The sequence below is a fragment of the Haliotis rubra genome, unplaced genomic scaffold (assembly GCF_003918875.1).
Source record: "Haliotis rubra isolate DU_JTF1 unplaced genomic scaffold, ASM391887v1 Scf570, whole genome shotgun sequence".
NCBI classification, from domain to species: domain Eukaryota; kingdom Metazoa; phylum Mollusca; class Gastropoda; order Lepetellida; family Haliotidae; genus Haliotis; species Haliotis rubra.
Genome location: NW_025767269.1, coordinates 128,896 through 200,984, shown reverse-complemented (window position 1 = coordinate 200,984; position 72,089 = coordinate 128,896). Strand labels below are relative to the sequence as shown.

The following is a 72,089-nucleotide window of genomic DNA, read 5'->3' as shown; positions in this document are numbered from 1 at the left end:
AGTGTTATTATAATACCCTGGCATTTGGTCTGAATATCTGTACACTTCAGCTGAAACTGATCTGGCTTACATAGTGGTGGGAATCGGATGAAATTTCATAATCGATAATCAGTTGCAATTGGATTGTCCCATCCGATCAATCATCGATTGTACAATCGGTTGATTAAGAATTAAATATTGTTTACAACTTGTGCAATTCCCAGGTAAACATTTGAACTTGAATAATTTGTTTAATTATGTGATAATAGTGAGCATTAAATAAAATATGTCAGCTTTTGTGGTTGGTTTCTGTGAAAAATGTGACTTGGGGGTGCATCTACAAGAACTTAAAAACTACTGAATAATGTAATTTTTATGATAAAATGATTATTTTTATACTTATCCTGACTCCTGATTATTGCTTATCTCCCTTCTCCTTCGACGGTCAAGTGGAAACCTTGAATCCTATTCAAATTCACTGAAGCGTCCGTACAATCACTCACCTCCCTTATTCCCACCAAAACCGGTCCTACGTGACCTGAGACTAGCTCTTATCACTCTCTCCATAATATGCCCGCATTGCGACTTACAGTGAAGAACCGTAATGCTGAGAGTGGGGACGGTCGGGAGGGCTTACCTCATGTGTCAGGATAAGTATAAAAATAATAATTTTATCATAAAAATGACATATTTTTCCTTATCCTGACTCATGATTATTACTTATGAAATCTGACGGAATAAGTGGTGGTCAGCCGCTGTCTATATATAGTCCAAACACTTACCCGCTGTAAAATCCCGTTGTTACCTTCCCTTGTGAATTCGTCATATAGGGGGACCACCTACTTTTAATTAATTAAGAGAAGTAAATCTCATAGATTTCCGTGGTTTTAGATAATCTAGTATGTTAGATATTCCAAACGATCCATAAGGTAAGGACTATTACCGAAACTGGAATCGCAACCCGTACGTTAAGTAAGGACTATTACTTAACAAGGTTTATATCACTCATGTTCTGACTTCTCAAGTAAGTCAGGTGGACATGGACTCTCACCTGGCGGCAATGGGACAGTTGCCTAGCGTCTACAAGTCAGCGTGATTTGGGTGAGTTCTCAATGTCTGGTTGGATTTGTGAGTTGTTGAGCCACTATATGTGGTCCGAACTGGTGAATGCCTGATAGATCCTCTCAATATATGTGGTCCGAACTGGTGAATGCCTGATAGATCCTCGCAATATCTGGTAGATAGTGATTAGCAAACACTGTGAGACCTCAAAAAACAGCCTTCTATCATTGATAATAACGAGCAATTCCCATGTAGTGCGAGTGTTGATGCTAATGCTCTTATTTTGTGTGGATTGCATGCTGTAGGCAGCGGTAATCCTGCTGTTTTGTAGGCTCTCAAAATAACTGCTCTAATCCAAAAGGATATTGTGGTTCGTGAGACCTCAATCGATGTAGCAGTTGATAATGGGATGAAGAGGCGCTTAAACTCTAAATTTTCTGTTGTTGATCCTCTAGTTTAAAAGCGATCTCAATAATGCTACTAGTTCAGGAACTTTGGTGAGTTTAACTCGAGTTCATGGTAATCACCGAACTGATTGCTGCTAAGTATGTTAAAGTGTTGATCCTTTCAAATGTTGGGTTGATCTGAGATGGCAGAGATATTCTGCTACTTGCGGATGTGTTGCTTCTGCTGCCATGAATCGTTTGCTTGTAGCAAATTGATCAAAATTCCTCCATTTATCATCATACAGATTACGGGTTGTATGTCTTAAAGCCAGTGTAACTGCCTTAGCAGCTGTCGTGGAATAACCTCTTTTCTTCGAACAGTGAGTGATACGCTCCATACGTGTAGTCTGAGAGTTGTTGCATTGCCGTGCAGTTGTTTTGTGTGAGGATGAATCAGTAGGTTTGGCCAATCTGGAAATTTTAGTATTGGCTCCCCTAATAAGCTTATTAAGTCTGGAAACCATGTTCTCGCTGGCCAGTAAGGCAGCGACCAAAATCAGTTGTAGGATTTTGGTTGTAGGATTTTGGTCTGAGCAATCTTGTGTAGAACTTGTGGTAGTAGTATCGGTGGAGGAATCGCGTACGCATTTAGACCTTCCCATGATATTGTGAGGGCGTCTGTCGCCCATGCTTGTGGATCTGGTACCAGCGAGACAAACTTTACAATCTGATTATTGAATTGTGTTGCAAAGAGGTCTATGAGAGGGCAACCGTGTTCTCTTGTTATCAGTAGAAATGCTTCCGGGTGTAATTTCCATTCCGTAGGTGATGGTCTCATTGGTCTGGATAAGGCGTCTGCTAGGAGGTTTTTTGATCCCGGAATGTGACAAGCTCTTATCCACAGTTTGAGGTTGTCTACTACATTGAATAGTTGATATGTTAGTCTTAGTAGAGGCGCTGACTTTGTTGATCCTTGTAGGTTTATATAAAACGCTACTGTTAAGTTGTCTGTGTGTATCATGAGAACTTGATTCCTGAGTACATGCACCCAATGTTGAATTGCCTCTATAACTGCCTTGAGTTCTAGTTGATTTATGTGTAATTTCTTTTCGATTGGTGACCAAACTCCTGAGGCGACTTTGTCGTTGAAGTACACTCCCCATCCTTGTAGGGATGCGTCTACATACAGATGTAGTCTGTATACCGGCTCTTTCAAATAAGTTTCGTTGGATACGTTCAACTTGTTTGTCCACCACATTAAGTATTCCTTCAAGTGTTGAGGAATGCTTATGGGTTGTAGATTTTCCAGATGTGGTGTTAAGAACCACTGAATTGGACGTAGTTGTAACCTTCCTCTGCGAGTTAGGGATCGAGCTGACGTTAGGAGGCCCAATAATCTCTCTTATCAGAAGAGGTTCGTTCAAGGCGGTGTGTAGACATTTCTGTATATTCTCCCATCGTTCCTGTGGGAGTACAATTCGATTTTCTCTGGTGAGAAACTTGATTCCCAGGAATTGTAATTCCTGTGACGGACATAGTTCTGATTTTCTCCTGTTGACTAACCATCCTAGTTGAGTTAGTAGTTGAATTGTCAATTCTAACTGATGTTTGAGTTGATTTGCTGACTGATGTGCCTGAATGCCGTCGTCCAGATAGAAGGCATTGCGAACCTCTCTCTGATGTAGAAACGCCACAATTGGTTTGGTGACACATGTAAATAGCCATGGGGCTGACGAAATTCCAAAGGGGAGTACTTTCCATTGATAGTGCTTCCCTTGATATAGGAATCGTAGGTATTTCCTTGATTCTGGATGTATGGGGATGTGTAGGTACGCATCCTGTAAATCTATGCTGGCTAGATAGTCGTTGGGTCTTATTAAGTGTCTCAGTTGAGGTAGATGAAGCATCTTGAACTTCAGTAGAAAGTCTCAGTTGAATTGTTTCATATTGTACATGAGACGCAATTTCTCTGTGGAGTTCTTTTTGGGTACTAGAAATATCGGGGAATAAAATCCTGGTGTGAGACTGTTTTCTTCTGTAATCTCTACTGCATTCTTTGTCAGTAGTGAATTGATGGCGTCTGATAGCTTGATGCATTGTTGGTTTGAATAATGATGTATTTGTGGTATAATGGTGAGAGGTGGTCAAACCATGAGTTGAATTCTGTAGCCTTCGCGTAACACTTGTACCACAAAGTTGTCTTGTAGTACTTCCGAATTATTCCAGTACAGACCTAGACATCCCCCACTGATGTGGGCTTCACTGGAACCGCTGGAGGAGGGACGATCCAGTCGGTTCTGAAGCTGATTTTCATTGACGTGTTAAACGGGAGGATCCTGATGAGCGACCTCTCCCGGATCGTCCTCTGGAGTTGTCATATGGACGACGAAAATTAGTTGTTTTGCCTCCTCGAGCTCCGGTAGCTCTCTTTTCTCTGGGGGCGGTGGGGTAGCCTAGTGGTTAAAGCATTGGCTCGTCATGCCAAAGACCCGGGTTCGAATCCCCACATGGGTACATTGTGTGAAGCCCATTTCTGGTGTTCCCCGCCGTGATGTTGCTGGAATATTGCTAAAAGCGGCGTTAAACCAAACTCAGTCAGTCAGTCAGTCTTTTCTCTGGCCTTTTGTATGCCTGGAAACTTTGAACGAAATTGTCCTCTTCGTGGCGATTGTCGATACATGTTATTCATCGTCTGCATAGATCTGATGAGCATCTGATCTCTATTGTCCTGACATACTTCCCGTGATGTCGATCTTATACTTCCATCAAATAAAGTGGACGCAGCCCATGGTTGTCGTAGAAGCGCCTTAATATGAAAATCTGGCCAATTGCAAGATGCGAGTAATCCTTGACGATGAAGTAGTGTTAGTCCGGCGGATGTTGATGCCAAATGATCAGACATAAATTCGAACTAACCTGTAGAGGTTTCAGATTCTTTGAATATATTCCTCCTTGGGGTACTTATAAGCATTTAAATGTCCTGACACACTCATGATTTTGCGCTAGGAAAAGAAACCTTCTTGAATGGACCGCTTATAAGTACCCCAAGGAGGAATATATAAAAAAGAATCCTGATCCTTTCTGTTTCTGTTGTCGGATTCTGGAAGTTGTTGATTAGAGCCTCATTTATGGCTCTAGATCTGGCTAGTCCAAAGAATGTACGCCTTGTCTAAGTTGGCCAGCTTCCTGTCTTCTACTTTGTAGTTGTGTGATTTAGATTTATTGATGAGATAATAATCATAGTCAATCTCTGGTGCCCTGAAGAATTGTTCCATGTTATGTAGTGGAAATTTCCTTGCATTAAATGATGGTGTATGTTGACCTTGATGTCTGGTAGCATTTGCGAATGCTAACTTGAGGTTTGATGAAACCTGTGATATAGGTTTAATAGGTGGTATAGTTAATGTCTCAAGATCCTCATCTATAATACGATAAGTCTCCGATGAATTCTCTCAATAAGGGAGGTAACTCAGGGTGAGTGATTGTACGGACGCTTCAGTGAATTTGAATAGGATTCAAGGTTTCCACTTGACCGTCAAAGGAGAAGGGAGATAAGCAATAATCATGAGTCAGGATAACGAAAAATTTATATTTTTCATAAGTTTTAATTGTCATTTGAGGCAAGATTGTACAAAATCACAAGCAACCCAAGTCTACATTGATCAACAAAAATATGTGTACAAAAATAAATACTGACAGACTACCAAGATATAGAAAAGATGACTGTTCAGTTCACTCTTTTGCAGATTTTACACAATCACAACAAATCCTCACAATTTTTTCAAAATTTTGATCCACTTTTTACACTAATGTACCGTATATTATCGTAGATAAGTCGAATTTTGAGGACCAAAATAGCAGTCTGTAGAAGGGGGTCAGCTTATCTATGGGTTACATTTCAGTCAAACTTTTTTTCAGAGGGTAAGAAAACAACATGTTATCGCTTCGCATGAACAAGCTGACAAGAGAAGACGACTTTGTCAGTAAAGACGTCAAATTTGCAATTAAACATCACTAGACAAAATTATTTACCTTTTCAGTTCGAATTTGTTTTGCTAGGCATTGTATTATATGCAGGGATTAAGATTACCGTGTGTATTTGTCTCGTGTGTAAAGCTGGAAATAGAAATTTTACCAAGAGAAATATATCCTAGCATTGTGTAAATTTACTTATAAATTTTGCTCTATAAATGTAAAAAATGTATAACCAATACTAAGGTTATACGGACCCTCAAGCGAAAGTTGAGCTCATGGAATGAGGTGAAATAAGCATGCCATTTCACACACGTTTTCACCGATGTTACCGTCAACTAGGGCCTACATGGATGACGAGGCAGTGATCAGTTCGTGATTGATGAGAATAATCTGAAATTGGTGCTATCGCAGTTGGAGCGGAAATGAAAACCTTACCCTAATGAACATGGTAAGCGGAAGTTGTTCACACATGGAATGAGGTGAAATACACATGCAATATGATTGTGAATTCTGTGAATAATGCGGATAAAAGTTATAATTATCGGTGACTGCCAGTTGGAAAAGGGTAACCAATCAATTTTCGATTATAATCGATCATCGGAACACCACTACTTACGGAGATTCATTTTGCAGAGACTGACCTTTTACTCAAATATGCAGCTTATCTGAAGCTCAGCTTCATATACTGATCGTTAAATATTGCATCCTCACCCTCAACAATGTCGCCCACGTCTGCGTCCTCCGCAACCTCTACCATGGTCCCATCTTCGTCTTCTCTCTCAGCGACATCTTTCATGGCTTCAAGACGTTTAATCTCCTCTCTCATGTTCTCAAGGTCTTTTTCAAGTTTTCCTTGTTGCTGAAAATATGATAAAGAAAAAATTGGTTTCAGGAAAGTATTTACTTTAATCTCTTTGAAACAAATTCAAATCACTCTGTGTGACTGTATGTTGTTCAATGCCAGATATATCTGGGGCCAGTAGATGACAGTGGCAGATGACATCCAGTAGGCAAATAGCTCCTTTCCTATACCATGCATATTTGTGTTGTCTCATAGCGATAACCCCTGACACTGCTGGGAGTCCGGAGGAGGAGGAGGATGAGGAGGATTAACAGCAACCACTAAGTCCAACTGTCACATGTTTGAACATAGTGGGGGTCGGTGGGATAGCCTAGTGGTTAAAGCGCTATTTCGTCTGCGCCGAAGACCCGGGTTCGAATCCCCACATGGGTACATTGTGTGAAGCCCATTTCCGGTGTCCCCCGCCGTGATGTTGTTGGAATATTGCTAAAGCCGGCGTAAAACCTAACTCAGTCAGTCAGTTGAACATGGTGGATGAGTGACATAGGTTGTTGTTGAGTGGTTTAGGAAGCGGTTTAGTGAGTGAGTGAGTGAATGGTTTAGTGACTGATAGAGTGAAAGTAATTTAGTGACTGATTGAAAGAGTGGTTTAATGAGTGAGTGAATGGTTACGTGAATGATCCAGGGATGATTGAGTGATTGGTTTAATGAATGATTGAGAGAACCGTTGAGTGAGTTGTTGGGTGAGAGACATCCAAAAGTGCCCACCTGTGTTGTGAGGACTTCACTCTGACTGGAGAAGGCACTGGACGATGTAAAGTTCATCTGTTGGTCACTGTGACAAGTATCATAGTCGTCATCATCGTTGCTGTCACTGTCTGTGATGACAGCATGCCGAGACGATTTCCTCACTCCAATAGGAGCTTCATCACTCTGATGCACACAAATGACAAAGATGTACTCCACAAAATAATATTTGGTTAAGAACTTGAAATGGCAACCCTAGTGACAATCTTGATTTACACAATCACCTGAAACATAAGTTACCGCTACAGCAATAACACAGCATCGCTACTACAACAACAACACAGCATCACTTCAGCAATAACACACTATCGAAACAGCAATAACACAGCATCACTACAGCAATAACACATTATCGAAACAGCAACAACACATTACCACTACAGCAATATCACAGCATTACTACAGCAATAACACAGCAACGCTACTACAACAACAACACAGCATCACTTCAGCAACAACACATTACCACTACAGCAATAACACAGCATCACTACAGCAATAACACATTATCGAAACAGCAACAACACATTACCACTACAGCAATATCACAGCATTACTACAGCAATAACACAGCATCGCTACAGCACAACAACAACGACACAGCATCACTACAGCAATAACACATTACCACTACAGCAATAACACAGCATCACTACAGCAATAACACAGCATCACTACAGCAATAACACAGCATCACTACAGCAATAACACATTATCGAAACAGCAACAACACATTACCACTACAGCAATATCACAGCATTACTACAGCAATAACACAGCATCACTACAGCAATAACACACTATCGAAAAACCAACAACACATTATCACTACAGCAATAACACAGCATCACTACAGCAATAACACAGCATCACTACAGCAATAACACAGCATCACTACAGCAATAACACAGCATCACTACAGCAATAACACAGCATCACTACAGCAATAACACAGCATCACTACAGCAATAACACAGCATCACTACAGCAATAACACAGCATCACTACAGCAATAACACAGCATCTCTACAGCAATAACACAGCATCACTACAGCAATAACACAGCATCACTCACAGCAATAACACAGCAGCATCACTACAGCAATAACACAGCATCACTACAGCAATAACACAGCATCACTACAGCAATAACACAGCATCACTACAGCAATAACACAGCATCACTACAGCAATAACACAGCATCACTACAGCAATAACACAGCATCACTACAGCAATAACACAGCATCACTACAGCAATAACACAGCATCACTACAGCAATAACACAGCATCACTACAGCAATAACACAGCATCACTACAGCAATAACACAGCATCACTACAGCAATAACACAGCATCACTACAGCAATAACACAGCATCACTACAGCAATAACACAGCATCACTACAGCAATAACACAGCATCACTACAGCAATAACACAGCATCACTACAGCAATAACACAGCATCACTACAATAACACAGCATCACTACAGCATCACTGCAGCAATAACACAGCATCACTACAGCAATAACACAGCATCACTACAGCAATAACACAGCATCACTACAATAACACAGCATCACTACAGCAATAACACAGCATCACTACAGCAATAACACAGCATCACTGCAGCACACAGCATCACTACAGCAATAACACAGCATCACTACAGCAATAACACAGCATCACTACAGCAATAACACAGCATCACTACAGCAATAACACAGCATCACTCACTACAGCAATCACAGCTCACAGCAATAACACAGCATCACTACAGCAATAACACAGCATCACTACAGCAATAACACAGCATCACTACAGCAATAACACAGCATCACTACAGCAATAACACAGCATCACTACAGCAATAACACAGCATCACAGCAATAACACAGCATCACAGCAATAACAACACAGCATCACTACAGCAATAACACAGCATCACTACAGCAATAACACAGCATCACTACAGCAATAACACAGCATCACTACAATAACAAGCATACTACAATAGCATCACTACAGCAATAACACAGCATCACTACAGCAATAACACAGCATCACTACAGCAATAACACAGCATCACTACAGCAATAACACAGCATCACTACAGCAATAACACAGCATCACTACAGCAATAACACAGCATCAGCAATAACACAGCATCACTACAGCAATAACACAGCATCACTACAGCAATAACACAGCATCACTACAGCAATAACACAGCATCACTACAGCAATAACACAGCATCACTACAGCAATAACACAGCATCACTACAGCAATAACACAGCATCACTACAGCAATAACACAGCATCACTACAGCAATAACACAGCATCACTACAGCAATAACACAGCATCACTACAGCAATAACACAGCATCACTACAGCAATAACACAGCATCACTACAGCAATACAGCATCACTAACACAGCATCACTACAGCAATAACACAGCATCACTACAGCAATAACACAGCATCACTACAGCAATAACACAGCATCACTACAGCAATAACACAGCATCACTACAGCAATAACACAGCATCACTACAGCAATAACACAGCATCACTACAGCAATAACACAGCATCACTACAGCAATAACACAGCATCACTACAGCAATAATAACACAGCAATAACACTACAGCAATAACACAGCATCACTACAGCAATAACACAGCATCACTACAGCAATAACACAGCATCACTACAGCAATAACACAGCATCACTACAGCAATAACACAGCATCACTACAGCAATAACACAGCATCACTACAGCAATAACACAGCATCACTACAGCAATAACACAGCATCACTACAGCAATAACACAGCATCACTACAGCAATAACACAGCATCACTACAGCAATAACACAGCATCACTACAGCAATAACACAGCATCACTACAGCAATAACACAGCATCACTACAGCAATAACACAGCATCACTACAGCAATAACACAGCATCACTACAGCAATAACACATTATCGAAACAGCAATAACACAGCATCACTACAGCAATAACACAGCATCACTACAGCAATAACACAGCATCACTACAGCAATAACACAGCATCACTACAGCAATAACACAGCATCACTACAGCAATAACACAGCATCACTACAGCAATAACACAGCATCACTACAGCAATAACACAGCATCACTACAGCAATAACACAGCATCACTACAGCAATAACACAGCATCACTACAGCAATAACACAGCATCACTACAGCAATAACACAGCATCACTACAGCAATAACACAGCATCACTACAGCAATAACACAGCATCACTACAGCAATAACACAGCATCACTACAGCAATAACACAGCATCACTACAACAATCACTACAGCAATAACAGCATCACTACAGCAATAACACAGCATCACTACAGCAATAACACAGCATCTCTACAGCAATAACACAGCATCACTACAGCAATAACACAGCATCTCTACAGCAATAACACAGCATCACTACAGCAACAACACAGCATCACTACAGCAATAACACAGCATCACTACAGCAATAACACAGCATCACTACAGCAATAACACAGCATCACTACAGCAATAACACAGCATCACTACAGCAATAACACAGCATCACTAACATCACTACAATAACACAGCATCACTACAGCAATAACACAGCATCACTACAGCAATAACACAGCATCACTACAGCAATAACACAGCATCACTACAGCAATAACACAGCATCACTACAGCAATAACAGCAATAACACAGCATCACTACAGCAATAACACAGCATCACTACAGCAATAACACAGCATCACTACAGCAATAACACAGCATCACTACAGCAATAACACAGCATCACTACAGCAATAACACAGCATCACTACAGCAATAACACAGCATCACTACAGCAATAACACAGCATCACTACAGCAATAACACAGCATCACTACAGCAATAACACAGCATCACTACAGCAATAACACAGCATCACTACAGCAATAACACAGCATCACTACAGCAATAACACAGCATCACTACAGCAATAACACAGCATCACTACAGCAATAACACAGCATCACTACAGCAATAACACAGCATCACTACAGCAATAACACAGCATCACTACAGCAATAACACAGCATCACTACAGCAATAACACAGCATCACTACAGCAATAACACAGCATCACTACAGCAATAACACAGCATCACTACAGCAATAACACAGCATCACTACAGCAATAACACAGCATCACTACAGCAATAACACAGCATCACTACAGCAATAACACAGCATCACTACAGCAATAACACAGCATCACTACAGCAATAACACAGCATCACTACAGCAATAACACAGCATCACTACAGCAATACAGCAATAACACAGCATCACTACAGCAATAACACAGCATCCCTACAGCAATAACACAGCATCACTACAGCAATAACACAGCATCACTACAGCAATAACACAGCATCACTACAGCAATAACACAGCATCACTACAGCAATAACACAGCATCACTACAGCAATAACACAGCATCACTCCACAACAGCAATAACACAATAACACATCACTACAGCAATAACACAGCATCACTACAGCAATAACACAGCATCACTACAGCAATAACACAGCATCACTACAGCAATAACACAGCATCACTACAGCAATAACACAGCATCACTACAGCAATAACACAGCATCACTACAGCAATAACACAGCATCACTACAGCAATAACACAGCATCACTACAGCAATAACACAGCATCACTACAGCAATAACACAGCATCACTACAGCAATAACACAGCATCACTACAGCAATAACACAGCATCACTACAGCAATAACACAGCATCACTACAGCATCACTATAACACAGCATCACTACAGCAATAACACAGCATCACTACACAGCATCACTGCAGCAATAACACAGCATCACTACAGCAATAACACAGCATCACTACAGCAATAACACAGCATCAGCTACAGCAATAACACAGCATCACTACAGCAATAACACAGCATCACTACAGCAATAACACAGCATCACTACAGCAATAACACAGCATCACTACAGCAATAACACAGCATCACTGCAGCAATAACACAGCATCACTACAGCAATAACACAGCATCACTACAGCAATAACACAGCATCACTACAGCAATAACACAGCATCACTACAGCAATAACACAGCATCACTACAGCAATAACACAGCATCACTACAGCAATAACACAGCATCACTACAGCAATAACACAGCATCACAATAACACAGCATCACTACAGCAATAACACAGCATCACTACAGCAATAACACAGCATCACTACAGCAATAACACAGCATCACTACAGCAATAACACAGCATCACTACAGCAATAACACAGCATCACTACAGCAATAACAACAGCATTGCTACAGCAATAACACATTATCACTACAGCAATAACACAGCATCACTACAGCAATAACACAGCATCACTACAGCAATAACACAGCATCACTACAGCAATAACACAGCACACTACACAACAGCAGCATCCCTACACAGCATCACTACAGCAATAACACAGCATCACTACACCAGCACACACATCAGCATAACACGCTACAGCAATAACACAGCATCACTACAGCAATAACACAGCATCCCTGGCAATAACACATTGCATCACTACAGCAACAACAGCAATAATCATTGCTACAGCAATAACACACCATCCCTACAGCAATAACACATTACCCAACAGCAACAACACAGCATTGCTACTGCAATAATCACAGCTACAGCAATAACACACCATCCCTACGCAATAACACAGCATTACCACAGCAATAACACAGCATTGCTGCTGCAATAGAACAATGCCATTATTGAAGCAAAGATACAGCAATAACACATGAACAATGCCATATTGAAGAAGCAATGACATCGTAATGCATCAGTAAAGCCAGAATACAACATTTACAATGTAATGGGGTTCTCTTTTAATGATGCAGTTTAAATATGAAACAAATATGGCAGGCTGAACATCACAGATCACTGTCATATTGGGATTACACATTCTCTTTTCAGACTGGTACTTTATTAGGGTTAGTCCCATCCAGGAAGCCAGTGCCAATTTATACTTGTCAGAGCGGCACACAAAGTCTGTGATATAGGCTACCAGTTGTCCAACTTCCATTTTTCTGGGAGCTGCGGTGGTTAAGGGGGTTAGATTGCTGACTTTGTGTGCTGGTGATTAAGTGCCCGTCCCTGAGAGAGTGGGTTAGAATCCCGGATGGGACCTAATATAAGAAATAAAATCTGTACTGAGAAAGCGTAATCCCAAATATAAGATATGTTACATTTGATGCCTGTCTAAATGCCATTGTGTATTCACCACCAACCTCATCTTCCAGGGCTTGTATGGGGCTACTGGCACGGACAGGAGAGCTTGTCTGGGGCAGTTCTGCAAACATCGCATCACCTTCTGGCATTTCTGCTTTCCTTATCACTTCATCATCATCCCGGAGCACAAACTCTTCATCAGAACTGGAATCCTCCGTCCTGGCTGCGGGCTGACCTGAGTCGATCCAGTACTACAATGTCATCATCAACCTTACCCTCAACAGAGGACTGAACTGTGGGGAGGTTTATTTTACCTCTGCGACTTTGTTTCCGTCCATTCCTTTCTGCCCTGGACCTTCCTGAGTGTTCACAACTAGAAGACTCAACTGTTGTAGCTTCATCTTCATCATCACTTGACAATACGTGTTTGGTCCTTCTTTTGGATTTAGCCTTACCATCAGTGGTTGGCTGAATCAGAGCCACACTAACCTGTGAACCACAATCTCCTTTCTGTCTCTGTTTAGGTTCATTCCTTTCCCTAGCAGATTCTGAGAGTTTACAATCTGAAGAATCAACCGATGCATCATCTTCAGTGTCACTTGACAGCACATGCTTCTTCATCACTGCAGAATCTTTCTTCTTCTGAGTTTTGGTCCGGGATTCTTGTTCAGCACGAGGTACGTCAGAGGGAGTGGGACCGACACATTCAGAATCTGTCAGAGACAGTTGCTGCTTTGTAGTTGGACATCTCTGTGATGTGGTCGACTGAGACGTCACTCCGTCTTCATCCCTGAACTCTGCCACCTTCCCTGATAAAGACTTTGATGAGGAAATTACAATAGGACTGTCGGCAGTTTCTTTGCTTGGCTGTTTTTTCTTCAATGATGCTAACCCTCTTGCAGCCTTAACACCCTTCTTAACAGACCTTGGTGTCTTGCAAGTGTCAGAGTCACTTGAATCCGAGTCCGATAAGAGTGACCTCTTCTCCTTCACAGCGGTTTGCTTGGGGGAAAGTGTGGGTGTGTCCACTTCATCATCCTCGCAGGTCGGCACCAGTGTGTTCTGTGATGCATCATCTACAGTCAATGACTGCTCTGTGTTTCTGTTAAAAATGTCTGTCATCGATTCTTGGACCTGGCTGCTGTCCGACAAAGTATTCAAAAGCTGAGGACTATCATTAACGCACTGTGGATCTTGCTGCTCTGCTACAATATCAAATGCTTTCGAAATTGTACCACGGACAGAATTTGTATTCAAATTGTGTCTTTCGCAATCTCTGCTGCCCTCAGTTGTGCTACACATGCCAGTGTCCATTGGTTCGTGATCCATGTTTTCACAAGATCCTTTAACATCCAGAGACTTTTTAGCGGATGGCTTTGCTCTCCTGCTTAATTTTGTCCTTGATTCTTTGGCTCGAGCTCGCAGAGGACTTGCCTCAAGAGAGAAACACTTCCTCTTTGGTCTATGAATGATAAGCGGCTCATCATCTGAATCATCCAGTGTGATTGTAATAGGGGCACTGCTGACTTCAGGAGTACTTGGTATCTTAGCTGTGTCCTGCAGTTCTGGAAGCGTGGAAGCCTCCCCCCCACTCTCAGTTACGCTTTCTCTTCTGAGACTTATTTCTTTTACCAACAGCTTGCATATTTTGTTGTATCCCCTGTCCAGCTGAACCCTTATGTTGATTTTTCTTGTTCCCTGTCCTAGAAGTTTTGACATCAGTGTCAGTCATAAGAATGGAGACACTTTCTATAGTGGAGGCTTCTTGCGACTTGCCAGAGGCAGCATCCTGTTCATCATGCTGTTCCAGTATACTCAAGGATTCAGCCACAGTTTCAGGAACATCCACAGATGCTTTTGCAGCTCCACCATCTGTCTCCACAACATCAGCAGCCTCTTCGTCATCACTGAAACCCACATCTGGAGGCAATGTCTGTTCATCACTTACCAAGGGCACAGAGGCTGGGTCTGTCGAAGCCTGACTGTGTACAAGAGAGAATCCCTGTATTTCATCTCTTGATTTCTGTTTCTCCTGCTGAGAGTTTGTTTCATCACAAGCTACAGGCTCCTCCACATCTGAACATGATACTTCAATAACAGGGTCATTATTTCTGCTCGAACTCCTTCGAGAAGGCCTTGATTTGCTTGTGGTCAAACCATCTGCCCGATTTCTCCCTGCTCTAGTTCTCAGTGACCTTGTGGATCTCTCACTGCCGGTCTCCACGGTATCTTCTATCAAGTTCACTGACTCTTCTTCAATACTTTCAGGAACAACATCTCCACTCTGGCTTTTACCATTCTGAAGAGCCCTCTCAATATCACCAGCCATAATGCTATCCTTACAACTATCTTCATCTTTAGTTATCACAGACCCTGCGTTTGCACTTCCCAATTTCTCCGGACCAGTCACAGATTTTGAGGTCTGTGGAACATCACAGGTGGTGCTAGCAGAATCTACAGCTATAGTCACTACCTCGTCCTCTGAACCCTGGTCAGTTGGAGAACAAGCTGGCTTGCCATTTGCCAAAGACTGTCCTTCCTCTACATAGTCATTTACTCTACCAGCGGAGGACTGTCCACATTGTGAAGGGTCTTGAGTCTGGCTCACCACAGACTGTCCACACTGTGTAGGGTCTTGAGTCTGGCACACCACAGACTGTCCACATTGTGAAGGTTCTTGATTCTGGCTCACCACAGACTGTCCACATTGTGAAGATTCTTGATTCTGGATCACAACAGACTGTCTGTCCTCTGTATCAGTCTGCTTGCTGGCAGTTGAGGATGGTCCGTCTTGGTGAGGTGCCTTGTCAACACTAGCATCTTTCACAGAGCATCCATCATCTAGACAACGTGCAGTACTTCCTTCAGCCGAGGACAAGTTACTGTTTGACATCTGAGAGAGATGCCGCTTGATTTCATCCGGCTGAATGTCTGAAACATACAACGTATAGTGTAAGGGGTACATGAAAAAACAATGCAGATCTAACATATGTTATATTTGGGATTACACTTTCTTAGTAAAGTACAGATTCTAGTACTTTTTAGGCTGAGTCCCATCCGGGATTCGAACCCACACCCTCAGAGTCAGGCACCTATTCGCCAACACACAAAGTCAGACGCCTAGACCGCTCAGCCACCGCGGCTTCCACTAAAAATGGAAGTTGGACAACTGGTAGTCTAGACTGCGGACTTTGTGTACCCCTCTGATAAGTGTTAATTGGCATGGCCCCCACGGCCAAGCTATGAAATACACAATGCCATTTTAGAAAGTGTAATCCCAAATATAACATATGTTACATTTGACCACTTTCTAAAATGGCATTGTGTATTTCATAATACAGATCTAATTTTGTAAATACTGGGATCTGATTTTCATAAAATGTAGACCTTAAGGGTGTTTTAGTTGTCTGTTACTTAACACAACACTCTACAGTTTTACAGTCATATGTCAACCTGGAAACACTGTATGTCAAAACATACAACAAGCCCTCTACAAACCTTCAAAATCAACCACCTGTGACGATCTTCAGTAACCCATGCAGGCGACTAACGGGATCGGGTGGTCAGGCTCGCTGACTGGGTTGACACATGTCATCGTATCCCAGTTGCGTAGATCGATGCTCATGCTGTTGATCCCTGGATTGTCTGGTCCAGACTCAATTATTTACAGACCGCCACCATATAGCTGGAATATTGCTGAGTGCAGCATAAGACTAAACTCACTGATTCACTCAAAATCAACGCTAATTTATATACCCTGTCTGGACCTGACAATCCAATGATTCATTATTCTAACACTATTGTGGTACATGTATATCATATAATATGACACATGCTACCAACCAAGTCAGTGAGTATCACCACCAGATTTGGTCAAACTAGCACAGAAACTCCATGAGAAACAGGGCGTCAAGCTCATGTCTATGGACCAGATGAAGAAAGTGGACTGTTTATAAGACATACCTAGATCAGCTTCTTCAACTGGGTGTTCTCAAGAGAAATGTTGAGGTCTTCTGTGGATGAGCTGTTCCCTGAAGATGGCGGATCGTCCTGAGTAACGTCATCATCTACAGAAATCATACACTCAGTTTTATTCACATCTTGTTGTGACTGAGTATGCTGAAGCTTGTGATCGGAGACAAGCACATGGCTAGTATATTTGGGATGAACTGAAAGTCTGATGTCACTCAACACTGGTTAAAGTGAGTGAGTGAGTGAGTGAGTGAGTGTGAGTGAGTGAGTGAGTGAGTGGGAATCTTTATGCTTTATGCCGCTTTTAGTAATATCACAGTGGAGGAAACCAGAAATGGGCTTCACATATTGTACCCATGTGGGGAATCAAACCCAGATCTTCCACATGACAAGCAAACACTTCAACCGCTAGGCTAACCCACCGCCTGCTCTAGTTCTGTAACTGTGGAAACCACACCATGTAGTACAAGGATTCACCCACACCATCTGCTTGGTGGTCACATGGTGAGGGCAATAAGGTGAAGCCTGTCCCCAGGACCACACCATGTAGTACAAGGATTCACCCACACCATCTGCTTGGTGGTCACATGGTGAGGGCAATAAGGTGAAGCCTGTCCCCAGGACCACACCATGTAGTACAAGGATTCACCCACACCATCTGCTTGGTGGTCACATGGTGAGGAATTGCAAAAAGCCTGTAAATCGAATGTAGTGAAATTAAGATTGCTTGAATCTTCATAATTCTACCTTGCCAATTGAACATTTAAATCTTAGATTTTTATTCAACTTATGAAAAAGGTTGTTAACACACCATGAGTACATAGTTTCAAATGCCATCTGCTTATATCACATGGGTTTTGTATAACATGGTGGGGTAAGCCTGTCCCAGGACCACACCATGTAATGGGATTCACCCACACCATCTGCTTGGTGTCACATGGTGAGGGTTAATTTAGACCAACCCTACTTGATCACACCATGTTTCACAAGGATTCATCCACCCATCTGCTTGGTGGTCACAAACCAAGGACACACCGTCAAGCCTGAAACTATGATCATTTGTTAAACAACTTTCATCCCAAGTTGAATAAAATTCTGAGGTTTAAATTTTCAAATGGCAAGGTAAAGCCTATCCCAGGACCACACCATGTAGTACAAGGATTCACCCACACCATCAGCTTGGTGGTCACATGGTGAGGGCAATAAGGTGAAGCCTGTCCCTAGGACCACACCATGTAGTCTACCATTATGCATCACAGGGAGGCATGCTGAGTTGCTTCCCTTTGTCAAGGTAGGATTTGATGATCCTCTTTGGCACTCACTCATCCCAATTTCAAAATGCATCAAATAAGATATCATAATGTGACCAAGGATAAATTTTCTATCACATCCTTCAATTCTCTGGTGTCAACAGCATTTTATGTGTGCTTCAGTGAATCATACACCTTGCTATCACACATCATTGCTCTCCCTATGTTCTCCTAACTTGTCTGACAAAGACATAACTCCCCCATAACACTCTACACTGCATTAAGAAATTGGAATGGAATGTGAACCTTAACTGAAGAGAACGGCACCATGGTCACTGGGGCCATAGATATCTTGATCAAACCGTACATTATCGTTTTTCTTTCTCCCTTTTATTTAACACCACATGCAATATTCACACTGTATGACTGTTGTGTGTAAATAATCCGGCCAGGCAATCCAGTGATTAATATAATGAGAGTCAGTATACAAACCTGAGGTATGAGGACCTGTAGCAACCACAGATGCCATTTGTTGACTTTATCCGCTTACAACAATCATGAAATTACCATGAAGATAAAATATTTTAAATCAGATACAAATTTTTAAAATGGTTATTTGGCATAGATGACAGTGCATAGAGTCATGAGTGGTTCAGGGCTCCAAGGTTCTAAATAAGCCCATTGCCCGAAATTTTGCCAAAAGCCCCAAGTCCAGTGTTTTTTTCTGTCGGTGCAAGCAAATTTGTATATCACACTTATTTACGGTGTCCAGTTGACTTCATCAATGTTAATTATGTTCTTTATGTAAAAATCAACAACAGAAAACAGCTGGTATAGTGGAAAATTATCAGGGCAACAGTGATTTTACATGTGCCACTATGGTTCAATGAGTTTTGAGATGGTACACTAGCAATTTTAAAGGTTATTTCCGTCATGCCCCGGTTCGATTCCCCATGGGCACAATGTGTTAGTTTTGGAAACATGGTGAACTTTGCAAAAACAGCGTTAAACTAAACTCACTCACTCACTCACTGTACATAAGGTTTCACGAACATAACAAACAAGATAGTTGTATCAACTAGATCTTAGAAATGACTTACAAAATCACAATGCACTTCTTTCAGCTATTACCATAGTCTCATCTTATAATATTTAACAGATGTGTTTATAGCCTTCTTTGTGATAAATTATAATTTCAGTTAACTTCATCAACTTCACTGAACAGTTTGAAAAAGGGAACACATAGAAAGCAGAAAGTGATGATATGACAGTTTTCTCACCTTGCCTGGCTATATTCTCATCCTGCTGGTTGACAAGCTCCACACTGGGTGTGGGTGAAATGTGAGACTGTGCGGAGTTCTCTGCCAGTGATGGTACATCTGCTACATCCAGGTTAAGAGCTTGGATCTTTGTCTTCACACCAGATGTTGATTTCTTGCGAGGGATAGGAAGAGGCATTTGTCTACATGAATCTGAATCTGTCAGGTGCACCTCATCATTACCGTGGTCAGTGGTCACCTGGCTGACCTGTACATGATTGGCCATAGGTGATGGCGGAACTTTTGTACTTGGTTCACCTATAACAGTGGACAACATCGGCGTCGGCGGTATTATTGACATTGTCTGAGACTTCTCAGTGTCGGAGTTGGAGAAATTGGTCGTCTGTGACATGATACCATCTGTTTGTCTGTTTCCACAGCTGTCCCCTGCCGCATCAGTGCCTTCAATCATTTCAATATCTTCATGTATCACATCATCAAACCCTTCCACCAGCTGAGCACCATCTCCTTCCTGTCCGGCCATATTGGACACAGCATCCTGGGTACAAAATGCAAAATCATGTTCTTCAGCGTCACCGATCTTCTCCATGAGGCTGCTCATTTCTTGTTCAGGACTCTTCACATCAAAATGAACGTGTTTCGTTTTCCTGCCCTTCTTTGTAGTCCTGTCAACTTGAGTCTGTTCCAGTTCTACATCTCCTCGCACTTCAGCCACACTAGCCTCCGAGGTCAGGACATCAGCCAAACTTCCTTTGTTCCCTTTCTTATTACCTTTCCCTGCTTTTCTTCCTCTCTTCTTCTGAACTTTCTGTTTGGGTTGCAAAGTCTGACTGCTTTTAAACTCGTACGGATCTGACGATGACAGATGTGACTCTGTCATTTTCGCTCCTGCTGGCACGACCTCTGCCTCCTTTGTTGCTCTTGCCTTAAACATCCTCTTCCTGTTGGCTGCAGGTGCTTGTGTTGAATGCCTGGCTTCTTGAGTCCCCCCAACATGTTTAGAAACACTTAGTCTTGATCCACTAGCTGAGTCTCTCTCAGTAAGTTCGAAGCCAAAGTTTTCAAATTCACTGTCTACATTTGTCACCATTGGTTCAGAATCCCCTGTATTTTTTAACACAGTGTTACCATGGTTACTAGCCAGACAATCATTCTGGGAGAAGCCTCCTTTGTCTGTGGTATGCTGTGCCTCCTCTATCCACTGTTTTACCATACTGGACTTCTGATGCTGCCTGACGCTAGCCTTGCTGTACGTCTTCACGGGACCGACACCGAGGAAGTCCTTTGTCAAGTTGGGAATGTCCACACTGCTGACAGGGCTTTCATCGTGGAAGTCTGTCTCGTACTGAGGCCTCGGTGTTGAGTCCTCCATCTTTTTCCCTCTTCTGGTTCCACCTGCTGCCCGTCTGGTATAGATGCTGAGTTTAGACTTGGTTGGTTTTGTCCTTTTCTTAACTTCTTGAGACTGAAATAACAGTCCTCCATCACCGCTAATCTCCGACTCCACATCCTTCACCCTCATACTCACTTTCTGGTGTCAGTTGAAGAACACGTTCCATCCGGGAAATATATTTATCGGATGTTTGAGTTGAACCATCATTATCATTGAAACTTGTCAGTTTCTCTACTACACAAACAGGATTTAAATCATTATTTCCAACTCTGATGTTATTTCCTATAGATTTTGATTCAGTTTTGAAAGATTCATTTACATCAACATCCATCATTTCCATACAGGAGTTGTCTCCCTTTCTTTCAACTATGTTCCTATTTACTAGTGTCTGAGCACTGTCCACTGATTTTGTTTGACGATTAAAAGATTCATCGACATGAACACCTACTGCCCCATCACAAGAGTTATCCCCCTTTCTGTCATCGGCCCCCACTTCTCGCTGACCAATTGAAGTCTCATCCAAAGTGTCCCCAGCACCAGAGAAAACCTGGATGGACATGTCTGTACCAACGCTGTAACCACCTACAGCCATGTTCGTGTTGAGCCCACACGATCCTTCAACAAGGTACTTCAACAACGCTGCCTCTTGCTCTAAAACCGAGACTCGTCTCTCGTCTGATTCCTGTCTGTTTCCATCGGTCACACCCTCCTCTTCTCCATGCAGTGGCATGTTGTCTTGTCGAGATCGTCGCGTCTTCCTAACAGCAGTACAGCCTGTGTTTCGTGGCTGGGACACTGGTGGGTGTGGTCGAGTGTCAAGGCTTGCCGCAGTTTCTTCATGTGGTTCATGGCTGTAATTTAGAGAGCAAATTAACAAGACTGACACTGACAAAGGTCTCCAAGGAGAATGGAGACTAAGTGTCTGGTTTGAGTTCTGGTTTTGTTCCACTATCAATTTGACTCAAAAAACTATATGCACAAAAATATTGTCTAAACAAAAATTACCCCCCACCCACTTTGCAAGTTACGACCAATTTTTATGTCACAAAAGAGTGATAACCTAACATCAGCAAGAAGAGTGTTGTTTGTCTATGCAGCCATGGTTGCCATTCTGTTTAACAATATCTGGCCAATATGTGATGTTCTTTCATCAGAGATGCCAATCCTGAATCTAATGAAAGTTGAGCACGGATGTTGCGAGTTAGGGGTAACAGTAGCGCAAAAAATTTAGATTAGCATGTTTGGGTTTTTCTTTGGCGGTATGGTCTGCTCCACCATTTTATTTCACTTACATACAGGCTATGACATGTATTCAGAAAAACTTTGTGTAACTTTGTCTTCACTAACATGCTAAACATAATTGAGACCCCAAAGATCACACAGTGAGCTTCCGAATGCTTTTGCTGGTGTTGACTCAAATAAATCACCGATGACTTACGAAATTGTATACTGTAAAAAACTGAATTCAGAATTGTTTCACAAAAGTTTTTTCAAGCCAAATCGGAGGGCGCATTTTGTATTTGAAAATCGGAGTAACTCTGCTAAAATCGGAGTGGTTGGCATCTCTGTTTCTTATATGTACATAGTATTCATCCTTGTCTCACCTCCCTACAGGTGCCCCTTCTCCTGGACTGTCAACACGTTTCGTGGCCTGCTTCACATTTCTCCTGGTCTGACAACAAATGGAGTGACATAAAGAGAAGTACTGCTATTTATTGAAATGAATAGAGAGAGCTTATTAGGTGAGTGTTTCTGTAGTGTACATAGTTAAAACTTAGCGCTGAGCTTCTGGTTCAAAACATAAAACCTTGCATGCCTCAGGGCTTTTCCAAAGACCGAGATTTTAACATTCAGCTTAAACTGAGGAGTAGGTTAGCTAACTTTTGAGTGAGTGAGTGAGGTTGGTTTTATGCTGCTTTAGCAATATCATGGTGGGGACACCAGAAATGGGCTTCATACATTGTACCCATGTGGGGAATTAAAGCCAGGTCTTTGGCGTGACGAACAAATGCTTTAACCAAAGAGGCTAATAAACTTTCGAACCATCTGGGGAATTAAAGATGGAAGTGTACCAGAAAGAGAAATAAAACATCAGGATACCTAATCATGAAAACAGAGTAGTTGTGTTAAACCATGCATTGAGTCAGTGGGCAAGAGAAAGAGCTGAGGTGAGGTGAAATTGGGTTTAACGTCGTGCTTGAGAATATTTCGCTCATATGACGACGTGCATGCGTGTGTATGTGTATGTGCGGCTGTTTGTACTAGCCCAGACTGAAGCTGGTTTTATAGTGCTAGCTCACTGAGATACCATGCCACAGTGAAGCATGAATACCCCACTCAGACACATTATACTGACTCCAAGCCGACCAGTCCTTGTTGTACCCATTAATGCCGAGCGCCAGGCAGGGACCAACAAGTACCATATTTGAACGTCTTTTGGTATGACGCGATCGGGGATCGAACCAGCAACCTTCCGCTCTCCGGGCGGACGCTCTAACCACTACACCACGGAGACGGCCTGGCAAGAGAAAGACAACATGGTGCATGTAGACAACTGAAGTCATGATATGTACGTTCATCAAATGTCAGTTGGTGACAACAGTTGAGGTTGGTTCGATTTCTACCTAAGAGTGAGTGAGTGAGTTATTATTTAACGTCACATCGGCAATATTGCAGCCATATCGTGACGATTCTACCTAAGAGGATATAGGGAGATCAGTAGAGATATTTTAAAAATAAATTGTAGCATTTCATTTATTGTAATAATGAACTAAGTATTAAAACCTCTTCACCCATGTTAGTCCTGTCCCCAGGCAAATACCTGGGCGGTGGGGTAGCCTGATGTTAAAACCTTCCATTCGTCACGCTGAAGACCCTAATGGGCACAATGTGTGAAGCCCATTTTTGGTGTCCCCCACCGTGACATTGCTGGAATATTGCTAAACGTGGCGTAAGATCATACTCACTCACTCTCCAGTCAAATACCAGTCACCTCCTCAAAGCTATAACGTTGATTATTACCTCAACAAGGAGGACTTGGACATGTTGAACACTAAATTGGGGACAATTTACCCACATTTGTTGCAAGGCTGCAACGATTCTGTTCGAATCTGACACCATAGTTTCCATTTTCGATAACCATTATCACTATTTCGATTTGATGTTTGAATATCTATTTAGAATTATTTCCATACAATGAGAACGTAAGTTTGACTCCACATCGAGCAGATTCACAGAAATAAAGTGAAAGGTGATTGGTTGAAGCCGGGCTAATTATCCAATGAGAATTGTTAGTAGACATCGCCAAGTTGACGATGGATTTCACAGTAAAAAAGCCGACGTGGAGAGTTAAATGAAATCTGATGTTTTTACTTGTATGGTGAGTGAGTGAGTTGGGTTTTACACCGCTTTTAGCAATATTCCAGCAATATCACGGCGGGGGACACCAGAAATGAGCTTCACACATTGTGCCCATGTGGGGAATCGAACCCGGGTCTTTGGCGTGACAAGCGAATGCTTTAACCACTAGGCTACCCCACCGCCCCACTTGTATGAAGAATCAAATTGAAAATTATTGAATCAGGTGTCCCATATCGAATATCGAATAGAATCGAGGCCTGGGTGAATAATTGCAGCCCTAATTTGTTGCAGATTTGGGGTCGGATATCTGCAAATGATCACTGAAACTGACCATAGTTTCATGTTTTGTCCCCACCTGTCTTTTCCTTTCAGTTGTCTCCCTTGGGAAGATGGGCTCCGGTGTGCAGGGGAAGAACTCTGTACCCTGGAGACGTCGAGATGGACTGACTGGAGGGAGGGAAACAGATCATCTGACAACTGACCTGAACAAGGTGGGTCTGGATTTGGGGTGGGGATTGTAGGGGAACAAGACATCAACACACAGACTCAGTACAGGGGAAAACATGACTCACTGCAGATAGACGGACAAAATGAAAACATGATTCACTGCAGATAGACAGACAAATAAAAACATGACTCACTGCAGATAGACAGACAAAATGAAAACATGACTCACTGCAGATAGACGGACAAAATGAAAACATGATTCACTGCAGATAGACAGACAAAATGAAAACATGATTCACTGCAGATAGACGGACAAAATGAAAACATGATTCACTGCAGATAGACAGACAAAATGAAAACATGATTCACTGCAGATAGACAGACAAATAAAAACATGACTGCAGATAGACAGACAAAATGAAAACATGATCCACTGCAGATAAGAGACAAAATGAAAACATGATTCACTGTAGATAGACGGACAAAATGAAAACATGATTCACTGCAGATAGACAGACAAAATGAAAACATGATTCACTGCAGATAGACAGACAAATAAAAACATGACTGCAGATAGACAGACAAAATGAAAACATGATCCACTGCAGATAGACAGACAAAATGAAAACATGATTCACTGTAGATAGACGGACAAAATGAAAACATGATTCACTGCAGATAGACAGACAAAATGAAAACATGATTCACTGCAGATAGACAGACAAAATGAAAACATGACTCACTGCAGATAGACAGACAAAATGAAAACATGATTCACTGCAGATAGACAGACAAAATGAAAACATGATTCACTGTAGATAGACGGACAAAATGAAAACATGATTCACTGCAGATAGACAGACAAAATGAAAACATGATTCACTGTAGATAGATGGACAAAATGAAAACAACTCGCCGGTGATCACTCATCCAGGCACCTTGATGTCTGGTTTTGGAATTCAGGTTTGGAGAAGGATAGAAATCTCTGTAAATGTTTTCAATGGTTTCATTTTTGGTAATGATTAAATATACAGATTACCCATTTGCTAAAGAGGTATTTTACCATGACTTCAGTAAATACTGCATTGTGATTGGTTAAAGTCACTCAGAGGTATATAACCACGTTTTGTATGTATGTATCTTTTAAAAATCTTAATAACGTGGTTATGGTAAAATAGAGATAAACGTACTGTGTTGGAAACTCAGAGGTATATATAACGAAAGTATATATTGCTCTAAATTTTTACTTAAAACCTCATGAAAACCTCATGCTACGTGTTCGGTTACAATATAAATTAAAGCTATTATCATTTTGTTATATACCTCTGATTTTCCAACACAGCACGTTTATCTCCTAATTACATAAGAAATGCCATCTGTCCTTTCTGAAGTTTACGTGATTTGCGGATGTATGCATTGTTTGGAGACAACGAGCGTAGTATGCCTGGTATGTGCAGCTATGAACACCAACTGGGTGTGCAGTCACTAGCTCTCAGTAGGGACAAATAGTCAACACAACACCATCCCTTACTGCGCAGCCTTTTTGACTAGCTTGAACTGTGTCAGACAAATTCTTCAGTGTATATTTTTTCTTGATGAGTTCCCCTAACAGGAGCAGCTCTACTCACAGAACTCTCCGGTGTCTTCCTGGTAGGCTGTGATCAGTCCTCGGACATGCTCCACGATGCCGGACAGTCGGTCTTGGTCCTGCAGACTCCTGGACAACAGACAAGTGCATGTTGTTTTACGCCACATTCAGCAATACATCTTGATGAAGCACAAGAGAGACAGAAAGTATGAGTTACTATCTACAGTTGCCAGAGATGCTGACACAAAGGCTACCTCGTCTCACAACCAATCTAAGTTGGCTCCTTACACCCTAGACCAAAACGAAGAAAGCTTAATAAACCCACATGAATTCTTCCTGAGTAGTACCTGTAAAGATGCAGGTTAGAATTGATCTTGTTGTAGCTAGCTGAGGTCACTATTTCAACCTGAATCACTAAGGGGAGACCTGTGTATGCAGGTATTTACCTTTAGTCCTAAATGTAAGGGTATCTGGGACTCATACTCTTATTTTCAAGGGGTCCTGGACTACAAAATGGGGGTCCCAAACACTAAAATATTATTATTAATATTGCTGTAATTCAGTTACTGTTATTGTATTGTGTATCATGATCTTCACATTGTTACAGTAATTAAACTGCAAATGATACCATAATCCGGCTAGTAGCAGACTCAGTGATAACTTATTGTGACTTGATCGAAATTTTTACAGAAAGTATTTGGACATTTTCTGCGTCCCCGTGGACACGCTATTCAGTTCCATTGCCTCTGTTGTCAATTTTTGTGTGTATAGGACGTAGGAATTCATGACCCGTAAATCCCTGTGTATGGTCGGGGTTCAGTTTAGGGAGAGACAGTCATTGATACTTCTCACCTTCTTGTCACTGGCTCCTTGCACAGAGGACATGGCACCGATGTCTTGGTTTTCAGAAACTCTGAGATGCAGAATCTGGAAGCAGAAACAACACACACGCCTGATGATTTTCAGGGAGACAGCTACATGATGGCCACAAGTAGCCTGAAGGTTGTTGCAGAATGTTGGTTCACATGGACATTTACTGCTTGATTGTCTGCACTCATGTACATCGTATTTTGTCTGTGCTTTATTTATCTACACTAATCCAGCAAGGACTGGTCATTTGACATTCTTGTAAAGGTTACAAGTGGAAAGAAAGTCCTGTGATATTTTGAAATTATTCTGCTCGAAATTTTCCCATTATAAACTTCAGTGATTATTGCAGACATGTCCTTAAACTCCTGAAAAATTTCCAGTGTTTGCTGCAGATAACTTTCATCTCCTTCCTCAGACAGAAATTGTGTGTCTTAAAACTGGCTCCGTAAAATAATATTCTAAGAAATGACAATAAGCGTCAACAAAACAGTCAGTAGCAATATGGGCTCCCATGACATGGTCTGCTGGAACATTTTCCCATTATGAACATGATCATCCAGAGTTCCAGTGTTTGCTGCAGACAACCAAGTACTTTGTCCACAAGGAAGTGAGATGTGTTGTTTCACTGCATACTAATGATCTAGTTACGCATTCAATACATTCAAGCAGAACACAAAGCGTTCATTTGCAGGGTTTTACACATACTTTGAAAAAAGAGAGTCATGGTGACTTACAGTACATGTATTTATTTTGGGAGTCATTTTCAATTTGGGAGTCATGATAAATATGTATGATATTTATGTGTGTATATCAAAAAGCAACAGTTTTGCAAAGATTTTATTGTTTTGTGTTGTATTGTCAATTGTATGTTAGTTAATAAATAGTATATTTTTCACTGTTCAGTTCAGTCATAAGAAACTGGAGTATACTGAACAAATAATCAGGTTTGTGATTTATTCCCTGTAACATACAGTTATTAACATGAATTGAAAGAAATATCTAAATTAATGAAGACCTTACGAAAACTATCATTGTTTGCTTATCAAATCAATTTTATTGAACTGAATTCTGAACTGCCCTCCGTGGTGTAGTGGTTAGAGCGTCCGCCCGAAGAGCGGAAGGTCGCGGGTTCGATCCCCGACCGCGTCATACCAAAAGACATTAAAATATGGTACTTGTTGGTCCCTGCCTGGCGCTCGGCATTAATGGGTACAACAAGGACTGGTCGGCTCGGAGTCAGTATAATGTGTCTAAGTGGGGTATTCATGCTTCACTGCGGCATGGTATCTCAGTGAGCTAGCACTATAAAACCAGCTTCAGTCTGGGCTAGTACAAGCAGCCGCACATACACATACACACGCATGCACATCGTCATGTGAGCGAGAAATATTCTCAAGCACAACGTTAAACCCAAATTCACCTCACCTGAGGGTCACTCATATAACTTGCGTCAAGCTTGACTGGTATGATAATATTTTGATTCTTTTACAAAATTATTGCGTCAAATACACAAAAATCACGCGTCATGTAAAACCCTGCATATGTCAAAAAGATTCCATTTTCACATGTATGATGTATCCGTAAATTTTAAAAAAGTCTGCAATATTCCAGCTATGACCCTGTCATTAGTGTCAACAATCTGTAAACAGGAAGTGGGGTCTGTATATTATGATCAATTTTCTAAAAATACTAAAATCAACAAAGAAACAGTCAATAAATTTATCATCTGATCATAGGCAGCCTAGTCCCAGCATATAACTAGACAACTTTGCACCATACCAAGGTGTGCTCACCCTCGGCTGAAACACAAGCTTATTTATATGAATTACCCCTGTACATAAGGACAGGCATAAGTCACTCAGGGCCTGTTCTGTTGTGGAGGCAAAGTGTCAATGTAGTAACTTTTATGTAACATTATCATTTACCTGCAGAAATGGTGATGGCATCTTGTTGCAATGGGGTTCTTCAGCAAATCAAGACTGAAATACAACCAGTATAGTGAAATCAATAAGATTCCTGACTCAATATTGACAACATTATAATCACCATGGTTAATCTCCAGTAAAACAATTCACAAAAGCTGTTTTGGGACAATGTTCTTTACATAAATATCCTGTGATTGATCCAAATGGGTTGATTAAATGATTACTAATTCATGATCAATAAATAGTAATTACCCTTTCGAATTTTCAATTACTCGTGAGCTTTCTAACAGATTCTGTCCACTATCTAGTAACCACCCATTAGAAGGACTGTCATCTAGATCTACCATCTCCAACATCTGGCTACTGGCCCCACAAACACGCTGGGTTTCCTTTGCTTGTCAAATCGCCAGGTAACGTATTTCAGTTTCACTGGTCTATTAATACCAATACACATTACGGTTTGTTCACTGGGATGAATTTGTTAAATTAACATACCGATTGTCATATTTCCTAGATGGAAATCTCACCGTATCTATTTTTATCATTTATGTAACCAACTGAGAAACTCAAGTCACAATGAAATTGTCATCGGATCTATTAGTTTGAGTTAATGTCTCACCATATTGAACATTCAAGTAATTTTGAAATAGAGTTCAAAATGTTTGTGACTTGATTGCTTGACATTATTTTAGTAACAGTAACTTCCCTCCTTCGTCGTGCTCCAAACTGTATCTCCCGCCGACATCGTACTGTGGTACAGTGTAGCTGCGCTCTTCGTCAGTCACTTCCACCATATGGCGACCCTTTCTAACCCTGTACGGATAATGCGAGGCGGAGATTACCTTCTTTACAGAAGAGTTATAGCTTTCATTTCACAATATTTTCAAAGACGATGGTCAAGTTAGGAGTTCGAATACCCACATGGACGCATACGATTTTAAGCAAACTATTTCAATCAATAGACCGATCCCAGTCTGTCAATCAAAGCTGGCGCATGCGTCAATCAGCAGGCCAGACTTATTTCCGGGGTCAAACGATGCCTCCGACGCGATGTGCTTCGAATTACGCCATTAATTACATTCACTACCCAGTTAACACAAACATTTTCGAAACATTTTCATAAGGTTTCAAAATAGTTTTTCAAAAACAGTTTCGTAAAAATGTTTTTGGAACGTTATTACAACAAATCAAATTGAAATGTTTTCACAATGTTATTAAAAACGTCATGCTATAACATGGCTGAAACTATTTAAATATGTCATTGCAGAAATGTTGTGCACGAACCATGTGTGATGAAATATTGTCATCACGTTTTAAAAACATTGTGCACACATTTACGCCATATCATACAAATAATGTCTTATTCTCTCAAAAATACTGAAAATGTTTTTGAAATGTTTTTCAAAAACGTCATGCTATAACATGGGTGAAACTTTTTTACAACATATTAGTGAGATGTTTTTAAAACGCTGCAGGAATGTTATGCAAGAACATGTTTAATGAAATATTGTCATCACGTTTTAAAACCATTGTGCACACATTTATGCCATATCATACAAACAGTGTGCGAATAGCCACTGGCCCGGTAGCCCATGGCTAGTTAAAATCCAGTCGGGCCAGTAAATATCCACAGTCACTGGCCCAACTGGCAAGTGAATTTTCATGGGATCATTTTGTAAATATATCACTCTCTCCGACTTGTTAATTTATAATACACTTTTAAATCATGCAAGATTATGGCCTGATAAAAATGTTCACCATATTTGCAGCTTAATGATGAAAGCCGTGCCATATCATACAAATAATGTGTAAAAAACGTCATGCTATAACATGGGTGAAACTATTTCACAACAGATTAGTGAAATGTTTTAAAACGCTGCAGAAATGTTGTGCAAGAACATGTTTGATGTTTAACATCACGTTATAAATTCATTGTGCACACATTTATGATGAAAGCCGTGCCATATCATACAAATAATGTGTAAATCTCTCAAGAATACTGAAAATGTTTTTGAAATGTTTTCAAAATGTTTTTCAAAAACGTCATGCTATAACATGTTTGAAACTATTTCACAACATATTAGTGAGATGTTTTTAAAACGCTGCAGGAATGTTATGCAAGAACACATTTAAGGAAACATTGTCATCACGTTTTAAAAACATTGGGGACAAATATGCCAAATGATACAAATTCTAGTCTATCAAGAATTCACGTCGTGTATATACATCTAAGCACTACATTGTTGACCTTGCCGAGCTGACCCAATCTCGTATTCTTGCGCGCGAATCTTGCGTGTTTGGGGAATCCCTGCCGAGATTCGTTCTGTAAATATCGTACTTATTTTACGGGATATTAAAGAAACTTTTTCACTCGCAAGTGCCCTACTCGTGCACAACCTTGCAGAAATGTTGTGTCATATTATAATGTTCCTGAAATCGTATTTTCAGGTGGTATGAAAAATAGTGCGAACGCAGATATGTGTAACCATATAAATGTGGTGTAAATGCAGGGAAATTGTTCTCTTATTATTTTAAAAGGACTATATTTTTCAAAATGCCTTTCATTTGGGGCTCTTGCAATAATTTATTAACTTATCCCTTAGCGAGATTGTAAAATACAATGTTATACAGTGTTTTACAACGTTCTTGAATGTGTCAAACCTTCACACACACTGAAACAATGTTTCCAATTAGTTGCAAAAATAGGCTATTGTCATATTTTGAAAGCCTTGTCTAAATTCATATATTGTTTTCATAACGTAAAAAGTATGGGAAGGAAGGAAGGGTTGCAACACTCACGGCCCGCCTTGACACCCAAGCGCACATAAGCGCAATGTTTCCACCAGTGATGTTAGCCGAATGAAGCAACTGGAAACCAAGAAACGAGGTGCTACGGAGTAGTTTACTGTAGGAGGCTGTACGAGGCGTAAGCTGGTTCCCGGCTCCCTTTGCGCGCGCTAACGTATATTGCGATATGCGAGACGGGGCCCAGCTTAGTACGAGGCGATGACAACTGACATGCATCGTGACGTCAGTTACCAAGGCAGTGATGTCATTACAGTGTGACGTCATGCAAATAGTGTACTCCAGTACAAAACTCTTCCGCAACCTCTTTATGAAACCGGTTTCGGTTTGAAACCAAAAACATAACAAAAATACGCTATTTTGTCATTTTAATGCATGTAAGAAGTGGGTAATAAATAAAATACCACACTCGGTCTCATTACATACGAATTATACGAAACGAGTGTCCTTCCTATGGTATCTGACCGAGCGAAAGCGAGGTCAGATAACATAGGAAGGAAACTCGTGACCTTCCTATGTTATCTGACCTCGCTTTCGCTCGGTCAGATACCATAGGAAGGACACTCGTTTCGTATAATTCGTATGTAATGAGACCGAGTATAGTATTCTCTATATCTATTAGCTATGGACTGAAGCCGTGCAAACATTCTTACTTATATACTTATGCCAATAATGGTTGTCAAATAATTGAAGGGGGCGATTACCATTATTTGCATGAGTATATATTATGAACTGGTAATTTTGTGGTACTTTTTATGGGATCTCGTGCCAGTTATATTCGGACAATTGCTATTGACTTACATGTTATTTCAGTGCAGCATAAATAATTTTCATGAAGTGAGTTTAGGATACAAGTCGCCCGACTGTTTTCTAACTCTTAATCTTAAGGCTGGATATGATTGATAGAGGAACTGTGGCTGTCTGTAAGGAGACAATTAGAACTGAGCTGCATGCAATGGGTTGACAGAAAAGTCGAGGAATTCCATCACCGATCATGAAACCTGAACAAAAGAACTGAAGGTTGAACTTGTGCTTACAGCATAGAAATTTTAACTGGGACAATGTGCTTTCTCAGATGAAAGGTCTGTGTGGTTGTTTCCTAATACACTAAAATTCTGGACCAAACAGACTGAAAAACCTTTGTATCAGCGAAAAAAGTACAGTCCGAAATTTAACGTGTAGGGTGGCATATCTGTGTTTGGGGCAACGTCCCTCTGTGTATTTGAAGGGAATATGAACAGTGAGCGGTACACATATATTCTCGAGGGACATTTACTTCCATCTGCTCACGTGTTCTATGGAAATTTTTGGATTTTCCAGCAGGACAACAACCCAAAACATTGTTCAAAGCATTCACAGGCCTGGTTTCGGACCCAAAATATGACATTATTAGATTGGCCAAGCTATAGCCCTGACCTAAATCCAATAGAAAATGTTTGGGGACTTATGAAGGAAAGTGTCAAAAAGAAAAATCTGACAAATATTGTTGAAATGAAAGAAGAGGTGGCCCGATATTGGGACAGCATGGACCAAGACTTTCTAACTTCTTTGATCAGTAGTATGCCCCGCCGCATTGAAGCCTGCATTGCTGCCCATGGTGACTTGACAAAATACTAACTGTTCACCTGTCTTTGAATCTGGAGTTATGTTCTGCTAATATTCACATTTAATACGTGAGTAATGAGTGAAAAAAATATAAGAAATTACAATCTTTAAATTCTCAATAATTTCTGGTTGTACGTTTCGCCGGCGGTGACGCCATTGTGATTAGTCAGTGGTTGTCCCCACCCTCGTGTAGTGAATGAGTATGGTTTTACGCCGCTTTTAGCAATATTCCAGCAACATCACGGCGGCCACCCTCGTGTAGCCAATAATGATTGGGTAATAGCTACCGCCAGTGACCATGTCACGCCCACGACTTGAAAATGACATCTCCTCGGACACGTTTGGTTTTCACAAAACATCAACACGAATGTACAATATTGCTGCGATTTGATGTGTACTTTTAACAAAACCAGCTCTGTAACTAAGTTCTGATTCCCTAATAAGGCCTACCACTGCAACATCATCCGCGAATTTGACTGTAAAACATGTTTCTGTGTTGGATACACAGTCATTGGTGTACAATATATACAAAATTGGTGAAATAACGCAACCTTGTGGAGTGCCAGTTGATGTGTTTACAACTGATGATTTCACATTATTAACCTGTACAAATTGTTGTCTGTTAACTAGAAATGAATTAATCCATTTGATGATGTTAGAATTAACATTTATTTTGAAAAGTTTATCAATTAACAAATGGGGTTGAATAGTATTAAAGGCAGATGAAAAATCACCAAACATTATTCTCACATAAGTACATAGTTTTCTAGAATTGCTTCAGATCAGCTGCTGAATATTTGCTTCTGGGTATGTCCAGAGTACATCCATGGAAACATACTGTTTACAAGCCCAATCATTTTTTCCAGATTTCCAAATAAGATCAAATACGTTATGCGCTGTGACTGAATTTGTTTACATTAGTTATATACAGACAAATAAGGTGCCCGAAGTAGTAAACGGGAAATATTTTCTGCTTTTTATTTACCATTCATTTAATTCATTAAAACATGGAAACCCATGTTTTCAGATTATTTAACTAAGTTTGAACAACGCCAACGGATAACTAAGTAAAGGCGCCACGCGCAGTGTTGACAATCTCTCGAGTGTACGATCTACAACATGAACACGTGGATGTGTTCACGGATTTTTATAAAATTATTATGGGAATTCTTTGGGAAAAAAATCCAAGCAACAAAATTCAGTTACCCTTCCCCTGCTTTGATATCTTTGACGGAGGTGAATTGACGGAGATAGATTAATTGATTCGAAAGAACGCTTCCTACTCTCAGCAGCTGGCCGAGACGAATTGCAATCTGCCAGCTAAAATATGTTAAAAATCACATACCTATAACTTGCCTTTTTAAATATCGTTCACAAACGACGGATACCAAAGTATCACAAGCATAATTCATCAACAACGTTCTCAATCATGTACGTTTCGCCGGCGGTGACGCCAATGTGATTAGTCAGTGGTTGTCCCCCACCCTCGTGTAGTGAGTGAATGAGTATGGTTTTACGCCGCTTTTAGCAATATTCCAGCAATATCACGGCGGCCACCCTCGTGTAGCCAATAATGATTGGGTAATAGCTACCGCCAGTGACCATGTCACGCCCACGACTTGAAAATGACATCTCCTCGGCCACGTTTGGTTTTCTCGAAACACCAGCACGAATGTTTGTTTTTTTATAAGGAATTGCATATACTTACATTGACGTGCGTGTGGTGCTTTGTTGATTAACATCGAAAGCAAGAGGAAAAGAAATAAAAAACGCCAGAAAAATCCCCTTCCCCACCTAATACAGGGGGGTCAAGCCTTTATTCTCCAAGTGAGCAAAAATCGTTTATCTTAGAGCAATAAATCAATTAAGAATGTATGTGTACCGACACCGGACTTCAGTCAACAAGTCGGAGAAGTACCCCCGCGAACACATTGGGATTTTACGTGCGCACCAGAAGATACACAAGATGATATCACAAATGCGAACGAAAATGGAGGCAGGTAAGCTGATTACATTTTTCATGTAAGTAATAGAAACAAGTTTGGAATTTATGTAACACATCGCAATCAGTATGTCTCTGATAAAGTGCATTGAAAGCGGGCGCCCACAATGCTTGGTGCTTTGTCCATCTTTGTTATTGTTAATTAGAACCTCGGGGTACTTTATGCACGACAACTGCTTTATCATATTATGATGCAGCCTTTCGGTACAGACTCGAATTCCTATACTGTTGTCAAGCGAGACTGAAATACAGAACAGAATTACATACATTTAAGAGGGATTAACAAAGATATCATGGTGGTTTGCAGGAAATAGATTAACACCAACAAGAAAAATAGATATTGCAACATATGTTATATTTGGTGTTACACTTAAAGTACAGGGCCCCGTTCCTCAAAGCGATCGTAGCGCTACGATAGTCGTAAGCGTATGCTAAAGTATGGGAGTTACGATCATCTTAGCGCTACGATCGCTTTGAGGAACGGGGCCCGGGACCCTGATACACAAAGCGTTCGTAGGGCTACGACATTCGTAAGCCTGTGATAAACTATAGAGTTACGACAGGTCGTAACGTTACGAACGCTTTCTGGATCGGGACCCAGACTCTTATTCTTTGGGGACGGACTCTGTCAGTGTAAGGTACCTGTCCTGATCGCCTGCACCTATGTTGCATTTGACCACTCTCTAAAAGGCATTGTGTTTTCACAGCAATGGACATGAAGAATTAATGCAGCAACATGTTGGGGAAGCGAGCTGTTCATGAGGCGGAAAAATATACCTAGCATAACAGATTGGATCAGGATTAATTAACAACGATAGCTGGAGTGGTCTTATAAGTTCATTGTAGGCGGATGGGATGTTATATCCTTGCTCTCTATGATGAAGAAAGAGCGAGTGTCATACATACCAATGGCGAGAGGTCATTATATCCCTGACCGTACAGTCCAATGCTGAATGGTGATAGTAAACATGATTACACAATACCAGTTTGACGTAAGAAGAAAGTTCATGATCATATAGAACACTGTGAAGCCAAAGGAATGATGTCATCACACCTGCGCCCGTGGAGAGGGTTGTCCAGCAGTAAAAAATGACACAAATTGTGATGGATTTGATGTCAAACTAAACAGTGAGTGAGTGAGTTTAGTATTACGCCGCACTCAACAATATTCCAGGGCCTAGATTTTCGAAGCTCTCTTTGCGCTAAAATAGTCGGAAGTTAATGTTGATGTATGACTCTTACGACTATCTTAGCGCTAAGAGAGCTTCGAAAATCTAGGCCCAGCTATATAGCGGCGGTATGTAAATAATCGAGTCTGGACCAGACAATCCAGTGATCAACAGCATGAGCATTGACCTGCGCAATTGGGAACCGATGACATGTGTCAACCAAGTCAGCGAGCCTGGCCACCACGATCCCTGACCACCCGAGCCAACGGATATTTTCGGTATCCGTTGGGGTCATATACGGATATGGATGCAAATTAGAGAGGTCGTATGCAAATTTTAGGGACTACCTTCACAGTGTAAACAAACACGGCGTCACGTTTCGGCGATCGTGTCCGGATTGACGGCCGTTGTTACGGTATTGTCAGTGCTTTGATCCAAGAAATTTCATGTCTGGTTATGATAGATGGAGTGGATTACGAAGCGAAGATAACAACACCAGTTTCCCGACCGACTGTCAGTGTTATAGTCCGTTTGGCTCAAAATGAATTGCAACCTAACTCGAAAAATAATAAACATATAATACTAAATGAAACGCTGGTCATAATCAAAACATCAGGCCAACTCTGTGATTTATTTGCAGAATTTATGTCCCAAAAATATAAAAAAGTTGTTTAACAAACTATCATTAAAATTTTGACACAGTTCACTATGTGCTACGAGGGAGGAGTGCAGAGAAAGGGACAGCCAGGTGTGCGAGAAAGGATTGAGACGGCACAGCACAGGTAAATGAATCAATAACTTTGTCGACGTCATGTAGATAAGTAGTAGTACAGTGGGGATTCTGCATCTGATGCGGCTTAGAGGCTTATTTGTGGGAATTAAGCCTCCCAGCCCCTTTAAAACGGCGATGGTCTATCGAGAGCCATCCTTCGATGTGCCGCCAGCCTAGACCCAAAGTTCCGAGCACTGAGGTATCAGCCGGCTCGCCAGTGTTATAAGAATCTCATTTTCGCTAGGGCTACCCATTTTTTCAGCAACAATGTTTTCGACCCGACACCAAGGTTGCTCGAACTTCCAATTAGACATATGGAGTTGCTGCAGTATACAGGATACACTCCGACAACAACAACTATGGCAAAACAAATCGCAGCAACTTTCCAAGAAATCGGCATTCGGTGCAGCAAATCGATCGCACACCACCTCCTACTGGAAAACACACACAACAACCTTGTGTCCGATATCTCGATGGTAGACTATCTCGCCGAAAATATCGGGGAAACCCACCTGCAACCACTCTCCAGTCTTCCAGCCTTTGTCGACGACCTCTACGTGTTTGGCTATATTATCTCGCAAAGACATAGTGCAGCTCAAGGGAAGCGTCCACTGGATAATACGCACCACCTACAAAGAGCATACCGAAGCAACCAAAATGTATCCAACACTTCTCCACACGGTGCAAAAGACGAGTGCAGGAGCTATTGCCAGCACGATCCAAAAGATCGAAAGCGAAACCCGTCAGAAATCACTACGAGCATGGAAAGCTCAAAACGATGACAAAACCCCTTTTGCAGTCTGTCATGGCCAAAGTGGATGTAGCCGAAATCCCTATCGACCGACTCCAAGAGAAATTGTCCAATCTAGAAACAAAACTACAAAGCAAAAGACTAGGGATCTACAGCATCGACTACACCCGAGACTATTCCGGCGTCCAAGACCACAAACAGCTCGTGCAATTCCTCTGTAGCCAACATGGATTTGTCGAACAAGGCGATCTCGTGGAAGCTATCAAAAGCGGAAAACCCACCATTCTAGACAACACCCACTCGGTCGGCAACCATGTTTGCACGTGGGTAGAGACAACAAAGTCCGGCAAAACGATGCACACCAAGCTGTACAACAAAGTCGTTTGCAACTTCGAAGCCGGAGAAATCCGAGAACCGATTGGCAGCCATCTTGCCGACTACGTGGATTGTCCAAACGAGCATCTCCGCAAAACCTTTCACCACCCAGATGTACAACGACGAAGTTGCACTCGTATAGAAGTGTCCCTGTACGCCTGCCAAGACACCGACATGTCCACCAACAGAGCAGAAAACGTTTTGCAAGACGTGTTGTAGCGGGTTTCACCAGCAGGCAACGGTCTACTCATAGTACAACCACCAGCAGCGCAGTGGCTTCGTCTCGCAGAAAAGATAGACCGCTGTTTGGTCCTAGCCAACCATCCACAGCAAACGATCTTCATCGCGTGGTACGCACCTTTGAAAATTGGTCGCGTGTCCGGAGTACACATTCGTCCAACCAACACAGATTCCTGGGATAAAACCATCGACTGGACCATAGGAGACTTCGGTTTTTGAAGGGTTCCAATATTCCGCATGGACATCCTATCGGTAGAAGGAGATACAGTGGAACTAGGCCCACTCTGATGCTATGCCAAAGGCGTGGACACCAAGATGGTGCTAGCTGCCAGCAAGAAGCCAACAGCTCTACATCCATCCGGCATGGATCCAGGCATATTTCTCCCGACAACTGCACACATCGAATTGCAATGGAGACAGAAAAAATGCCAAAAGCTGGGCAGAGAAGGATCCGACCAACCTTTCCAAGAAATGCCGAACATAGCGGCCAATCGCAAAATGTCTACCCTGTCTACACAAACACAAGGAAGGAAATTGCTGGAGCTACTGGAGTCCGAGAAGGCAGAAAATTGGCAACGAAGAGCCCAAAAGGCCCTACAAAAGGAAATAGAAATCCGGGAACGAGCAGAACAACACAAAAAGGAGATCAAAGCTCTGCAAGATAGTTTTGCAGAAGCCACAGCATACATCCCAAAACGAAGACAATCCCAACTGCTTGTGGAAAATGCTCTCTGCAAGATGGATACAAATAAAGTAGGGGTAATAGCCGGCCGTTACGGCATTCTCAGCTTCCGAACCACCAACCATTCCACACGCATCGTCCTCCAATCGCCAACAGGCGAAACGAGCACTGTTTGGACTACAGCGGGGCTAGAAAGAGTACTATGACAACACGACTCCTACTTCGAGAAGACGTTAAAATATGGTACTTGTTGGTCCCAAGGACTGGTCGGCTCAGAGTCAGTATAATGAGTGGGGTATTCATGCTTCACTGCGGCATGGTATCTCAGTGAGCTAGCACTATAAAACCAGCTTCAGTCTGGGCTAGTACAAGCAGCCGCACATACACATACACACGCATGCACGTCGTCATATGAGCGAAATATTCTCAAGTACGACGTTAAACCCAATTTCACCTTACCTCACCTCACCTCACCTACTTCGAGAGAACGAAGACAGACTGTTTCCAGCGATAAATGTATTGGTTGGTAGAAAAGGATTTCTCTCCAGATGAAGTGTACGAACACACCCTGCAAATCGAGATCGAATCCTCCGAAAGATCGTTCTTCAACAAAACCGACAAAGAGATTCGTTGGAAGAAAATACAGGTAGTGGCATCTCCTATAGGAAAGGAGTATCTGGACGAGCGCAGGAAGTAGAGAAAATAGAGAACATGTCAGAATACGAAGAATATCTAGAACTACAAAGGGCTACAAAATCCATCGTCCAGGTATCATCGCCAAAAACGTGTAGACTTTCCAGAAGGGATCTATGCCATCCACAGGTTTGCAAAACAGGTGTATGATGGGACCGAGCGAACTATCCTGTATCTACAAGCGCCAAAAATGGAGCGCCAAAAGACGATGTAGACATTCCCGTACACAGACATTAGATGGATCGTACGAATAGAAACTACAACACAACGCCACCTCTAGAAGTACAAGTCCACAGACTGTTTCCATAGCCGACAGCAAATAGTCTAGTCTTGCCCCAATTGTATAGTTTTCTAGACAGACCCTCTGACAGCTCGCCTAGTATTTTTGCAGATGCACAGTCGCGGGCTTGGGGTTGCAAAGGACGAATGGAGTCGTAGACTTGTCTAGGCCCGTTTTCGTATTCCAACTGCTTTTCTTGGAATTCGTGGTACGGAAATTAGGGCACACGCCCGGACGAAAAAAACAAACGCATGGTTCGTATACCCTACTACAATACTTTTTTCCAAATAGGCTGCATTCCACACATCGACTTCTCTACTCCATATAGTGGGGATCCCCGGGTTTGGCCGTGGAAACTGGTTTGGGCGTTTCTGTCTTCTTGTCGACCGGTATGTGGGCCGGCATTCTAGCCTGTGTGCTGTGCTTCCAGGTCTAGTGGACGACCTTCAAGAGAAACACGCTGGCTAGCGAAAGGGTGGTCAACGTTTTGGCCGATTCTCCTTGTCGATATCCAGACGTTTTTTTCTTGTTCCTCCTCGACGCTTTCTATTTCCGACAAACAAATTTGTGGTTTGCTCTGCACGAGCCAACAACATCGTGGTGGTTTGTTCCACACGGGCCTTGAGCCTCCCCAAGCTGTCATTAGAAGTCCTGGACGGTGGGCACAGTCGACGGTTCTGCAGCAGCCAATGCGTCTGTGCTGGAGGTCGATGTCGGATTTGGATCTTTCTCTCCGGCGGGCAAGAGGGTGTTGGTAGATGGTTTTGTGGTCGTATTTGCAGCTGTATTCCATATTTTGCGTAGTCGATTGGAACCGATACCAAATCGTTGTTTCGTTTCTTGTGCCGAGATTTCTGCATGCATCTTGCGAAACTCTTCCACTTGGTCTTGCGATAGTTGTGTTTTTGGAGGCATTTTTTTGTACTCTATATCTACACCATTGTCTATATGGAAAACTAGGTAGAACCTAGGTACAAACAAGACAAACTTGGTGCAAACTAGGCAAACTCCTAGCAAACTTTTAGCAAACTTCTAGCAAACTTCTAGCAAACTTCTAGCAAACTTCTTGCAAACTTCTTAGCAAAACCTAGCAAACTTCTAGCAAACTCTAGCAAACTTCTAGCAAACTTCTAGCAAACTTCTAGCAAACTTCTTGCAAACTTCTAGCAAACCCCTAGCAAACTTCTAGCAAACTTCAAACTTCTAGCAAACTCTAGGATTTGCTTGGATTGTAGTAGTTGTACTCTGGACGCTTCCCTTGTGCTGCACTATGTCTTTGCGAAAATAGATACCCAAACACGTAGAGGCCGTCGACAAAGGCTGGAAGACTGGAGAGTGGTTGCAGGTGGGTTTCCCCGATATTTCCGGCGAGATAGTCTACCATCGAGATATCGGACACAAAGTTGTTGTCGTGTATGTTTTCCAGTAGGAGGTGGTGTGCGATCGATTTGCTGCACCGAATGCCCATTTCTTGGAAAGTTGCTGAGATTTTGTTTTGCCATAGTTGTTGTCGGAGTGTATCCTGTATACTGTAGCAACTCCATATGTCTAATTGGAAGTTCGAGCAACCTTGGTGTCGGGTCGAAAAAATTGTTGCTGAAAAAATGGGTAGCCCTAGCGAAAATAAGATTCTTATAAAGGAAACTCTACTAGGCATGTCGAGGTCTAGTCAGTAGTTGATTTGTAGTTGCTGAAAAAATGGGTAGCCCTAGCGAAAATGAGATGAGTGTCTAGGCTGGCGAGCTCGGCTGTACATCGAATGATGTCTCTGCTCGAAAATCACTATTTTATACTTGGCGCTGGGAGCGGAATTACGTAGAAATAAGCCTATAAGAGGAAGTGGTCAAGAACCATCATTATATAACTGCTAGATATATGTGCAAATTCCACGATGTTTAGTTTCATGATTTGTGGCAATTGAAATCGCATTTTATTTCAAAATCATAGAGTGAGAATGACATTGTATGGTAAATAGGTTGGTTAATATCCTGCATTAGAATTCCGAATAAACACTATGTATCTAGCTCACAAGGCTCGTTAAATGCAATGTTTATTCCTATTACAGGATTTTAATCATCCCAAAACACACGAGTGTGATAACCTGTATATCTCAAATATAACATGTGTTACGATGTGTCATTATCTGATATCAACCAGGCGATATGTCCCGCGGAAGCCCGTTTGGGACGATAAAATGCCATTTTATCACCAGCGATTGTCTGATGTCTAATGCATAGTCGAGTGTACTGATACTCAGACCATGATATCTTGTGAAGGTGCGACCCAAGATGGATATAGTGCACACACAAACATGTAGAGTTCAGTTTATTTCATATAGGTCATGAGCCAGAATACAAATCTTTACATGAAAAACATTAACCAAGCGCATACACGATGTACATTGCGAAGAGATATATACAAGTAGATCCCGACCCAGTCTCCACACAGTCCCTACCCTGTCCCCACCCAGTCTCTACCCTCTCCCAATATAATTGATATTTTCAAATTAACGAATTGTAAGCGTTAAAATAAAAACAAAGGCTAAAACAAAACTGTCGAAACTTCGACACATCTAAACCTTATTCACATCATAACAGCCTTGTGGTTAAAGCGTTTGCTCGTCACGCCAAAGACCCGGGTTCAATTTCCCACATTGGTACAATGCATATGTGTGTGTCCCCTGCTGTGATATTGCTGGAATATTTCTAAAAGCAGCGTAGATATACTCGCTCACTGAATCACATCATGGCTATCAACATGTTGAGTGCTCTGGTTACAGTGAATGTACTTTGCAATGTCCTCCGATCTCAGCCACGTAGAGATGACCACTGGGGGAAAAACAGATGGCCTGACACGAGAAGACATTATCCAAATGACCAGAGTAGTCTCCCTTTGAAGTCACCCTAACAACGCCGCCATCTTGAACAATGTACACATTTCCGAGTAAATCGCAAGAAAGGTCAGACACGACTCTACATTTAATAAAGTCGACAGTAGCTTGACATGTTGTGCTTCCGGTCCTAGATTTCCAAATGAGATTTGAATTCGTAGAATCCAGTATCACGAAACCTTGATTTTGGACAACGCTGAAGGGGATATCCACATGCCGACTGTCGAACACGCTGAAGGTCTTCATGACCTTGCCCTGGAGACTGAGTATGTCTAAACTGGACGTGTCTGTGCACAGCGCTGCCGTCATTCCAGGGCGGTAATGCATGAGACGAGAGTACGATTTGATTGACTGAATCGTGTTGACAATCTTCAGTTCCTTTCCAACTGAAATAACTACAATTTTCTTTTGCTCTGGGAAACTGACAAGTGCTCGATCCTCCGAAGCAGCGGCTAATCCATGTGGTTGATACTGGAACGATATACTAGAACAGAGTCCGTCGTTGTTAAATATTTTCACCGATTTATTTGCCGCGTCAGCCACCATGAATAATCCCCCTGATAACACAACAATGCTTGTGACAACAGGCAAGGACTCGTCGTCACCAGTACTCAACAGAAATGTTTGCATCACACTGGACGGGAGGAGCTTCTTTTGTGTAAACGCGTTTTCGTCTGAATCAGTATTTAGGTCAACTACAAGTTCATAGCCGCTGTAACTATTTCTAGGGCTTGGCACGTTGTCAGGAACCTCGGGTGCCATCACAGGCTGGACTAGCTCTGCATCACTCTCCCCACCAGGGAGGGCAACAGGGGCTGAGTTCCTGATCCGTGAGGCGGATTCCAGGGACTGTGTATAGTTGCCTCTCCTTGTCGACCGTACTGTAGCATTTGGTTGACCACTGTCTCCACCTGGGTTCCGAGTGAATGGACTCGTCTGTTGTTCATCGACTCTCCCAAGTTCCCCTTTGCTCCAACTTTCGTCAAACCAGGGAACGGAGGCCGATCTCAGCACTGTATTTGTGTGTTGTCGAAGCGCCACTGACTCCGCTTGACACGATGACATGCAATCAGATGACCTTGACCTTGGCACGGTTACCGAGACTCCAGCAGAGGCAGGAACACTGGAGTTGTAGAAGTTGACAGAACCAAGACTAAAGTCTTTATCGAGACAAGAGAAATCGGGAGTGAACGTTATCCTCATCCTTTGAAGTTTTTCTGCTGAACTAACAGATGCCAACGTCTTCTGTATCCTCCTGGTCAATTGTTCAATGGTGTCAGAATTCTGAGTCATTGTCTCCATAGCAGCAGAGGTTAAATTCCTGAGTTGTGCCAAATGATCCTTTGCTTTAAGATGCTGAGTCTCAAGACCCTTTGTCAGAGTTTCATATTCCGTATCCATCCTAAGAAGAAGATTCTTCTTTTCTTCTTCTAACATTGTATAAAACCTTGTAATATGCTCATGGATTCGCCTCCTCACCTTTTCCGTTTGACCTGTCAAATAGGCGAGTTCATCTTGTATGCATCTTTCTCGATCCTGAACTGACGTAATTTCAGTTTTGAGCCTTTCCACGAAAATGCCTATGTCTTCTGTTGGCGACTTTCCTTGTGATACGAGCTTGACTACCGAACAGTTGCTATGTTTAGAGAGCATACATTTTCCACAAGAGGTAGCTTTACAGGACACACAGAACATGTTGAGCGGGCAGTCGGGATGGTCCAAGCACCAAAAGTCTCGAGCATCTGTTTGAAGACCCCCTGCAGCAGCTACTGGAGACGCACTTTGTGTTCCCGAAGCTCTTTTTCCCATGAGTTCCTTCATGAGAAAGTTCCGGGGAAAGCAGTCCGCCCATGTGGAGGGTGGTGCTCTCTCTGCAGGGACTAAAGCGAGCCCTCTACACAGTGGGCACAGGAAGGACGGTGGTGAGAGAGTTGCGGAGTAGTTGATGTGCTGTTGTAGACACTGATGGCAGAAGCAGTGGAGACAGGGTAGTGACCTCGGATCACTGAAGCTGTCGTCGCAGATACTACACACAAAGAAGTCATCGTCCAGTTGGATCGTGGCGGACATCGTTGTCCTTGGGTGTCGTCATCTGAAATCAACGAGTCAGTATAGTTGTACGCTTTTGTAGCAATATCACGGGGGTGACACTAACGCCTCATGCATTTAACATTACAAGTCTATTACAAATCGAACCAGGATTGATAAGCTAACACTTTAACCACTGGGCTACCCCGCCGCCTTATCTGAACTTTCTGAGGGGTACACTAATGACCACCCTGAACAGGATGATAAGACTCATTATCCGCGATTGGTTGTACTACTAAGATAAGGAAAACAAGAGCATGGGACCTACAAAAACATTCAAGGTCATTTCTAATAAGTATGTTGTGGAACCCGTGTTGGCTGAGTGGGTTAGACGGCCGACTTCCTGTGCTGGCGATTAGGTGCCTGACTCTGAGGGTGTGGGTTCGAGTCCCGGATGGGACTCAACACCCAATGAAAGTACTAGAAGTTGTGTTTTACCGAGAAAGTGCTATCCCAAACATAGGATAATTATGTTGATAAGTGAGTTATTCCAGAAGCTAATATTCATGATATAAAATACGATGTGCCGTGACTTTAACAGCACATCACACATTTCAGAAAAAAACGTCTATATGGCATATAAATAGGCTTATTATTTTATGGTAAAGACATATTGTAATCGGCATGGGTGGCACAGTCGATATGGAGGGGTTCTTACCTGACTGAATAACACAAGGATTTCAAAACAGCATTCCCTTTGTTATATACACAGCTTGTAGGTAATGAATCTCATTGTGTGACGCTGCTCTTTGAACTGTTGGCTATCAGGTGTGTTGCAGCTGACCTACATGTAGCAGTCATGTCGGTATTTATCTAATTACAATATGACGCTTATCGTATGTCGTGAGTTGTGTGGCTGGTACGCGAGTAAGCTACATATTTACCTGGAGTAGGACTTGATGTCGAAATTGTGAAACAAGCTGTCCGTGGTACTTGTGGTTCGTGATATGAGGCCGTTCAAAATAACTCTGACTGATGTATACAGGTATATCTGGTCATTTGATTTGGTCAGTAAGTGTTTCTATGAGTGAGTGGCCAGGAATACGACATGATCAAAGATCAACATCCATGCGTAACAAACACCCATTTCACTCTCACGACAACGTGGTATCTGATATTTCGACACCTTATATTGTATTGTATATGTAACGTTCCTATCATTAAAGGGCGGTGGGGTAGTCTAGTGGTTAAAGCGTTGGCTCGTCACGCCTAAGACCCGGGTTCGAATCCCCACATGGGTACAATGAGTGAAGCCCATTTCTGGTGTCCCCCGCCGTGATATTGCTGGAATATTGCTGAAAGCGGCGTAAAACCAAACTCAAATCAGTCAGTCCTATCATTAAAACATGTTATATATCCCACGTAATGTGCATATCGTGTAATTGTAGCGTTCAGTCACACTCCGGATGAGGGCGGTGGGGTAGCCTAGTGATTATGCGTTCGCTCGTCAAGCCGAAGACCCGGGTTCGATTCCCCACATGTGTACAATATATAAGTCCCTACCCTGTCCCCACCCAGTCTCTACCCTCTCCCAATATAATTGATATTTTCAAATTAACGAATTGTAAGCGTTAAAATAAAAACAAAGGCTAAAACAAAACTGTCGAACCTTTGACACATCTAAACCTTATTCACATCATAACAGCCTTGTGGTTAAAGCGTTTGCTCGTCAAGCCGAAGACCCGGGTTCGATTCCCCACATGTGTACAATATATGAAGCCCATTTCAGGTGTCACCCTGCCGTGATATTGCTGGAATATTGTTAAAAACTAAACTCACTCACTCACAATCCGGATGAGTTGTGTGTCGTGTTTATGTGTTCATGGGGTATCCCTGGATGAGAACCCTTACACAGCAATAACGGGAATGGGCGCCGAGCTACATTTCGTGTTAAATCGCCCTACCTTAAACGAAATCAGAAATCGACATCTTCCAAAATAATTTTGAGAATATCCTTCAGTTGTAAAATAATCACTTACGTCTATAAAATACAGCCTATCAGTATAAGCGTATTAAAGAATATAAACACCTCAATAAAATAGTTTAAATAATGTTACTAGGATATATTTGTAAACCCGTATCTGCTCATTCCTGTTTATATCTAATGTTATTAGTTTTATCATTCGTAGTATTATTGCGGCCTACGTAGTATAGATTGAAAAAGCACAGAGCCAGTTTTACTCCTACATGTTTTCTATAATCTCTAGAAGTAAAATGAGTGAGTGAGTTTGGTTTTACGCCGCTTTCAGCAATATTCCAGCAATATCACGGCGGGGACACCAGAAATGGGCTTCACACATTGTACCCATGTGGGGAATCGAACGCAGGTTTTCGGCGTGACGAGCGAACGCCTTCACCACTAGGCTACCCCACCGCCCCAGAAGTATAATGATGACACTTATGAAACATGTAGGAGTGAAATTGACTCTGTGTTTTTTCAATCTAATTAAATATATCTAACTCTATACTTGTGAACATAACATTTTATGTAACTGTATACTTTGTACATACATACGCACGCACGCACGCACGCACACACACAAATACATACATACATACATACATATCCTTGATTTATGAGAATTAACATGACGTGACTTTGCAACAACCGCAGCGATCCCTTGTCATACGTCCCTACTGTGGACTCATGTGTCTCAAGGATACATGCAGTACCACCATCCTCTCTCAGAGCGGTGACAATCACCGATTATGTTCACGTTACCGCGGAATGAGTCACCTACTATTGTTCTGTAACACGATATGTCACATGGAAACAACACTTCAATGATTTATTGATTCCATCACACATATTCACACACAGCTGCTGCAACAGCCATCACCATGGCGATGAATGTTTCAGCCGAACACCCTTTCCTCGCAACAATGTAATTCTGGGTAAAACACAACATTAACTATGATTTCCACACAAACATAATCCCTTTATTGGATTTTTAAAGCCATTATATTCCGATCCTTGGTACTAAAGGTACGAGCAGCCCATTTGTCCGTGGCGTTACAGTTCGATGTGGAGAGTTGCGTCCCTTAGTGGTGCCAGAATCGGTTGATTGTGGGGTTAACTTACAAATGAACCATGAGTGGTAATCGACAAGGGCATGCTTCATTTGAGGTTCACCAAATACTTTTAGTTAATACGTTGTGACATATCTGGAACGCTGTTCAAATCGGCATCAAACAATACTCAGTCACTCACTCACTCACACACACACTCAACCTTAGTAAGGGAATATAAAGATCCAGAAACAGATATATTGAGTATATCCTTGTATACCAGCAATCAACGCATCAGAAAGGATAGATCAGCTTCTAGACTATTCCTTTGTAGCATAATGGAACAAATCTTTTGTCAGAAAATGCCTGAAACATTGAGTTTCAAGCATTCAAAAGCTACCTGAATATTCATTGATAGAGGGCACACCTACAATAACGAATTCACGTCATCTTGGCATGGTAATCTTTGGCGGAAAGTCTGTTATTGTGAAATATGTATCTTGGTTAAATAGCACAAGAACACCCGTGGTGGCACCAGGGCTGTTAGAGGACCTGATTAAGGGTAGGGGCATAGACAGGTTGTGGAGGAGCAGGCAGGTGGTCGGGGTGCGGTAACAGGAAGTGTTCCACTTTGTAGCAGAGCACAACCCCATTATCAAAGTGGTTTCATTGGTGCGATGTTCAAGCTTCCCGCGAGGTCGTTCTGAAAAATCAAAATATAAAAGCACAGGTCACATAACAGTCACATGATCTTCTTCATGTTGAATTGTTTTCACGTAACTTTCTCATCCAAAACGTACACATTCGTATGCATATATTGGCATCTGAATGCACAAGATCGTTAACAGATCTGAGTGTAATTCAAATCAATGATCATCAGATCCAGGAGTTACTAAGGGCCGCAACTCCATATAGTGAGTGACGCTTAAACCACTCTCTGAATGAGAGAATGGGCAGGACTGATCTCAGGCAGATACAGTAATACGAGAGTATAACGTGTATATACTATGCATAGAACAACAACAATTAGCTCAGTCTACCGTGAAAGGAAAATGATGCAGTCATGTATTATATCGTATTATTTATAAATATTACAGACACATGCAAACGTGAAACATATTGAAATATAACTTACAGCAAATTTGATCTGGTTAGGATGGTATGGTATTCCTCCCAGGGTGTCGCACTTCGCCATGTGTTTCCTCTCTGGGTCTCCGGGCACTAGCACCTCGCTCTCTCCTGCAGCCTGGCACAGCACAGAGTACCGTTATAACGTGCTGATACAATACAATGTGCCGTTATGTGTTGGCACAATGCAGTGTACCGTTATAAAGTGCAGGCACAATACAATGTACCGTTATGTGTTGGCACAATGCAGTGTACCGTTATGTGTTGGCACAATGCAGTGTACCGTTATGTGTTGGCACAATACAATGTACCGTTATGTGTTGGCACAATGCAGTGTACCGTTATGCGTTGGCACAATGCAGTTTACCGTTATAAAGTGCAGGCACAATACAATGTACCGTTATATGTTGGCACAATGCAGTGTACCGTTATAAAGTGCAGGCACAATACAGGCTACCACTATAACGTGCTGGCACAATCGATTGTAAGTGTATACCCAGATTCAAATACTGTAACCATGCAAAACTGAGTGTACTCGTCTCTTGCCATAAAGCAAGCTCATCGGTTATGTAGTCTGTTCTGAAAGACACAAGCCTTGGTCACTAGAGACTTATTCTCTCCCGGTTAAGCCACAGTAAAACAAACTTTTTTTAGTGACATGTCATGTTTGGGATTCCCTCAGTGAGACAAGGGTTGGTCCAGGGGGACCTTTAATGACCGTAGCAGAGATGTATTGTGATGCCAGAGGACACAATTCACCGATTCTTCTCAAGAGACACTTACAGGTTCAAGTCCTCGGCAGTGGTCCATGAGCTGACTCATCCGTCCCTCAAAGCCTGGGGCGAAGACGCTGGGGTCAAGGGCGACAAAGCACTGGCCCTGTAAAATACGTTATCGTTATATAGTACGTAGTAAGCCGTGAAGGATACCATAGTCGGGCAAACGTGACAGATCAACTTGTGTCAACATAGTATATCGTTTGTTTGCAGTAGCCTGTTTGTAGGTCATTTAACCGTAAACCAACAAACTGAGAAACCTGTACCCGTTATGGAGGGAGTGGTTCTTCGAGGCCGACTGGCACGACACATGTAAATAGTCCATCTACTGATCGAACATTAGGAAACACCCGGGTGCAGAAGTGGGTAAAAAACGTATGTGTAAACGAAATTATAAGAATTGAATGTGACTTTGTGTGTTTGCACTGAAAAATGAACGGTGTCAAAGCGTTAAACTCGCTCGTTCACACGAGTTTGAACAATGCTTTGACATCGTTCATTTTTCAGTGCAAACACACAAAGTGACATTCAATTCTTAACTGAACGCTGCTAAATGTCATTTAAAACCGAACGCGGTGGTAAGTAACCCATGCTTGTCGTAGGAGGCAACTAACAGCTCGGGTTGTCAGGCTCGAAGACTTGGTTGACATTTCTAATACGGACCCTCGTTGAACGGGATACTTCTTTATACGGACATTCGTTAAACAAGATACTTCTTTACACGGACACTCCTTAAACAGGATACCTCTTTATACGGACATTCGTTAAACAGGAAAGTTCTTTATACGGACATCAGTTGAACAGAATACTTTTTTATATGGACACTCGGTAAACAGGATACTACTTTATACGGCCATCCGTTTAACAGGATAGCTCTTATACGGACTCTCGTTAAACAGGATACGTCTTTATACGGACATTCGTTAAACAGGATACACTCGTTAAACTGGATACTTCTTTATACAGACACTCGTTAAAAAGGATACTTCTTTATACGGACATACGTTAAACAGGATAGTTCTTTATACGGACACTCGTTAAACAGGATATTTCTTTATACGGACACTCGTTAATGCGGATGCTTGTTAAATCATAATCACTTAACGCGGACGAATGACGTTAGTGCAGCCGACACGAGTGGATAACAAGACTGACTGCTACAATGTGTCAACACGTGACACCTGTTCCCCATTGATTACACATTAGTTTCGGGCTACCGACGTTCGACGTTCGTACATAGGAAAATGCCATTACATCTGGCTATGTCCCAGTGGTGTCAGCCCGATCTGTCGACAAATGAAAAATAGGATGTTCCTAACCGTCGACAAAACAAAAAACCCGGAGTGTCGACATCGCGTGGTCAACATACCGTGACGGTGTTAATTAATGAAAGAGAATGTTTGCTTAGTGGTTTGCAAGTGGCTATGGTGGCTACAGCTATGCTCGTATCATGAGTAAATGAATTAAGTTGATTAAAGATAATGTCTTTTTAACAATTTGCAAGAGAATTAAGGTTGCAAAAACAGACTATTATTTTGCGTTATGCGAGTGGAAGGATTACCATTACCAACTTGGAATCATTTTGAAAATGATGGACACAGAACTAACAATAATTTGGAAGGTTGGCACAACAAAATCAACAAGTATGCCATGAAGACACATCCGAATGTATTTGAGGTTGTGCGAATGCTACAAAAAGAACAGTCATCTACTGAAGTAAAAATTCAGCAGATCCAAGGACAGCAGAGAGATCCCGTCCGTAGACGTCGCAACCGAATCATCGACGCTAGGATTCGATCCTTGAAGGCCGACCTTCTTGCCGACAGACTTACTGATTTGAATTACACAGACCATGTGTCAGAGTTGCTGCAGCTTGGCTGAACATTCAGATTACTTTAGTGCACATATAAAGGAGTTTTGGCAAGAAGAAATAACTGGACTCATGTTTTATATATTTATTACTTATACACCTGCAGAAATTACTTATTTATATAAAACACACACACACACACATATATTGTGTGAGCTTTATGAAATATATTACAAATATGTTATATTGTGTGACATATGACACATGCATGATACATATGCATGTTGTTATATTGACTGAATAAATATATTGTCTGCTATATATAACAGACTCTGTTTTAATTGGATTGTTAATTTCAAGAACACTGGGAGTGAAGTCACTCATGTAGAACATCACCTCCCTTTCCCGGACTGTCGACAAGTAATTTGGACGGATTATTTCTTGTTGTCGACAGTCCGGGCATAAACCGTCCCAGTTTGATGGTGAATACATCCAGGGCCGACACATCCAGACTGGGCATAACGAAATACGGATATAGAAGGGTTTAAAAACTCCATGTAGACATTAACTGAGCAGATTCTGTAACCCAGTTTTCTGTCAAATATCACGGGAAGTCAAGTCAGTGCACACAGGATCTCGTTTCCTGCGAGAATCAACGAGAATACATGCTGCACGACAACACTCCTCACATGGACCTTGGGTACTTCGTCAGGTTACGGGGCGGTGGGGTAGTCTAGTGGTTAAAGCGTTGGCTCGTCACGCCAAAGACCCGGGTTCGAATCCCCACATGGGCACAATGTGTGAAGCCCATTTCTGGTGTCCCCCGCCGTGATGTTGCTGGAATATTGCTAAAAGCGGCGTAAAACCAAACTCAGTCAGTCAGTCAGTCAGTCGTCAGGTTACGAACTAATGTTGGACTACTGTAATCTTGAACCTCTTGGGCGGTGGGGTAGCCTAGTGATTAAAGCGTTCGCTCGTCACGCCCATGACCCGGGTTCGATTCCCCACATGGGTACAATGTGTGAAGCCCATTTCCGGTGTCCCCCGCCGTGATATTGCTGGAATATTGCTAAAGGCGGCGTAAAACCATACTCACTCACTCACTTCAACCTCTTACATGGATTCTGACGCACAAACCAGCGAATTTCCGATACAACAAACAAATCTGAATATCATGACTTTCGCTGGACTTCATTCAGGAATCTATTAACAGGTTCAGTAGAATCAATACATACAAGAACCTGTTCCGGGGAAATTTGCAAATCATGTTTTTTTAGCATTCCTTCAGTCCTATGTACATTTATCATTAATAACGACTTCCTTGCGTATTCAAACATGAAAGGCATGCCACGACAGATATACTGCAGACATATTGTGTGTTTTGTGACAGATGTGCGTAGGGACTTACAAGGTTCGCTTCTCTGTCCGTTGTTTTCCACGTTCTGATGTTTGGTCCAAAGGCGGAGCCTCCGAGAATACCACAGAACAACTCCACCATCATGGACAGCCCGTAGCCCTTGTAACCACCTGTAGACAAGGAACACATTATACACCTCCCTCAAGTCGCAAGCAACACCCGTGAGATACCGCGAAATTACCCTCAAGTCGCAGGCAACATTTACAAGATACCGCGAGATTACCTGCAAGATGCGGTAACATCCGCGAGATACCACGAGATTATCTGACGCATACTCACTGCACTCCTCGGGTCCACCCAACGGCATGAGGCCGCCATTATCTACAATCTCAGCGGGGTTCGTGCACGGCTGAAAAAGACAAATTTAATATAAGTCTAAAACATACTTCCTTTACAAACTCAACGAGTACCCAGATTTTAACTATACAGAACCATGTGGCATCAGAATACACAGTGTGGCATCAGAATCCAATATGTATGTGTGTGTCATGATGAGTACTCGACTTACAGACAATATGTGATTAGCGAGCATACCGTCAACCTCATCATGGGGCTTCATTCTATTCTACTAACAAATTAATTGAGAATGTTGAATCAAAATGATCACCTGACCATTCAGTGTGCCAGTGTCGTGTTATATTGCTGGAATATTGCTAAAAGCAGCGTAAAACATACTCACTCATCCGCCTGTCTATGCTATTTACGTACTGACGTCATTCATTCACTTGTTTTAGGTCACCTTAGTCATATTCTAGCAATATCAGGGAGGAGGACGCCAGAACTGGACTTCACACATTGTACACATGTGTGGAATCGAACCCGGGTCTTCGGTGTTACGAGCGAACGCTTTAACCACTTGGCTACCACACCGCCCCCTTCACCTTTCCCCCACACCGAGCTGACGCCGTGGCGTATCTCTAGGAATATACAGAGCTTCGTTATTTCCAGTTCCCACAGACTGCTAGGAACTGGTGTAGGTTTCATACCTTTCCGTCTCCGTCACTTCCCCAGCCGACCGGCACATCGATACCCTTTCTGTCGTTCAGCTCAACCTACGAATACATAATTAAAGACATAAGTGATAGCACATGTATGTATTCCAAATCTAAGTCCGCTAACCAAACTGTTATCATGTACATCAACCTGGCAGTAAATGTGTACATAGCTACTCAAACTACGGTTGGTGGTCCAATACCCACCCCCCACGCCCCCTTCCGAGACCTGCCATAAGACATCCACAGATGCTTGGTGTTACCATGCCTGGCCCTCGTCACACCTGAATAGAGCAAGGACTAGCAGGCTTGGCGTCAGTATACTGTGTGCGAGCGTGATATCAATGCTTAACTGCGGCATTGCATCGGAGTCGGCTTGCGCCATGAAGCCAGCATTAGTCCGGAACAGTACATGCACGCGTACGCACCTACGCATACACACAGACACATCTCATCTCATCTTTACAACATAACAGTATTTCTAAGATATCTCAAGTAACACGATTTAGATTTTACAAGAAATTAACAAAAATAGCATGTCAATACCTTGCCGAGAGCAACTGATGTCGTAGCCATGTCCAACACGTAACTGTCGCCGTTGTTGGCGGGGGCGGCGACGCTGATGGGGTTGGTGCCGAGAGTCCGCTGTGACACAGTACAAGTCCTAGTTTTTTAACATCTGGCTTGCCTCTTAAATCCGGCTGGCATATGGTCTGATATATTTAGCTGAAGAAGTCTAGGAAAACCCTGTTGTAGAAGTTCCGGGTTCGACGCCCCATTAGATTAATATTATTCCGCAGAATACATCATGTATGATGTCCACTCGAGAAGCCCCCGCCAAGACATAAATGCCTCTATCACCGACGTAAAATAGACACAATTATAAAATCGACGAAACTCTTTCCACATCAATATGAAATCCATAAGAGTCGTTTGTACAATTACGGCTCTATCATGAGCATATGTCTGATTGTATGTTTAACGACACCCTGACAGTGCTCATTGGCTAAGATACACACATTACCGGTCGCTATCAGAACAATTTTCCTACAATAGTTGCACAATGATAAAATATCAAAATATGCACGTCTTACACATATACAAAGTATCGCGTTATAACGAAATGCCATACTCACATCTTTGGCTCTAGTCGGTACCAACAAGGGCGACGTGTTCGTGAAGGCCATTCCCTGCCAATACGAAAATCAGCCAGGGTGAGGTTTAATCTTTATACGTGTGATTGAAGTCAATGATGGAGATCAGGACCGTGACATTTGAACAAAATAATTGTTTCACAGAAATTCCCCCTTTTCTCGATGATAACGTGAGATACCAGACGGAACACTATACTGACCATACCAATCTATCATTTCTAAAGCTGGCTGTGGTCCAGTAAGTCCACGTTATAATGATACCCACCATTTATTTGCAGTTGATGATGCTGACGTTCACAACGATAATCGCATAAGATCCATTAACCTCCTTGTTGTTCGCTTAACCATTACTGATGTTTATTTAAAAATCGTATCCTTACTTTTTCGCATGTACCGTATCTCAAACAAATCGTATCTTTTCAATGTCCGCCAGCGACATGATCTTGATTTCCAATGTCGGTTTTTAATTTTACGTCAGTATTGTCATACAGAAAGCCAGCAAACAACACTCCAGTGAGTGAATGTTGCTTTAAGCCGCAGTATGTAATATTCCCCTATTTGTCCCTGTGGCCTATTAATAGTCCAGTCCACACATGGAGAAAAAACAGCCACTGAAATCGATTTACAACATAGGGCACGTCGACCTGGACTGGAGGACAGCTGACAAGGCGACAATACATAATGAAACCGTACACCACAGAGCTGGGATTGTCTTCAACCCAGGCCATTAAAGTGGTGAAGGGATATTGAAATACAGCTGTGATGACGTACATCAAGTTCAGACATACTCTACACCCTACTCCACAGAAGTACGCTCATTTATAACACAATTTCATAAAATTAGCTAACAATGACATATTAACCTTAATAACCGTCACAGCTAAGTGTTTAGAGCAGTTACAAATGTCGAATGCGATAAATATTTATAAGAAAGAAGGCAAAGTCATCAATATCCTCTGCAATGGTAAAATACCCTTCATGAATATGTCAACTAGTTATGACTCTGTCAAATGTTACATTGTTCTTCACATTGATCTAATGAAAATATATATATGTAAACTATATACTAGCTTGTATCAACAACAGACTGTCTGAGTGCTTCCACGGTTTGATGTACCTCAGTAATGTTGATACTGGAAATAGAGTGCTACCATTGATTTATGTCATTAGGTGCTTGAATACCCACAAAGTGGAAGGAGAATATTGACAAGTTTTAAAGTTCTGTTCCGGAAAGGAGCACTACCTCCAAGTATTGTCAAAGTCAAACTTGTTGCCATGGAAACGCAAAAAAGCCAATTTTATACAGAAATACAAAAGTGCCAAAAGGCACCAGTTCACCACCAGACCGATCTATGTGCAAAGTTTGGTGAAGAAATATTGAACAGTTTTTATGTTCTGCTCCGGAAAAGACGAATTTGCACAGACGGACAGTCCCAAATAATACCCCAGCAAAACGCGTTACGGGGGATAATAATTAATGGAAACAGGTATGCATTCAGGTCTTCATGAACTGATTGAGTAAAAGACAGATCTACATATATTCATCTCCTGTCATCAGGTGACATAATGCATGTATCGACTTGAAAAGAGTGGTTTTGATGTGTGCTATCTTGATTGATTACACTCAGAATGATCTGAGACTGGGGAGGATATTGTCACTGATTGTCACTGACAAATACAGCGTCGAGACTGGTGGTTCTCTCGAACATAACAGAACTACACAACTGTTGAAAATTGTTCAAGTTTAACACATGGTATATTTTTTCGGACTACACTGAATAAAGTCCAGATCTAGTACTATTGATGGGTTGAGTCTCCGAGTCAGGCACCTAATCGCCAGCACTCAAAGTCAGCAGTCTAACCGATTCAACCAGCGCGGCTTCCACAAAAGTATTGGTTAGGCGGCTGATTTTGTGGGCTGGCGATTAGGTGCCCGACTCTGAGGTTGTGGGTTCGAATCCCAGATGGGACTTAACCCAACAAATGTATTATAATCTGTTCTTTACTAAGCAAGTGTAATTCCACTTATAACATATGTTACATTCGACCACTTTCTAATTGGCATTGTGTATGAACGGTTCAAGTTATCGAGACACGAAGACATGGAGTCAACCACGCGATCGGGGGATGTCTGGGCGCATCTAATAGTGAATTAATAAACGAGGGAATAATTAGGTTTAACGCCTCAGTATTTCAGTTATATCATGCCGTGTCAGCTTGGGGAAAGCCGAAGTCCTGCCAATTACAGACCCAGTGGTATGGATGACGAAATGAACCTGCCAACAACAGCAGACAACAGCATCCCGTGGAAGCTTTGTTCTAAAAGTAACTGTAGTTTACCACTAAACCTTGTTCCGTGGCCCGCATTGAGTACCAGCCGGCGATGCCAAAATGGTTGGAACCTGAGCAGAGAAAGCAAGAAATGTTACGTGTATTGGAAACGTATTACATGTACATTGTATATTGTTTGTTAGTATATTGTTTACACAACAGTTTTGTTTAAAACCTACACGACAAGTTTCCAGCTATATGATGGCGTTCTGTAAATAATCGAATCTGGACCAGACAATCTAGCGAATGATATCATGAATGTCGATTTACACATTTGGGATGGGATGACATGCATCAAACAAGTCAGAGAGCCTGACCATCCGATCCCGTTAGTCGCCTCTTATGGGTTGTTGAAGACCACTTCTAACCCGGATGTTAAGTTGTATCACTGATGACGTCATCTATGACACAAACAACAAGCGGGATGAACAAATACCGAGACAAGATACATACGAGTTAGTCAGACGTGCATACTTAGTAACGTGTTGCCAATGCACGGACACACGTGGAAACGTGCTGTTCCATATATTATCGTGTAGAATGACAACTTGTCAGAACATATAGCCACAAGTAGGTCGAGAGCTAACGGTATGCTATAGAGAGTGAAACCGTTTCTTCCCGCGAATAGTCATTAGGAAACACTAATATGTACTCTCCAAACGTATACAGAGTGTCTACATTAGGGCATCATATAATACAGGATAATAGAGTTATGTTTGTTTCAAGAATTTATCAGAAAACACTGCGATGTCACATGATTACATATAATGGGTAATAGTGCATGGTCTTTAAAACAATTGAGGTGAGGTGAGGTTAAATTGGGTTTAAAGTCGTGCTTGAGAATATTTCGCTCATATGACGACGTGTATGCGTGTGTATGTGTATGTGCGGCTGCTTGTACTAGCCCAGACTGAAGCTGGTTTTATAGTGCTAGCTCACTGTGATACCATGCCGCAGTGAAGCATGAATACCCTACTCAGACACATTATACTGACTCCGAGCCGACCAGTCCTTTTTGTACCCAATAATGCCGAGCGCAAGGCAGGGACCAACAAGTACCATATTTTAACGTCTTTTGGTATGACGCGGTCGGGGATCGAACCCGCGACCTTCCGCTAAAACAATTGAGAGGAGGTGGGGTAGCCCAGTGGTTAAAGCGTTGGCTTGTCACGCCGCGGGTTCGATTTACCATGGCTACAATCTGTGAAGCCCATTTCTAGTGTCCCCGCCGTAATATTGCTGGAATATTACTAAAAGCGGCATAAAAATACACAGGTACACACTAACTCCAAACAATAGAAGCTCAATCACTGAATGAGTGTATCTGTACATAACAATTGTTCCCTGTTGTACACGTTGAACCGGAATTTATGTGTTTCCAACTGAAAAAAATATTGTTAAAAGAAAAAACAAACATATCTGACACATTGTCACCGTGAGCTGACTTGCACATAAGTTAAATATAGCAAAGTATTGACATTCTGGTAATTTGCTATCACTGACATGTCTTACCTTTAGCCACCACCCATCCTATACCAGCTTTCTTGGCCTTCTCGATGGCGAGGTCTATACAAAACCGACCCACCACTGGACCTGTAGGTTGGGTAAAGTAAAACATTGTTACTGTTTAATCTAAATGGGGTACTTCGCACACCCACAAGAATTTTTCATTTTTCCTCAACACATCATTTCACTGAAATACCTGGTTTCAACATCGAGAAATGCACGTGTATAATACCTTCTGCGAACAACTATATCTTGTGAGTGTCACTCAACTTCGTTTGTCTATGGTAAATCACACTGGGAAACAAAAGCCATGTTAAGGTAAAAATTGGCTATGATTCGTACTATATGTTGGTATTACACTTTCTCTGTAAAGTACAGAGTCTTGTACTTTTAATAGGTTGAGTTCCATCCGGGGTTCGAATCTTAATAAAGTCAGGCACCTATTTGCCAGCACACAAAGTGAGCCGCCTAACCCACTCAGTCAGCGTGGCTGCTTCCACAATAATAAATGTCTGGCAACTGCTAGTCAACATCAAAAACTTTGTGTACCCATCTGAAAGGTATAAATTGGCACGGCTCCCACGACCGAAAGCTATGATTACACTCTGCCATAAGAAAGTGGTCAAACTTAACATATATTGTTAGACTTCCATTTTCGTGGAAGTCGCTTTGGCTGAGTGGGTTAGATGTTTCTTCAGGTGATCAACAGACGAGCTTTAGCGTGTGTTTATTACGGGTCCCTCCAGTTGAGCAGGGATCTTTAAGTAGAGATTTCTTATGAGTATGGAAACATGTTTTGTTGAATAAGATAACAAATTCATTTTTATATCTTGGGCGATGTGTGCTGTTCAAGACAATTTAACGAACATCCACAATGGAACGCTGTGTGTTGCTATGCCCACTGGACAAGAAAGGTTAACTCCAGTAGTTGCACGGGTATTTTTTAATCATATTATGAAATAATTTCACAAAGACGTTACCCAAGACGTTGTTGCCATTGACGAATGCTGTTGCTGCTGTCTCCTTGACAATTTCCGGAGTCTTGTCTGTGACTGTCATTGTTGACTGCACATCACGCACGTACATGTCTGCAGAGTCAAGAAGGAATCTAAACTGACGCTCAAATAAAAGTACACAGCTGGTGATTTGGGATTTTATAGATAAACATGAACGTAGATATTTTGAAAAGCGTTTGGATTTTGACTTTTACGTCACACACATTGGGTAGATTTTGCCAGATCACTACACAGATCAGAAGCCGCCATTCCTCTGTGTCCTAGCTGAATGTGTGTTGAATGTTGAATGAAGGACAATGAACTGCAGCGTATGAAACAAGCAATACTGACTGACTGACTGAGTTTGGTTTTACGCCGCTTTTAGCAATATTCCAGCAACATCACGGCGGGGGACACCAGAAATGGGCTTCACACATTGTACCCATGTGGGGATTCGAACCCGGGTCTTCGGCGTGACGAGCCAACGCTTTAACCACTAGGCTACCCCACCGCCCCTAAACAAGCAATTCATAAAGTACAATCTACATCATTATGTAAATGGACTCGAAGTAATTGTTACTGATGTACATATATTTATGAATATATTTAAGCTTTTAGTGATTTTGCATCAAACATGCATCATAGCTGATTGTACAGATCTGAATAAATATTTTTTAATAATAATATTTCTTTTCGATTGCACGTTTGCCCTGCAGCCATCTCTACCAGTATTATATATTTTCGTAGAAGTGTGGCCTAAAAAGTAAATCTAGGTTGTCAAAATGTATACAAATATAAACAAAAAATAAATAAATCATCAGGAAACTGAATGTACTGAAACATTATAAAATCATTTTCTTTTGTCGAATACGAATTTCTATACGCAATATTTCAGAGATGATAAAGCCTGCCATGTTTTTATTTCATCGAAAAAGTATTTAATATGATTAAAGATTTCTGTATATTTATATTTGTCGGTCTTGTAAAGCAGCTACAAAGTGTCACACCTAAACAGAGATGCCTAATTTAGCCCAATTAGTATTTTGGCCAAAACTGACGCAAAAATTAGTCCTTTTTGGCCAAAATTAGTATTAACCTTTCCAAAAGGTTTTCATTGTTTTCATTGCTTGTTACTAACAGTGTACTCGCTTAAATCAGTATTTAGTATCCACATATAGCTTGTTACTAACAGTGTACTCGCCTACATCAGTATTAAGTATCCACATATAGCTTGATACTAACAGTGTACTCGCCTAAATCAATATTTAGTATCCACATATAGCTTGTTACTAACAGTGTACTCGCTTAAATCAGTATTTAGTATCCACATATAGCTTGATACTAACAGTGTACTCGCCTAAATCAGTATTAAGTATCCACATATAGCTTGTTACTAACAGTGTACTCGCCTAAATCAGTATTAAGTATCCACATATAGCTTGATACTAACAGTGTACTCGCCTAAATCAGTATTAAGTATCCACATATAGCTTGTTACTAACAGTGTACTCGCCTAAATCAGTATTAAGTATCCACGTATAGCTTGTTACTAACAGTGTACTCGCCTAAATCAGTATTAAGTATCCACATATAGCTTGTTACTAACAGTGTACTCGCCCAAATTAGTATTAAGTATCCACATATAGCTTGTTACTAACACTGTACTCGCCTAAATCAGTATTAAGTATCCACATATAGCTTGATACTGAATCAAATGTGCTTGCAATTTATTGTGTATGGTACATATGCTGTTTGATAGTTTAATTTTATGTATTTTATTAAAAAATCTTACATTTTACTGCTATCGTACTGTGTTGTTGTTTCGTAACGAATACGATAAAATCGTATGGGTTGGCATCTCTGCCTAAAGCATGAAGATAGATTAGTGTCTTTGGGTGGATAAGGAAGTATGAAATGATAGCAAATGTACCAACATACAGACTGAGACATAGAAACACACACAGATCTACTACTGATGGTAAAAGGATAAACTGTCTCACGAACGCATACACGCACGCGTCCACACATCACTAGTCCTTGTTCTAAAGATCGAGAGCATTTAATCTACCAAAGAGTATAGTATAGTCCAGGCCGATGGTTTTGTTTTTACTGTTCCCAAGTATTTTGTCCATCATTTTTATTCGGACGCCTGTTTGCGTTTAGAATTTCCGTCCTGGCATCATATACTTGTCGCAGGACGAGGAGGGCAAAAGTTCATCTCAAGCGCTGTTCAAACAAAACTAAGAAAGATTGTTTACAACATGTAATGATTCGAAACTGTTTCTCTTAGAATTTATTTAAAAGTCATCTCACTGACAGTATAAATTCAACTAAATACATCTGCCTGATGTTTGATCATGTGTTATCTAAAACGATTTATGCGTCTTCTCAAGTCACAATCGAAAACCGCTGATCAACGCCCATCATCAGTACACTGGTCCACCATATCGAATGAAAGACTTACCAAGTCTGTTCAGTCCGTGACTGTAGTGGCCTCTGTAGTCTGCTGCAACAAGCAGGTCAGCCAGTGCACGTGCGTCGTCTTGACGCGCACCAACAGTTGTCATGCAGCGCACGACAAAGTCGTGGAACTCTTCGCGAGGTATGACGCTGTTGCCCTGGTCGGCCATTGTGTATAGATCTCTGCCGAGATCCTAGCACACTTTACAACACAAGCTGGACGGCGTGACATTTTAAAGGCGCATCGTCACTTGTTTTTACTGTAGTTTGTGCTTTAATAAATGTTTTATAATTTCTGTCGTAATTTCGCCTTACCTAAATGCCAAATTATATATTTACGTGAATGTGTGAATGGGTTGTGTGTAGGGGTATGGGGGGTGGGGGTGCGGTGGTAGAGGGGAGGGGGCGAACGTTTGGAAGTCATCATTATGGCAATATTTTTTTCTGTGTTTCTCATCGCCAGACCGACAGTAAATTAATTGGTCGCCGACAAGAAAATATTTTTATTTTATATTTCCGCCCACTCGAACTCGAAAACATTACCACTGTTCATAAAATCGCTTCCTCGCCGTGTCTGTGCTAGGATCAAGGCTGCAGAGTGAGTGAGTATAGTATTACGTCGCACTCGCCAACATACCAGCTATATGTCGGAGGGCTGTAAATAATCGAGTCTGCACCAGACAATCCAGTGATCAACAACATGAGCATCGATCTACGCATTTGGGATACGATGACATGTGTCAACCAAGTCAGCGAGTCTGACCACCCGATCCCGTTAGTCGCCTTTTACGACAAGCATGGGTTACTAAAGATCATCCCCACGTGGGTACAATGTGTGAAGCCCATTTCTGGTTTCCCTCGCAGTGATATTGCTGGAATATTGCTAAATGCGGCGTAAAACTAAACTCAGTCAGGCAGTACTGAAGATCAATTTTAACCCGGATCTTCACGGATCGCTGCAGGTAGAGGACAAGTAAGTGAGTGAGTTTAGTTTTACGCGACACTCAGCAATATTCCAGCTATATGGCGGCGGTCTGTAAGTAATCAAGTCTGGACCAGACAATCCAGTGATCAACATCATGACCATCGATCTACACAATTGGGAACCGATGACATGTGTCAACCAAGTCAGCGAGCCTGACCACCCGATCCCGTAAGTCGCCTCTTACGACAAGTATGGGTTACTGAAGATCAATTCTGACACGGAACTTCACGGGTGTTAGAGGACAAGTGATAAAAATAAAGATAAGCGCTATGTATTAACATTCTTTTTCTTATATTTCATTTATCAATACACCGTCACTTACCTGTTTGATTAGCATTTTAGAAGTTGATGAATGATAAGAAATGTATGATACTTTTTGGATAAATAACGTCTTTATTATATTATGATGCGTTTCGGTCTAGATGCTTGTACCCTTATGTTGTCTTACTTAATCCCGGACCGCCTCCGTGGTGTAGTGGTTAGAGCGTCCGCCCGGAGTGCGGAAGGTCGCGGGTTCGATCCCCGACCGCGTCATACCAAAAGACGTTAAAATATGGTACTTGTTGGTCCCTGCCTGGCGCTCGGCATTAATGGGTACAACAAGGACTGGTCGGCTCGGAGTCAGTATAATGTGTCTGAGTGGGGTATTCATGCTTCACTGTGGCTTGGTATCTCAGTGGGCTAGCACTATAAAACCAGCTTAAGTCTGGGCTAGTACAAGCAGCCGCACATACACATACACACGCATGCACGTCGTCATATGAGCGAAATATTCTCAAGCACGACGTTAAACCCAATTTCACCTCACCTCACCTCACTTAATCCCTGTTGCACGCACAATACGTCCGATTTTCTATGCGATGCGTCATGCGATGCGTTGCATTGCGTTTTTCTGCTCTCACTACATGCGTTTTCCTATTGTGTTTTTGCTACAGTATACCACTGTAAACTCGTGAGTACCCCTTTTATATAAATTGTCTTTCAGATTGATCAACATCAATTATTTACATCTGTATATTAGGCGAAGAAGTTAAACATATGTAACGTATGCTTTTCTAAAAGAAAAATATACATACATTTATTTAATTGTATTGCTGTACTCGATCATGTTATGAAGAGGGGATAGTAGCTGCACCATGTCACTGAAAAAGAATCCCGCTGACATTGTCTGTGAAGCGTTTATGATGGAAAATACCCCTAATTGTAACAAAATAATGACGTCACAAATGGAATTCCATGGGTTTCAAATGCGATGCAGTGATGATAGATGCAGCACCTATTTTCATCACATCGGATCGCATTGACGCACCGGTTGTAGTGCGCGCGGTCATAGTAAAATACACGGTGTGCGTTTTTTTAACGCGTTGCATAGAAAATGGGACGTAGATGTATTTTATTATTTATACGTCGATTCTGTGCTGTATTACTTCACTCTTGCTTGACAACGATATAAGAATCTATACCGAAACGTCGCATCATAGTATAATAAAAACAATCGTTATCCATAAAGTATCATACCTTTCTCACCATCATGCATTAAAGAAAAATAAAATACGTTTTTATTAATGATGGTGTCTAACCTTGTGATAGTAACACCTGGTTCATTCTATCTTTATTACCTCTGCTGCTTTCCTCTGTTGTTCTCTGCCATAGTTTGCAGTGCAATCTGTGTTCGAGATTCCAAATCAACAGTTATATATTTCGTATTTCCTGAATACCAAAGAAAACAGATTAATTTTGTTTTTAAAGACAGGCCTTTTGATCTTTTCCATACGCAGATTTCCCAGAGCCCCTCTTAATCGAACAAGCTCAAAGTTAGAGAGGTTTTAGTCTTCTTTCCTGATACAGAGATGACCGACCGACCCAACTTTAGATAACGGTGGATACGTTATCGTTCAAATCCCAAAATCAACAGACTGTGAGTATTGCTGTTGTTTTACCCCAAGTAACTGATAGTGAGAGTCTGTTCAGGCGATCAATATCCCTCCCTCGTGAACACAGGTGAAAATATACCCGATGTGGGTCTTATCGCTTTAAAATTTAGTTTGTTTGTTATTGAACACCGCAATATTCCAGCTATAAGACGGTGTTCAGTCAATAATTGAGTCCGCACCTGACAATCCAGTGATCAATAGCCTCAGCATCGATCTACGCAATTGGGATAGGGTGGCATGTGTCAACCAAGTCGGCGAGCCTGACCACCCGATCCCGTTAGTTACGACAAACATAGGTTACTGAAGACCAATTCTGACGTCACGAGTGGTATTTGTTAGCAAACACATAGGCGCTCTATGCACCCTGTGTGGACAAAATGTACAGACTCGTGAAGTATTTCTGTGCGAGGCATCAGAGGAAAGCAAATCAGATAAGAGTCATACGATTAAGGAGGTTGTGCATACACCATCCTGGCTGCTGATATTCGGTGACTTCCTGAAGGTTCTGCGAAAACGTTTCAAAAGTATTTTGTTTGCTGTTATAATCTATTCATAAACTGTTTAAATATTATGTCATGTAGCAGTACAGTGAGTGAGTGAAGTTACGCCACTTTTAACAATATTCAAGCGATATCACGGCCGAGTCACCAGAAATGGGATTCACACATTGTACCCATGTGGGGAATCTAACCCGGGTCTTCGGCGTGACGAGCAAACGCCTTAACAGCCATTCTGGCTGAGGTGCGTTGTTCAAAACATTCCAGGACGGTCTGCCACGCTTAACATTCCCAAATGAGCACACTCCACTTCCTTGTATCGCATCATTCAGGACCCGTGAAGGTCCGGGTTAGAATGAACCTTCAGTAACCCATGCTTGTGGTAAGAGGCGACTAACGGGATCGGGTGGTCAGGCTTGCTGGCTTGGTTCACACATGTCATCGGTTCCCAATTGCGCAGATCGATGCTCATGTTGTTGATCACTGGATTGTCTGGTGCAGACTCAAATATTTACAGACCGCCGCCACATACATGTAGCTGGAATATTGCTGAGTGCGGCGTAAAACTAACCTCGCTCACTCACTAATCATTCAGATATATTCATTATCTGATTTATTGGTTATTAATTGGTCTCCGTCTTTAAGATGGGTCATGATAGATTTTAGATACACAATTTCGCGTGGGTGTGGGTTCAAATTCCGAATGGAACCCAAGAAAAATACTAGAATCAGTTCTTTACTGGGAAAGTGTAATCCCAAATATAACATGCGTTACGTTATGGTTGTTCATGTTTGCCAGTGATGTTTGTATCTGATGTAGAGTCTGCGTTACAGAAGCAAATCAATACTTTAGAATCGTGGGGGTCAACAGTACATATAAGCCCTTTTTACATGCACACATATACTTACGTAAGTATATTTGCTTACATAAGTAAATATTCTTAGGGTAAGTAAATTTGTTATGTAAATGGTTTTGCTCACATGAATAGTTTTACTGCTGTAATTTACTTCTCCCCAAAAGGTGTAGTAAAAGTATATTTACTCCTGGAGTATTTTACTCCACAAGTATCCATTGTCATGTAAACGATCTCAAGGTTTACTCTCACAAGCAAGCCTATTGCATCACGTCTACAAAAATCTTAGTACGTCACTTAAATGGCTAGACAATGGCAGACAGTCACATACCTGTCTGGATTCAATGAAAGTGTGCTTGTCACATGACCCGTCTGGTTTCAATGAATGTCTGCTTGGCTGGAGGTTTTGTAACAATATGGCTGGATAAAGGACAGCTAAGCATGGCATATTGTGGACTGATGAGGGAAAATGAGAGCCCGCTGTCAATTTGGCATGAAAGGAATGTAGAAATGCTCCTGGAGAATCCCAAGAAACACAAGGGATCAGTCTACACAGTGGTCTCAAATGAGATAAACAGTAGTGGCTATGAGAAATCTAATCATCAGTGCAAAACTCGAATGCATACATTAAAGAAGTCATTCAGAGACTGTAAACAACAAGCGGTAAAGGTAGAAAGTTGTGTAAATTTTCCACGAAACTTTCTCAAATCCTCGGTGATCGTCCAGCAACTTCTCCAGTGAATGTAGCTGAGAGTATGAGCAGGAAGGACAACTGACAGAACGTGGATCTGGGAATGACTGTGGAAGTTCCCAGGAAGAAGAAACACACAGGAGGAGGATGCCGTGACAGTGACAAAGAAGATAATAATTATGAAATGGCTGATGTCTCCAGCCTCGCGGTCGACAACACATTTTGCCCTCTAGATGACAGTGAAATTGCTGATACAGCCATGTCCGCCAACACAGATACCGGTACAACAGGAAAGACGGAACTGGATGGTGATATGTCAGCAGGTGGAAGGAAAATATCTGTATCAAGAACACAAGGTTGGTAGATAAGAAAATAAGAAAATCTAAACTAGAGAAGATGCCTGCATTTACAGAGAGTTACAACAAACTCGAAACTACATTGCAAGCAAAAAGGCGGACATAGAACTAAAAACATAAAGTCAGAAAAAGAGAAGCTACAGTCGGAAGAACGTCAGAGGCGTGAGGAACGTGAACACAGGTGTGAGGAGAAGCGACAAGAGCGCCAGCACCAGTTCCGCATGATGGAAATGATCGTTGGTAGAATCAATGGGCAGCAATCTTCTCATGAAACCACACAACTCAAGTCACCAGGCAGCAGGGACTACAATCAGACATATCGACCAAGCAGCAGCCATTCTTCTGTGCCATATGATGAAAGTGGCAATTCTTATTATGACATCTGAATACTGACTTTAGTCTGTAATGACAGGCTGTAAATGTGGACATTTCTATTGGCAAAGTACCAGTCTATTCTTCAAAAGAATGATGTTTTGCTTTGACGGTTACGGAGAACAATGTGCCCATTACAATGTTAGCTGCAATGTTTCTTTTCTAAGTTATATTTCAGTGTTTGGTTTTGTTGATAAGAGTGCATTGTCAGACATCCATAATTATGTTACAATGTTTCTTTTGATGATGAAAGAGCATTGTCAGAGATGAGTCATATGAAAATAGATTCCAAATCCGACACATACTTCTTACGCATTATCAATAAACGTTGCCAGATCATTTCTCTAAGGTTGTTTGCAGTTGGTACAACATCAACATCACCACCATCATAATCGTAGTCAGCATCTGCCTCAATCACCATGTCTACATATCTCTCATATCTCATTTCACAAAAATTGTGGAGTACCACGCATGTATTGACCACTTTGCTGACAAACTCGACGTCGATGTCCAGGTTCTTTAGGATGCGTCGCCATCGTCCCTTTAGACAACCAAAGGTATTCTCAATGGTCATCCTTGCCCTGCTATGCCTGTAATCTCTGAGCTGCTGTAAGGCTTCATTAGCCAGGTCTTCAACGGGTATGGGAATGATGGGCATAGTTATCACTTTATCCTGGCAGCAGAGTGTCTTTGGTCGAGAGGGAAAGAGATCGTTGGTTTCTCTTTCAAATAATATTTCTGAGTTCCCAAAATACATGTGCATCGTGCACACGACCTGGCCAACAAACGTTGATATCTGTGATTATGTATTTGTAGTCACATGTTGCCTGGAGAATAATGGAGTACCAACCTTTTCGGTTGAGGTAATCACCATGAGCAACGGGTGGTGCAACGACTGCGATGTGGGTACCATCTATTGCTCCTCCACAATTTGGGAAGCCCCAAACTTGTTCAAATCCTTAATTACATTTTCAAGTTCATCATCTTTTGGGAAAGTCACATATCTTGGTAGGAGGTGGTCCGATATAGCTGTACACATCGCACGCACATTTCCACACAGTACTAATTGCCAACAGTACGGTACTCGGCACTGGACGCTAGCCAATATATGGCAAAAGCAACTCTGTGGTGATGATCCAGAGGGGCCACAGTGATCTCACAGGTGCCACAGTGATAGGAATATACGGACAAAGTTCATCACACAGGAAATTGAATGTTTCTTCTGTCATGCAAAAATTTTCAATCCATTGTTCTTCCACACCTTTCCTCTCACAATGTCATCCCAACAGACAGTACTGATACGTGAACGTTTTTTGGTCCAGACTGATTTCTCCTTTGTTAATGCTATAATGATTCCATCAGACATCCAATATTGATAATCAATTTTCAGAATAAGGAGCCTACTCATTTTGATTTCTCCGAAGGAAATGAGCTTCTATGACCAGAACTGTCTTAAAAAGGTGTTGTCTCGATTGTATGCAAAACAGAATTGCTCCCATTTGTTAATGAAAATTACTCCTATAGCTTAAATTACATGTGAATGTGAATGCAAAGTAAATATACTTTTACTCCTGTAAGCAAATTTACTTCACAAGTAAATTTACTCACATAAGTAAATCTGTGCATGTAAAATGGGCTTTAGACAAAACAGATATTGTAGTATTGAGAAGAGGTGGACCATTGATGTACAATAGGTGAAAATGTCTTTACAGTTAATTCATACAGATACCGAGGAATAACTGTCTTATCCACAGGTAAAACGAATGAATGTATTCAGCATCTGCTTGTACAACTTTGGTCGTAGAAACAGAATGTAATTGTACATGGAGAATGTGGCCGATACCCTTTATGTATAAATGATGTCTGTGGCTGCATACAATGCTGACAAGTATATCAAACTACACGATGATATAATCCCTAAGAAAGCCTGTGATATACTTATGTTCTATGATAACTGTGGATATTAAGCCTATGCATCTGTAGGACACACTTTACTGTTCTCACATGTATTCGTGTGGAATTCCCAGTGTGCTGACAATAAAGTTACCTTTCACGAGCTGTTTATAAAAGATTACAACCGATATGGCATCAGTCTTTGAACAGTAGTATAGAAAACAGCTCGTAGCTCAGTGGATTAAAATTGCTGGTGGTTTCGTGGTCTGAGATGTTGACTGTTCAGTGGATTACGCTCAGAGTGCTGTAATGCAGAAGTGTCTATGTTAAGTTCAGTTGAGATAATGAAATGGCACTGCGCCACTTGGACCACACAATGGAAGTTTTTGAGAACTCGGTTTAATGGTCCACTTCATGATGAAGTTTAAAGAAACATCTCTAGGCGTAGTGTTTGTATATTTTTAAGGACCTCAGTAATATTCTGGCAACATGTAAATAATTGAGCCTGGCCCACCATGAACATCGATCAACTTAATGCTTGTAATTAGAATACGTACATCACCTTTCACCAAATCCCGCTAGTTGACGACCAGTAGGACCAGGGAGCTATCTCATCGGTTGGCTTGAAGCGGTGGTGCAACACTTGAGACATCCGAAGTAATACAGTCTATCTGCTGTTTCATACATGTTGTCAATAAATGGAGTTAAATTTATGGCAATGTCAAAACCAATTTCTGTTAAAAGGTAAACCTGCAATGGAAATATTGTCAGTTTAAGACATGGATGAAAAATGCATGTCCTTGTAGTTATATCTTCGTCTTGCAGCAAACCAATGAGATGCCGTGTAATCTAAAGTCCTGATATGTCAGGAACAACTGGCTGACTTTCTCTGCATATCGACTATAGCCACCACACACTGTTGGAAACAGTCTTGCGTTTGCTGTCTATGGTAACCTTCAGACATTGGTGTCCATAACCTAGTGTCCACTATCTATCGGAAGGTAGCCAACACATATAGGTGACAAAAGTCTTGTGTTCAACCTGATCCTGACCCTTTGACTTCGGGTAGTTGCTCGTCATCCGACACAACAGGTGGTCCTCTGTTAGCACTCCAACATGATACCGAG

At 41.7% G+C, this 72,089-nt stretch overlaps 5 protein-coding genes across 6 annotated transcripts in view; all 5 read right to left on the bottom strand.

Annotated features, from left to right (window-relative positions):
• LOC124254346 (breast cancer type 1 susceptibility protein homolog) overlaps positions 1 to 13,686 on the bottom strand; it is a 19,928-nt gene extending 6,242 nt beyond the window's left edge. For both annotated transcript variants that reach the window (XM_046688265.1, XM_046688266.1), the window contains exons 1-3: positions 13,425 to 13,686; positions 6,973 to 7,137; positions 6,114 to 6,261 (exon numbers count right to left, since the gene is read on the bottom strand). In XM_046688265.1, the coding sequence (XP_046544221.1) occupies positions 6,114 to 6,261; positions 6,973 to 7,137; positions 13,425 to 13,514 (403 nt within the window). In that variant the 5' untranslated portion in view covers positions 13,515 to 13,686. The remainder of the gene's footprint in view (positions 1 to 6,113; positions 6,262 to 6,972; positions 7,138 to 13,424) is intronic.
• LOC124254332 (dentin sialophosphoprotein-like) lies at positions 13,564 to 17,326 on the bottom strand. Its single transcript, XM_046688254.1, has 3 exons — positions 17,227 to 17,326; positions 15,142 to 16,296; positions 13,564 to 15,068 (listed from the first exon to the last, which is right to left on the bottom strand). Exons 1-3 carry the CDS (start codon positions 17,324 to 17,326, stop codon positions 13,564 to 13,566), a joined length of 2,760 nt encoding a protein of 919 aa, XP_046544210.1.
• On the bottom strand, positions 16,216 to 21,508 carry LOC124254345. The gene is made up of 3 exons (XM_046688263.1): positions 19,868 to 21,508; positions 17,329 to 17,432; positions 16,216 to 16,296 (listed from the first exon to the last, which is right to left on the bottom strand). The coding sequence occupies exons 1-2, from the start codon at positions 21,387 to 21,389 to the stop codon at positions 17,329 to 17,331; spliced, it is 1,626 nt and encodes a 541-aa protein (XP_046544219.1). The 5' UTR covers positions 21,390 to 21,508; the 3' UTR covers positions 16,216 to 16,296.
• A 21,624-nt stretch (positions 21,509 to 43,132) lies between these two features.
• LOC124254329 (tripartite motif-containing protein 2-like) lies at positions 43,133 to 46,597 on the bottom strand. Its single transcript, XM_046688250.1, has 2 exons — positions 46,461 to 46,597; positions 43,133 to 45,806 (listed from the first exon to the last, which is right to left on the bottom strand). Exon 2 carries the CDS (start codon positions 45,782 to 45,784, stop codon positions 43,598 to 43,600), a length of 2,187 nt encoding a protein of 728 aa, XP_046544206.1. The 5' UTR covers positions 45,785 to 45,806; positions 46,461 to 46,597; the 3' UTR covers positions 43,133 to 43,597.
• Positions 46,598 to 48,720: 2,123 nt separating this feature from the next.
• LOC124254344 (uncharacterized oxidoreductase YjmC-like) lies at positions 48,721 to 63,577 on the bottom strand. The gene is made up of 12 exons (XM_046688262.1): positions 63,385 to 63,577; positions 60,906 to 61,013; positions 59,932 to 60,012; positions 58,429 to 58,490; positions 56,071 to 56,124; positions 55,481 to 55,579; positions 54,929 to 54,994; positions 54,222 to 54,291; positions 53,934 to 54,052; positions 50,723 to 50,818; positions 49,947 to 50,057; positions 48,721 to 49,514 (listed from the first exon to the last, which is right to left on the bottom strand). Exons 1-12 carry the CDS (start codon positions 63,548 to 63,550, stop codon positions 49,467 to 49,469), a joined length of 1,080 nt encoding a protein of 359 aa, XP_046544218.1. The 5' UTR covers positions 63,551 to 63,577; the 3' UTR covers positions 48,721 to 49,466.
• Positions 63,578 to 72,089: the final 8,512 nt, after the last annotated feature.

What these genes read in the sequence shown, in the direction of transcription:
- LOC124254332 (XM_046688254.1), bottom strand. Translation starts at nt 17,326, where the DNA reads ATGTCTTATAAACAGTCCACTTTCTTCATCTGGTCCATAGACATGAGC. An exon ending in TAGTTTGACCAAATCTGGTG is followed by an intron (nt 16,297 to 17,226) that starts GTGATACTCACT and finishes TGTATGTTTCAG; the next exon opens with ACATTCAGCCGGATGAAATC. An exon ending in TGAACAGGATGCTGCCTCTG is followed by an intron (nt 15,069 to 15,141) that starts GCAAGTCGCAAG and finishes CAAAACTTCTAG; the next exon opens with GACAGGGAACAAGAAAAATC.
- LOC124254345 (XM_046688263.1), bottom strand. Translation starts at nt 21,389, where the DNA reads ATGAGGGTGAAGGATGTGGAGTCGGAGATTAGCGGTGATGGAGGACTG. An exon ending in TGAGAATATAGCCAGGCAAG is followed by an intron (nt 17,433 to 19,867) that starts GTGAGAAAACTG and finishes TGATTTCTGTAG; the next exon opens with ATGATGACGTTACTCAGGAC.
- LOC124254329 (XM_046688250.1), bottom strand. Translation starts at nt 45,784, where the DNA reads ATGTCCGCCACGATCCAACTGGACGATGACTTCTTTGTGTGTAGTATC.
- LOC124254344 (XM_046688262.1), bottom strand. Translation starts at nt 63,550, where the DNA reads ATGGCCGACCAGGGCAACAGCGTCATACCTCGCGAAGAGTTCCACGAC. An exon ending in AGGATGGGTGGTGGCTAAAG is followed by an intron (nt 58,491 to 59,931) that starts GTAAGACATGTC and finishes TTCTCTGCTCAG; the next exon opens with GTTCCAACCATTTTGGCATC. An exon ending in CGGACAGAGAAGCGAACCTT is followed by an intron (nt 50,819 to 53,933) that starts GTAAGTCCCTAC and finishes CGTATTTTACAG; the next exon opens with GGCCAGTGCTTTGTCGCCCT.